The following is a 60,948-nucleotide window of genomic DNA, read 5'->3' as shown; positions in this document are numbered from 1 at the left end:
TGATATCTTTCTAATGAACAGCTGTTTTACCCTTCCATGGTTTGATTTTCTGTGCTGCTATTGAATAGTTTATTCAACATCATTCCATCACTTTGAGGTGTCCCTGAAAAGATGCAAATGCAGTCATTATATACAGCTTCCAGCCCCTGTATTTATTCATGGGCTTCTCTTTAAAGTTTGAACATCAAATTATACCAAACAGCATCTGTTGCACAGAACTAGCCAACTATTTGATCAATTTTATTTCGATTACATCTCTAACAAAAGAACCTGGAATAAACACATCTTTTTGGTAGCATGTATTCAGTTAGTTAGTGAGAGCCAATGGTTTCTACATTAAAGGGTTGTGAGAGAACAGTCAAGAAAGTTCACATTGGTGATAGAGTGCAAGGATAGTTAAGGAACACTGAACTTCAACACAATCTCTGAATTTAGAGGGCATAATTAATAAAAGAAAATACTCCATTCTACCACAAAGAGCACTGGAAAGCAAAGCTTATGCTGTGCAGAAAAAAGGGTCAAATTTGGAAAAAAACTTTGAGTTAAGATGGTGAAGTTGCCAAGATTATGAAGGGAATCAGTAATCAAAAATACAGGTTAATTTAACCCTGTGATGAAGGAATCAAATCCCCAGGGACAATACCTGCAAATAAGCAATGCCAGGATCGAGAAAGGGAAGTGAACTTGACCATCCAAATGCAATTAAACAACCAATTAAGTGTCAAAAATGTCCTTTGTTATATTGATGAAAGCTTCTCTTATTCAGGGAAATAGGTTGTTCAAACCTTCTGGCTTGCACCTGAAGCTCAACTCTACTTCCCTGCCATTGCTTCATATCTTTGATATCCTCACCTCACAAATCTAATTACCTCAATCTTGAAACGGTCCCAGAATCCACAATCTTTGGGGAAGAGAGACCTGGATTTCCACTATGTTTTGTGTTCATGTTTATTATATGTATTTCAGTCATAAATAACCAAACTATTAATATATTAAGGCCTTATATCAATCTGCACTTCAATTTCTTCCCCAAAATAAATATTCTTCTTCAGGCCCCATGTCCAAAACTGAACACAGTACTCCAACTATTGTCTGACCAAAATATTGTACAACTGAAAAATATCTTTGAATTCAGTGTCTTTGAGATAATGACGAATTGGTGCACTAGCCTTTTTGATAGCATTGTTGAAGTTGGTTGGCTCGCCGAGCTGGTTTGTTGTTCTGCAGACGTTTCATTACCAAGATTGGTAACATCTCTGTGCAGCCTCTGATGAAGGGTCGGTTTGTTTTCCCACCTGGTCTTTGAACTCTGGGGTTCATTGTGATGGATTGCGTCACTTCCAGGTTTCCTCTGTAGTGGAATGTGTATGGGGTCGAGTTCAATGTGTTTATTAATAGCATGCTTCGTGGAGTGCCATGCTTCCAGGAATTCTCGTGCCTGTCTCTGCCTAGCCTGTCCCAGGGTCTTGGTGTTGTTCCAGTTGAAGTCGTGGTTCTCCTTGTCCATGTGGATTAAGATGAGTGAGTATTTGATAGCATCTTATACATGTGCCTTAGCTTTTTTGTGATGTGTGAATATGGGCACTTAGATCTAAAATTTTAGAGTAGATTTGTAGCTCGGTTTCTGGGTGTTGTGGTTGGTTGGCTCACCAAGCTTTACTCTGCTGGGTAACATCATCAGTGCAGCCTCTGATGTAGCACTGTTGTGTTTTCTCACCTGTCATTTACATTCTGGTCTGTGCTGCTGCAGTGTGTTACTGCCCATTTAAATAATGTTCTCATGCAACTTCGTTTGTATGTGTCAGGGTGGTTGCAATTGACATTCAGCACTTGGTCAGTGTGTGTGGCTTTCCTATGTCCACTATGCCAAAAAGAAGAGAACCTCTTCGAAGTATTCAAAGACAACGGGTACCCGATAAACTGGGTCAGAAGATGCCTATTACACGAACGATACCAGGAAGATACTATATGGCCCGACACACTCATCACGCAATGTTACATCAAGAACGCATTTGAACTGACCACAAGACTCCTACAACCACAGGGCATCAGAATAGCACACAAACCAACATCAACCCTGTGCCAACTGCTCACCCGGACCAAAGACCCACTACCCCAATGGACAGGAACAATGTCATACACAAGATTCCCTGCAAAGACTGCGACAAACACTATATTGGCCAGACAGGAAGGAAATTAGCCACAAGAGCGCACAAACATCAATTGGCAACAAAAAGGCACGGCCAATACTCACTCAGCTCATTGCACACGGATAAGGAAAGCTACTAATTCGATAGGGACAACACCAGGATACTGGGACAGGAGAAGCAGTGACAAGCACGGGAATTCCCAGAGGCCTGGTACTCCGCTAAGAAAGCCATCAATAAACACGTAGGGCTAGACCCCATGTACACTCTACTGTGAACGAAAACCGCAAGTGATGTAATCCAGTTTAACAGACTCCAGAGTTTCAGTAACAGGAGGGGAAACACAACAATGCTTCATTGGAGACTGCACTGATGATGTTACCCAGCAGAGTAATGAAATGTCTGTGGAACAACGAACCAGCTCGGTGAGCCAACCAACAACAAAGGACACTTAGATCCACTAGTCCTCTGAAGCTCCTGATTACTCACCATTATGAAACTGACCATTCTTTACAAATACCTATGGCTTTATTTTAATGCGCATTTCCACAGACTGAGAGCAGGAGTTGCAGTTAGTGTTCCAGTAGGTGGAATCATCTTTGTTTGAATTGGCCTCTCAATACTGGAACTTTATCCTGCTCTGGCCAATTTTTGTGCATGACTTGGATGTACATATAGACAGTGCTCTGCCCCACTATCAAAAACGTAAAACCCTCATTGTAACAAACCTGGGAGTCTCTTCAAAGCTCAGGAACTAAAACAAATATAGTAAATTAATGATGCAAGTTTTTGCTGAATTTCCTACACACAAATAGCTGGATTCTATTAAGAGGCAACTGAGTTGCTGAAGGGAGACTCAGCACCTTCCTTGAGATCTTCTGTCACAGCCATAGGACCACCCCGATCAAAGTCTTCAAACTCAATGTCATCATGATCGATACTGAGAACAAAGAGGAGGAAATATCTGTCAAAAGCACACTCTCTTTAGGCCAGTACATGCAAAATCACTGACTGTCATCTAATAATTAGCTGGATAACTGGTTACTGGATGAGGTAATCCACAAAATAGTGTGTGATATACACATGGGAAGTATCTTCCCAAAGTAATAGTGGGACTAATGGGGCCCCGCATTAAATATGAATAAATGGCACAAGAACCATTGGGGAGGGCAGTTTCACAAATAAACGTGAATGTCTAAAAGTTAGCATTAAAGTTATACAATTCACTGTTAGTTTCATGAATACAGCAACTCACTGTCTGGTAGCTTATTGAAATTGATCAAATGGCACACATTCAATTGTCTGGGTAATAGATACAAACCATACACACCACAGAAAATTAAACTTTGCCATTCCAATCAAAGTATCCCTTTAACAATGCAATAAATGTCAATTGCTGCCAATCAATATTTCTGGCACTGAAAATGAACCATTATGGAAACTCATTCCTTCAGGTTTGGTGTTTAAAATTTCAAAGTTGTGAAATTTTTTTGCAGTTCCATTTCTGTTTGTTTTTCTTCCTTTCTTCCTTATCCAATCTTCATTTATTGCTTTTTCTGTGCCAGATTTGACTCCCAAGTCACTCAATCATGAATATTTACATCTCAGCCCTTTTACTGTTTAGTTCCAACCCTACAATCTGATTGATTAGGGAAATATGGTTGTAAGGTCTGATCATTCTTGATCCAGGCACTTTCCCTCACAACTAAGTCACTTTTCAGACAAGATGTTTAAAATCCTAAATGTGCAAAGGTCGGCCTAACAGATGACGAATGCATTCGATCTCCGGCTGATAAAAATGCTGGGCCAGTGAAAGTAGTGGGATTCTGGGACTTCTCCAATGCTGAATCATCAGGGAAGTGAGTTTGCGTATTGATCCAATACTGAAGGGACATTACTGTGTTGATCCAATTTACTCAGAGTAATAAGGGAATGGAACGCTTTGCCTGCAACGGTAGTAGATTCGCCAACTTTAGGTACATTTAAGTCGTCATTGGACAAGCATATGGACGTACATGGAGTAGTGTCGCTTAGATGGGCTTGAGATTGGTGTGACAGGTCGGCACAACATCGAGGGCCAAAGGGCCTGTACTGTGCTGTAATGTTCTATGTTCTATGTTAACAGCTACATAGGTTGTACATTTTCACTCACTGAACCCTGAAGTGTGTTAGGAATTGTGGTGCAATTAGTACTGCCTTCCGAGCTGGTAATTCCTGGTTCAAGTCCCATCCCAGAACTTGATGACCAAAGAGGGTTCAATCAAACCAGGGTCTAACAACCTGATGATCAACCTGGAAATCCTCCCAAGACACTTATGACAGGCAATAGACACGGGAGAGGCTTCTGGTCAGCCAAACTTGCTGTGGAGTGTCAACAGCCATGATGCAAACTCTGGGATCAGGATAGCATTTTGTCTCCCAGAGAAAAAGCTAGGGAAAATAGATGTAAGCACGTGTTTTGTCTGTCTCACTTGTCTCTAGACCCAGGAAATTTTTGAAGATTAAGCTTAAACTGTGGTGAGAATAAATTACTGGAATAAAATGATTGCTGGAAAACTCTGGATTTCATGAGCAGGCATCAGATGAATGTGCAAGAAATAAAGCAGGTACTTACAGGCTTTCTGTGAATTGTGGATTTGAGGGAAAAGAAACAGAGGAAAAATTGAAGGTGTATCTACTCAACATTGAAAGTTAATCATAGAACAGTAACATACATAGGCACATTTAGTTTCATTGATTATCAATCTCAAATCATATTTAACTGCACTCTTCTAATTCTGTCCTATTGATTTGAATGTTACTGCATCACGCTACCTCCTATTTAGTCCTATTATATGGGATTGCAATGGAGCAATGCATTTTGTTATTTACTCCCATCATGTCAAATTCTAATGAACAAGTTCCTTTCTATTCTTTCCATTACATAAAATTATACTGTGGTCCAGTCTCTTTCCAGTTTTCAGCTATTATGTAGGATCTAAATGAAGAACCCTTTCCCCACTTAATCCCATTTGCAGATGTTCTTCTGTTCAGTTTACATTTGGTACTCACCGGTTTGGGGCTTGGGGTGCATGAGCAAGAAGGGTAAATCCACAGCAATGTCACTGTAAAAGGAGGAAAAAAACAAGAAAATTATAAGTGCAATGCTCCAAAAGATGCAGCATAATACATGTCAGCTCAAAGCATGAATGGAGCTCTTATCATTTTCTTCACCTCACATTTCAATTCCCCCTTGCCTTTTCTTTTGTTGTGTGAGTTGCAATGGTTACATCAGTCCTTCAAAACACTGCCCAGCTTAATTTAAGTGGAATAGCAACACCATTGATCCGATACGAAAGGGATGTGCCCAAAATCGACCAACTGGTGTGAATGGTTAAAGAGAACCTCGAGAAAGGTGAGAATTTTTTTTGCCCCCTGAGGCGTGAGCTAGAACAGTTCGGTAATATTTAATGGAGCACGGGGTTTGGTGTGAGAACTTGTTGTGTTCCCAATTCCTTCAACTAAGTCAGAGGCTGTTGCTAGGAGAACAGTGTGAAGATGAGTTCACAGGCTGTAGTTAGAGGAGGAGAATGGGAAAGGGCACATAGGCTGTTGCTCAGGGAAACATATTGGGGATGGGTACACAGTCCATTGCTATAGGAACAGAATGGGAATGGGTTTACAATCCTTTGCCTGGGGAACAGGCTGGGGATGGGTTTACAGGCAGTTACTAGGGGAAGAGAGTAAAGAGGAGTTCACAGGCCATTGCTAGGGGAACAAAGTTTTCATGGGCTCACAGTGCACTTACATCTGCGGGAAGTGCACCCAACTCCAGCTCCTTGAAAACTGCTTTAGGGAACTGGAGCTGGAGCTGGATGAACTTCGGATTATTCGGGAGGCAGAGGGGGTTATTGAGAGGAGCTACAGGGAGGTAGTCACTCCTCAGGTACAAGAAAAAGGCAGATGGGTTACGGTCAGGGGACGGAAAGGGAAATGGCAGGCAGTGCAGGGATCCCCTGTGGCCATTCCTCTCAACAATAAGTATACCGTTTTGGATACTGTTGGGGGGGGGGACTTACCAGGGGAAAGCAGTGGGGCACAGGTCTCTGGCACAGAGTCTGTCCCTGCTACTCAGAAGGGAAGGGGGAAGAGGAGCAGAGCAGTAGTCATTGGGGACTCCATAGTTAGGGGGACAGATAGGAGGTTCTGTGGGGATGAGAGAGACTCACGGTTGGTGTGTTGCCTCCCAGGTGCCAGGGTGTGTGATGTCTCTGATCGTGTTTTTGGGATCCTTAAAGGGGAGGGGGAGCAGCCCCAAGCCGTGGTCCACATTGGCACCAACGACATAGGTAGGAAGAGAGATGGGGATTTAAGGCAGAAATTCAGGGAGCTAGGATGGAAGCTGAGAGCTAGGACGAACAGAGTTGTTGTCTCTGGTTTGTTGCCCATGCCACGTGCTAGTGAGGCGAGGAATAGGGAGAGAGAGGAGTTGAACACGTAGCTACAGGGATGGTGCAGGAGGGAGGGTTTTCGATTCTTGGATAATTGGGGCTCTTTCTGGGGTAAGTGGGACCTCTACAAGCAAGATGGTCTTCACCTGAACCAGAGGGGTACCGATATCCTGGGGGGGATACTTGCTAAGGCTATTCGGGTGGGTTTAAACTAATTCAGCAGGGGGATGGGAACCAAAATTGTAGTTCGTCTATAGAAAAGGTTGAGAGTAGGGTGGTCCGAAATAAAGTTTCAGGGACGCAAGATGGCACTGGCAAGTAAGAAGTTGGTTTGAAGTGTGTCTACTTCAATGCCAGGAACGTCCGGAATAAGGTGGGTGAACTTGCAGCATGGCTTAGTATCTGGGACTTCAATGTTGTGGCCATTTCTAAGACATGGATAGAGCAGGGACAGGAATGGTTGTTGCAGGTTCCGGGATTTCGATGTTTCAGGAAGAACAGAGAAGATGGTAAAAGGGGGGGAGGTGTGGCATTGTTGGTCAAGGACAGTATTGCAGTTGCAGAAAGGATGTTTGGGGACTCGTCAACTGAGGTAGTATGGGCTGAGGTTAGAAATAGGAAAGGAGAGGTGACCCTGTTGGGAGTTTTCTATAGGCCTCCGAATAGTTCCAGAGATGTAGAGGAAAGGATAGCAAAGATGATTCTCGATAGGAGTGAGAGAAACAGGGTAGTTGTCATGGGGGACTTCAACTTTCCAAATATTGACCTGGAACACTATAGTTCGACTACTATAGATGGGTCAGTTTTTGTCCAGTGTGCGCAGGAGGGCACATTAGATTTGGTACTGGGTAATGAGCCCGGCCAGGTGTCAGATTTGGAAGTAGGTGAGCACTTTGGTGATAGCGATCACAATTCTGTTATGTTTACTTTAGCGATGGGAAGGGATAGGTGTATACCACTGGGCAAGAGTTGTAGCTGGGGGAAGGGCAATTATGATGAGATTAGGCAAGATTTAGGGAGCATAGAATGGGGAAGGAAACTGCAGGGGATGGGCACATTAGAAATGTGGAGCTTATTCAAGGAAAATCTCCTGTGTGTCCTAGATAAGTATGTACCTGTCAGGCAGGGAGGAAGCTGTAGAGTGCGGGAGCCGTGATTTACGAAGGAGGTGGAATCTCTGGTCAAGAGGAAGAAGAAGGCTTATGTTAGGATGAGATGTGAAGGCTCAGTTAGGGCGCTTGAGGGCTACGAGGCAGCCAGGAAAGACCTAAAGAGAGAGCTCAGAAAAGCCAGGAGGAGACATGAGAAGTTGTTGGTGGATAGGATCAGGGTAAACCCTAAGGCTTTCTATAGGTACTTAAGGAATAAAAGAATGACGAAAGTAAGATTAGGGCCAATCAAGGATAGTAATGGTAAGTTGTGCGTGGAGTCAGATGAGATAGGGAAAGCACTAAATGAATATTTTTCAACAGTATTCACTCTAGAAAATGACAATGTTGTCGAGGAGAATACTGAGATACAGGTTACTAGACTAGGTGGGATTGAGGTTCACAAGGAAGAGGTATTAGAAATCCTACAGAGGGTGAAGATAGATAAGGCCCCTGGGCCGGATGGGATTTATCCTAGGATCCTCTGGGAAGCCAGGGAGGAGATTGCCGAGCCTTTGGCATTGATCTTTAACTCGCCATTGTCTACAGGAATAGTGCCAGATGACTGGAGGATAGCAAATGTGGTTCCCCTGCTCAAGAAGGGGAGTAGAGACAACCCGAGTAATTATAGACCAGTGAGCCTTACCTCAGTTGTTGGTAAAGTGTTGGTTAAGGTTATAAGGGATAGGATTTATAATCATCTAGAAAAGAATAAATTGATTAGGGATAGTCAGCACGGTTTTGTGAAGGGTAGGTCGTGCCTCACAAACCTTATTGAGCACTTTGAGAAGGTGACCAAACAGGTAGATGAGAGTAAACCGGTTGATGTGGTGTATATGGATTTCAGCAAGGCGTTCGATAAGGTTCCCCACAGTAGGCTATTGTACAAAATGCGGAGGAATGGAATTGTGGGAGATATAGCAGTTTGGATCGGAAATTGGCTTGCATTAAGAAGACAGAGGGTGGTAGTTGATGGGAAATGTTCATCCTGGAGACCAGTTACGAGTGGTGTACCGCAAGGGTCGGTGTTGGGTCCACTGCTGTTTGTCATTTTTATAAATGACCTGGATGAGGGCGTAGAAGGATGGGTTAGTAAATTTGCAGACAACAGTAAGGTCAGTGGAGTTGTGGATAGTGACGAAGGATGCTGTAGGTTGCAGAGAGACATAGATAAGCTGCAGAGCTGGGCTGAGAGGTGGCAAATGGAGTTTAATGCAGACAAGTGTGAGGTGATGCACTTTGGTAGGAGTAACCAGAAGGCAAAGTACTGGGCTAATGGGTAAGATTCTTAGTATTGTAGATGAGCAGAGAGATCTTGGTGTCCATGTACACAGATCATTGAAAGTTGCCACCCAGGTTGACAGTGCTGTTAAGAAGGCATACAGTGTTTTAGCTTTAATTAATAGAGGGATCGAGTTCCGGAACCAAGAGGTTATGGTGAAGCTGTACAAAACTCTGGTGCGGCCGCACTTGGAGTATTGCGTACAGTTCTGGTCACCGCATTATAAGAAGGATGTGGAAGCTTTGGAAAGGGTTCAGAGGAGATTTACTAGGATGTTGCCTGGTATGGAGGGAAGGTCTTATGAGGAAAGGCTGAGGGACTTGAGGCTGTTTTCATTAGAGAGAAGAAGGTTGAGAGGTGACTTAATTGAAACATAAAATAATCAGAGGGTTAGATAGGGTGGATAGGGAGAACCTTTTTCCTAGGATGGTGATGGCGAGCACAAGGGGGCATAGCTTTAAATTGAGGGGTGAAAGATATAGGACAGATGTCAGAGGTAGTTTTTTTACTCAGAGAGTAGTAAGGGAATGGAACGCTTTGCCTGCAACGGTCGTAGATTCGCTAACTTTCGGCACATTTAAGTCGTCATTGGATAAGCATATGGACGTATATGGAATAGTGTAGGTTAGATGGGCTTGAGATCGGTATGACAGGTTGGCACAACATCGAGGGCCGAAGGGCCTGTACTTTGCTGTAATGTTCTATGTTCTATGTTCACATTCCTGGGCTATTTGAAGCACTTACAAGGCTATTTATTTTATCAACAGCGGGTGTGGGTGCGATGAGCCAGTTGATACAGGAATAGCCCTTGTAGACAAGTAGCCAGCCTGCATTTATTGATCAGGACAGAACAGGGGTATACTGAGGACTGACACAGTTTGATAGGGCATTGACTAGTAATCATATACCAGGCACAGGCCTGCATGGCTTTTCCTGCCAACCCCGAGCAAATTGAAACTTGTCTTTCCTATTAAGATACAGTGATTGGTGGTAATGTCAAACAGTCCTTGCTGATGTTGCTCCTTAATGCTTTGCCAGCATGCTCAGTACGCACTCTGGCAGGGGATCTGTGCTGGTGCACAATGCCCCTGGCCACTGCAGGACACTGGTGCCGCTCTACAACACAGGGCCACTGTGGCTCAGAGTGGGCATGGCTGGAGGCTGGTGTTGCCATTGTTCATGGAACATCCAACAGTAAGCGATGATGGAGAAGGAAGACACTAGGCACTAGGATGGAGAGAAGGTTGATTTTGGGGAAAAGAGGCTTCAAAGGAAGAAGAATCAGACTGGCAAAGGATTTCCTCAGCCACATGTAAACCACATGTTTATTGCCATTTTTATAGTGGTCTCTCATGTTTAACCTTAAGTTCTCTTCAGGTTTGTAATGACTTGATGCAAGTGGAATAATGAATCCTTGCTTCAGGATCTTTGGGTTGTCTGCATGTACAAATCTCGGGTTGCACTTTGCAGTAGTACTGTGCCAGTGTGACTCAGTTTGGGCACTGGCAGGACACTAGTATTGCCCTGCAATGCAGTACTAATATAATGCATTCTGAGTAGAATTTTTCCTTTCCTTTCCTTTCTTTCCCTAAACTTGATCCTAAAAACCAAAGACTCTCCAGGATTCACATTCAGCTATTGTCCAAGATTCAGTGAAAACACCGCAGCAACATTTTACTAACAAACTTAGGCTGTAAATGCCAATAGGCTATTTAGTTGTGGATCAAGCGCATTGCAATATAGTTTGCCTTGATTTCCACACATGCTTTTATGCGCAGGAGTCACTTTGCACTGGTCATCAATGAGGGACTTGAGGGCGGTGTGAATTCAGCACCAATCACAAGTCATACTTAAAACCTTCCAGTCTGTATAATTTGGACTAGTTCCACTGGGATGTGCTTCTAGTTCTGCAGGATGGTCCTGATAATGAGCGGTGTTACACTCCAGTGGTCAGCTGTGAATCAAACTCCAATGAGTCTCATCTTCAGAAATCCTACGTTGATGGAATTGATCAATCTCATATTTGAATGAATCAACATATCAGCTTACCTGAACAAAACATCACCCAGCATCCTGAAAGGTAAATAAAGAAAGAGACAATTTAACAAAGAAAAAAAAAGGCAATCATGGCATTTCTAAATGTACAATTAAAAAAGTGTTTCTGAGTATGTCATCGATCAGGTGACACGTGGTTGTATTTCAGGGGACTGAATTCAAACCTGATGTAAACATTGTGATAAAACATCTCCTTAATAATGGGGGAGTCAGAGATGTACTAACCCAAAGGCCCAGGCAAACCCACAAGAGTCAAGTATTCAAATCCGTATCACAGCAGCTGGTGGAATTCCAGTTCAATTAATTTTTAAATAGGCAATGTAGTATTGAAAGCTGCCCTCAGTAATGATGGATAATTGTCATAAAAAGCTGTTTGGTTCACTTATGGGCTTGAGGAGATGAAATCATCCATCCATTTCCTAGTCTGATCTACATGAGACTTCAGAACCATAGAAATATGGTTGACTCTGAACTGCCCCCTGAAATGGCCAAGCAAACTATTCAGTTCAACGTTAATAAACATTGGGTAACAAATACTGGTCTTCCTAGTGACTCTGATGAGTCAAATCATTAGAAATTATGCTTGAGGTAAGTGACTAAAACTTCATATCAATCATATAAAAATAAAACAAAGTACTGAAATTGTTGGAAATCTGGAACAGACACAGAAAATATTGGAGAAACTCAGCAGGTGTGGCAGCATTGTGGGAAGAAAGCAGAGTTAACATTTTGAGTCTGGTGACTTCTTCAGAACATTCTGCATTTACCCAGAGGGCTCTGTGAGACAGCTCCTTCTTCATTAAAATACTTTAATGGTGCTCGTATGGCCATTCTGAGCCATCATTCAGTGCTCCATCCAACACAGCTCACCTAAGCTCAATCCCTTTCCACCACAACAAACTTTGGGTTTTAGTGCAATTGGTCAGTCACTGGAGAAGAAGAAAGTTCATCCTATGTGTGACACTTACCCAGATACAATCAATTTCACCCTTACTTTGTAGGAAACAAGAATTCCCCAAACTTCTCGATCGATTCCTTCTTTTAAGCTGAAAACACAGAGTAGCAATGTTAGTTGCATTGAGAAAGACAGACATTGGAGCAAATATTTCTAGAAACATGAAGCTAACTATTTTTACCATCTTTGAACGACAAAAATAATTAAGATGTGGACTTCCTGAAAACACAAGTTTTACGTGTAAGAGATTGATCTTCAAAAGAAAACGCTAAAAAATAATTACCCCATGAGTTACCTAACACGAAAAGAAACCTGCGCCAACTTACATAGTGGTAGAAGCTAAGTTGGTGTCCTCATGTCTGAGTTTTCCATCCAGTACCACACCGTGCTTCTCACGGTTATTAGCAATGATAGGATAGAGAGTGTAGGTTTTCTTTTGAGTGGAACCTGGAGTCACCTGTTCACTGAGCAAGAATACACTTATCACAAATGAGCATATACTTCAGAATAAATCCACAATCAAATCTTAGAGCTACCATCCACTGTGCACATGGCACCGACACACTTACACACTATAAACTCTCCCGTATATATGTGTGAACAGTCCAAATATACCCCATCATCACTACACACATGAACACTGCCTGTACTTGAGATGGACCTCAAGTACAGGTAGTACATTGGCAAAAACTCCTCACAAACAACAGTAAAACATTCAGCCTGGAGCTTCCGATCAAGATTAATTGAAATTTGTCCTTAAGTGTTTTAAAAGTATATCTACAGTGGTACAAAAGTCAATTCATTCGAAGTAATCACATAACTGGCCATGGCCCAGGTTGGCATGGTTTGTTTCTGCTGATAGTGTTCATTAAGCAGCTTTCCCAGATTGCAGACAGTATTTCAGAAGTGTGGGCACCAATGTTTGCTGACCTACAGTTGCAGTGACCAGCAGTTCATTCAAACGAAAACAGAACATGCAAGATAAACTCAGCAACCTCACCCAAAGAAGGAACACATCAGATTGGAAATGTTAACTCTCTGCATCTCTCCATAGATACTGATAGACCTAATGAGTTTCTCCAACACTTTCTACTTTTAGTTTAGATCTCAAACATCCACAGTGGTTTGGTTTTATTAAAGCAATTGACTGAAACCTCAATCAGGGAGACAAGGGAGGAGGCTTGCTGAGGCCCTAACAAAGCCATTTAACATTTACAGGCCACAGGTGAAGTGCCAGATGACAGGAGGCCTATGTCCCTCCCTTATTCGACTGCCCAAAATTAATATGGTTCCTTTGTTCAAGAAGGGCAGCAGGATAGGCCATGTAATGATAGACCAGTTAGTTTGATGTCAGTGATGGGGAAATTATAGGAAAAATTCTGAGGGACAGGATTAATCAGCACTTGGAAAGGCAGGGATTGAACAGGAATAGTCAGCACAGACTTGTCAGAAGGAGATCCTGTCTGACTAATTTAGTGGAGATTTTTGAACAGGTGACTAAATATATTGATGAGGGTTGTGCAGTTGATGTAGTTTACACGGCTCCGGTAAAGCCTTTGATAAGGTCCCAAATGGAAGGTCCGAAAGGTAATAGTCCATGGGATGCAAGGCAAATTGGTGAAATTGGCTTGGAAATAGGAGGCAAACAGTAATGGTGAAGGATTGTTTTTGTGATTGGAAGCCCATGACTAGTGGTGTAACTCAGGAATGAGCGCTGGAACCCTCTCTATTTGTTACGTACATCAACAAATTGGGCGTGAATGCAGCAGGTTCAAGTGATAAGTTTGCAGATTCCCACAAAAATTAGTGGTGCTGTTGGTAGTGAGGAGGGTGCTCTCTGGCTACAGTCTGATATCAGTCAGCTGGTAAATTAGGCAGCGCAAGGGATGACGGAATTTAAGCCTGGTCAATGTAAGGTGATGCATTTTGGGCAGTCTAATAAGGGAGGGCATACACAATGAGGGGTACTAGGGAGCATTGAGGAACCAAGGGACATTGACGTACGAGTTCATAGACTCCAGAAGGTGCCAGCACAGGTAGACGGGGGGTGAAGAAGGATGCTTGCCTCATTAACGAGGGCACTGAATACAGGAGCAAAGAAATGTTGTTACAACTTAATAAAATATTGGTTAGGCCACAGATGGAATGCTGTGTGTAGTTCTGGTAGGCACACTATCAGAAGGACATGATTGCACGGGAGAGGGTTGAGAGGAGATTCACCAGGATGTTGCCAGGGATGAAAAGTCTCAGTTAAATGAAAAGAGACTGGATAGGCTGGGTTTGTTTTTCCTGGAGCAGAGGAGGGTGATGGGGAATCTGATTGAGGTGCACAAAATTATTAGAGGAATAGACAGCGTGAGTTGTGAGAATCTCTTTCCCATGGCAGACATGTATAAAACCAGAGGGCATAAGTTTAAGGTGAGGAGTATGTGGTTTTTTTGTCACCCAGAGAGTGGTAGAAATATGGAATATGCCACCTGACAGAGTGGCTAAGGCAGATACTCTTATAATATTTAAGACACATCTGGATGAATACTTAAAATGCCAGGCTATTGTAGGTGTGGACCCAGAGCAGGTAAATGGGATAGATGTAGTTTGGTGTTTGTTGGTAAGTATAGACATGTTGGGCTGAAGGGCCTCTTTATATGCTGTATAACTCTATGACTAGTTCTGTTTTTTATACCAATGCTACATTTAATCTAGATTAATCTGTGACCAACTCTTAATTGAAACCATAAACAGGTCTGTGCAGCAATCACTAATTTCGTAACCTTCAAGCTTCAACTTCTGAACTACAATCAACCATGGCTGATAAGGCTGCCCAATTACACTGATTTGAAGAGATTTTAGCTTAGGGTTTATGAAAATAATTTGGAGTGAAAGTATGAGTATCGCTTCGCCTCTGCACTTTGGTATAAATGCCCAGAATATTCCAGATAGGTTTTCTAAATGCACCCGTAGTGGAAACTCCAGGTTTTTAATATCTGATCACAATGTCTCCAAAGGCATGAGGATGGGAAGAGTGACACTAAGACAAATGTTGCTTAGATGTCATAGGCAGAGGATTTTCATCAGAACACAGTTGTATGTCCAACAACAAGTCATAAAGCATCTGACAAAGCTTAACTCAACTACAGTCAAGAAGCAGCATGCATTCCACTCAGTATGTGATCTTTAAGATGAACTTTTGAAACATGAATAATTGAAGTTAATGGGCAGACATATTATTGCCTCTAGCTCTTCAAATCTGTAATTACTGAGGATAAGAATTATACCCACCACACCATTCACCATTTTATGGCCAGAAGCCTGCAGGTTACAACAAAATGTAACTCATCACTCTGCATCATGTGTACATTTATTTTTGTGTTTGGTCAGTTAAAATGCTGGGAACTGAACTGGGATCTTCACCAGTTATTTTTATCAAGGAAAGATTAAATCATATACAGAGCAATCGATGCTTATCTTGCTGGTGCTGGTTGCTAGGAAATTATAATGGCTAGGGTTCCAAAAGGAACAGGGTGTCTGACTTACTCCGTTTCCTCGGCAGCTACAGTCTGGCTGTATTTGTCATGCGAGTACAGCAACACGGATGCAATCTGCTCAGCTGAGGATAAAGACAGCACAGTTAGAAATCTCTGAATGATTCAAAGATACAGCACGGCGTTCAGGAACAAAATTTCACACAACAAAAAATGAACGTAATATTATGTGTGCCGACTAAAAGATGCCCTGCAACATCTTGCCAAAGTTTCTCCACAGCAGTTCCCAAACCCTCAACTTCTGCCTTCTACAAGTATAAAGGTAGCAGCACTTGGACGCTTCCATCCAAGTCAAATGCCATCCCAACTTTAATGATATCACCATTCTTTCATTGCCATTTGGTCAAAGCCCTAACAGCGTTTTGGGCGTAACTCCATAGCATGGACTACATTGGTTGAAAAAGTTGGCTAACCATCACCTTCTCTTAAACATACTAGCAATGTCTACATCCCACAAGTGAACTAAAAAAGAATCCCACTGGTTCTTTCTTTGTACCTGTTACTTTTATCTTCTTCACAGTCTTGGTGGAATGGTTGGTCACCTCAACACTGACTTCAACTGGCTCACCATGGTAATAAATCTGTAAAACAGTGCATTTCAAGGGAAGGCAATATTTTTCAAATACTGTATTTTGGATTGTTTAATTTATCCTCTATAACAATCTACAACCCTGCCTTCACCAATAGTGAATAATGCTAGAATTTTGACTCAATTATTTCAGCCAGCGTGCATTCCAGGCACTGATCACTTCCCCTTTGGTGAACTTGACATCCATCCCAAGTGTGCATAATACCAGCTTGCAGCTGCACGATTTCCTGCTACAGTCATGAGTTAACTTTCAGTAATAAACTCAGGATTAATTGCTCTGCTTCTTTAAATGGTGCATTGTCAATCTCTCATTTCCTCTGCTTCATTCTCACTTTCTTTCAATGATGCACTGAAAGTGACGGTGTTACTCAGTCCTTCAATTTAAGGTTTTGGGGCAGGGATTTGATTTTAATGAACAGTAATCATTGTGTGTTTGAATGTCAGAGAGCTGAGAGCATGGGGTTGCTTATGTTGGACAGAGGCCTGGCCATTTTTGTAACATTAGGACATTACTGACAGGCAGCTCCCAAGCAGGGTGACTGCTCCAGAGAGTTAAGCCAGGAATTTTAGATTTAGTCGGTATTGTCAGTGTTCTGTCCCCTTTCTTCATCAGGCTTAAAAATTGCTTCCAGATTTAAAGCAGAGGAACTAATTATACCTAAAACAAATAGCTGATCTTTTAAATAATTTATATGGGTCCTTGCTGACTTGACTATTTTGCAGAAGACACAAGTTTCATTCCATAAACAGATCATACCCTACAGGCTTAAAAAGTGAGCAAATACATTGCCAGGACTGGAGGGTTTAAGTTATATGGAGAAGCTGGATAGGCTAGGACTTTTTCCACTGGAGTGTAGGATGTTAAGGGGTGACCGTTTGGGTTTATAAAATCATGAGGGGTGTAAATAAGGTGAGTAGCAAAGATCTTTTCCCTTGAGTGGGGGCGTTCAAAACTAAAAGGTGTATTTATAAAGGTGAGAGGAGAAAGAGTTAAAGGGACTCGAGGAGAAACTTTCTCAAATTTGTATGTGGAATGAATTGCTGAAGGAAGCGGTAGATGCAGGTACAGTTACAATATTTAAAAGACATTTGGGCAGATACATGAATAGGAAAGGTTAGAGGGATATGGGCCAAATGCAGGCATGTGGGGCTAGGACAGTTTGGGAAACTTGGTCGGCATGGACGAGTTAGACTGAAGGGTCTGTTTCTGTGCTGTATGACTCTATGAACCCATGTCTCCATATAGAACATAGAACATAGAACAGTACAGCACAGAACAGGCCCTTCAGCCCACAATGTTGTGCCGACCATTGATCCTCATGTATGCACCCTCAAATTTCTGTGACCATATACATGTCCAGCAGTCTCTTAAATGACCCCAATGACCTTGCTTCCACAACTGCTGCTGGCAACGCATTCCATGCTCTCACAACTCTCTGCGTAAAGAACCTGCCTCTGACATCCCCTCTATACTTTCCACCAACCAGCTTAAAACTATGACCCCTCGTGCTAGCCATTTCTGCCCTGGGAAATAGTCTCTGGCTATCAACTCTATCTATGCCTCTCATTATCTTGTATACCTCAATTAGGTCCATTCTGTAAACTTATCATGTCTGTGGTTCATCTGAAAACAATTTGCAAGCTATTATTTTTCCATTGGTGTTATTTGCATTAATGTGGTAGCCAACCGACTCGCAGCAAACTTCCACAAACAGCAGACTCAGCTGAGGGTGAAATGGGGCTCAGAATACCAAAAGACACTCCTGCTGGTCTTGGAATATTATTGTGGGATCTTTTACATCTATGTGAACGGGAAGGTGGAGTCTATCTCCAAACTGCTGGCCATTTAGTCAAGCAGGTTCTGTCATTTATAGGCCTCCATTGGCTATCCCCATTTGTGAGGGTAGAACATGGTTTTCCAAACACTCACCTCTTTGTTAAGAGATGCTTCTAAATGGAGAGGTTTGTCTGACATGAGGAATTGTCTGGTGGTTTTAGCCACTGGCCGAAAAATTGGTTTATCAGGAGCATACTGTATCTTGCGGATAACCATGGACACGGAACTCCTGAGGGAAGAAAAGTTTTGGAAAGATGGATAATTACACTCAAATAGGTCGGGACTTTAGCAATGTAATCGTATTTGAACTGGACTGCATCGGTCTGTGTTCTTTTAAAGCAATATGTTATGCAGATATCAGCCAATGCAGCACCCCTATGAGTGGAGAGTTTGCATATATTTGCATTATAGATCTATTGTAGGAATTTATTGTGCCCACACATGTGCTTATCGATTACTTGTCTGTTCAAGTGGATGAACTGGTTGTACACATTAGCAGACTGACTTTGTGCACACTGTCGTTTTATAGAATAGATTCAAGAAAATCAGTCCACCTTCAAGCCAGCTAGTTGATATCACAGCATATGATGTTCCAGGATAAAAATTCTCATTTCACTTTCATTAATCATAGTGCAATAGTGTCAGCATGCAGTCAGTCTGTCAGCCGTGTTAGTGTTACTTTCATGTAATGTGTACTTACTGATGTTACTGTACAATCCTGACTATGCGTAAGTCTGAGACCTTCTGACAGTTTAAACAGTTCCTGTTGTTAATAAACTTCAAGACATCGATATCAACAGGAACTCAGTCTTTGTGGGGAATGTTACATCAGCTAACATGTTATGCAGCATATAGGCTACATCCTATTGACAGTGGTGTTTGACCTAAGAAGCCACATCACACACTGTTATTTTAATTGTCTCTGTGAGCCAATCCAAATCACTAAAGGGACCCTGAGAACAGTTACTTTCCAACAGATTATGTAACGGTTTACCATTCTCAAGAAGCAATGTCAATTTCTTTCCCAGTTCAGACAAATGTGCACTTACCTTTTAGAGATTTTCTCATCAATGCTGACAGTCTTTGCACAGAATGCCAATATTTGAAAGTCCACCCCACAACACTGCAGACAAAGTAGAGAAACTTGCATAAGTCATACACATAATAGGATTGAAAAGTTGTCATTCTACTGTTGCAACTTCCAATGGACAAAACTTACTCATTCTGAAGCTAAGCAATTGTACTGAATTTAACCAGTGAGTGTAAGCAGGACCTGTTTGCTTCCCCAACATGTCTCCAATAACAAGGCAAAAGATGGTGGTTGGAGGACAGTCAAGGGCAGGATAGCTGAAATTTCCAGTTACTTGAGGCTAGATGATAAGGTAGAGCAAATTCAGGCAATTGGCAGTAATGTTCTGATCTTTAAACATGTACTGCACACACAATATTTGACCAATGTTGGCTACACTCTCATTCCTCTGAACAAAGTCTGAGAGTGGAGCATAATGGCCTAATGCTCCAACCCACTTCTCCTGGAGATCAAGCCAAATGAAATTGTCCTTCACTGAAAGAAGGAAGTAATGTGAGGTTAGTTTGCTCAGTGCATCTTTTTGAAACTTAACAAGTCTAACTACCTTCCTTCAACTTCTCCATCTGTGTATGTAAATTCATTGACTGTCTGGCAAAGTCCTTTATGGCTCATGGAATGTTGCACTTGTAAAACGTAGAGAATTTTTATACAGGGGGAGGCTTATAAAGGATAGATAACAAGAGGGCTGACTACTCTCACTTTCAGCTGAAAGCCACATCTTTACCTTCCCAGAATATACAAAAAAAAGTTAAAAGTTCTCTGAAAGACTGGCCTGAGTATGTGTGCTTTGGCTGCACATTCCATTCATGGACTGGAGTGTTGTTAGGGTCACAGCTTTGAAAGCAGCCATTTTAAACACCCCTGCATTGCAGGTGAAAGAAAGAACATTCTGAGTGCTGGAAATCTGTCACTCATACCTTTACCATCTCAGATTCACCTTTCATTTCTCCTCTAGGTGTGCCATTACAATCTAATACGGCCTGAAGGAATTCCCGAGACCAAATAGAATCAGGAAACGGGATATATTAATTTGTGTTTTATTGGATGTGAATCAGTTGGATAAATATGGGGAGTTAGTAGTCAGTGGTGTACAAGCTTTATGGAGTATAGTTAACTTGAGTAAAGGTCTCACAAAAAGTGTGGACTTTGTTTATGCATAGCATCTTGTAATATACAACATGATACTATGTTATGCTACTCTGTCTGCTTGTATCTCAATACCACTGACACTCAGTAGCAGCAAGATGTACCATCTACAAGATGCACTGCAGAAATTCACCAAAACGCCTTAGACATCAACTTGCTAATCCCCAGCCACGTCCATCAAGAAAGACAAAAGCAGCAGATATGAAATTATACTGTAACCTTTAACTTCTTTTTCCAAGTCCCTGTCCTTCCTGACTTGGAAATATTTCAGCATTCCTTCACAGTGAATGGCTCAAAATCCTGGAATTTCCACCCTAAATTGCATTGTGGGTCTAGCTACGGCACATGAACTGCAGCAGTTCAAGATGCCAGCTTACCACCACCTTCCCAAGGGCAATGAGGAACAGGAAATAAATGCTAGCCAGATTGTAATGCCCGTGCCCCCGATGAAATAAAAGAAATTAGTAACTAATGAATTGTCCTTTTGTTAATTCAAGAAAAAATGGTTAAACTGGCTCTTTTTGAAACCTACTTTCACTTGGGTCTGGGAGAAAGTGATCCTGCAGGGTAAGGATTCTTTTTAAATGAACATTGTTGTGACGAGCTAAGGGAGTGGGCGAATAACCAAGGAAAGCCAATTCTCATCATCCTCATGCAGGAATTTAATGGTTTGGGGTATCCCATGTGATACTGTAACAAATTAGATCCCCAGTAGGCAGAGATGCCTGCTGACAAATGTTGTTAATAAATACTGTTTAAGTAAACACAGAGGTTTGGCATGAGCTTAACTGAGGAGCAGAAGAACCGAAATTAAAACAAGTGCTGCCCTGGCACCAGCCCATAACACGCACTGGTAACCAACTTAAGGTGACTCCTGATCTGCCCTTATGCTTTTATGGCTGTTCTTAAGGGAGATCTTACAATTTCACTTATAGTCTTATCAAACTTGTGTCACTGAGTTTGATTTTTCTTTATTTGTTAACGGAATTAGGGCGTCGCTGAATTGGCAGCATTTATTGCCCATCCCTAATTGCCCAGAGGGCAGTTAAGAATCAAGCACATTGCTCTGGGTCTGGAGTTACATGTAGGCCAGACCGGGTAAAGATGGCAGGTTCCTTCCTTGAAGGACATTCGTGAACCAGATGAGTTTTTCCCGACAATTGATAATGGATTCATGGTCATCATTAGACTCTTAATTCCAAAATTTATTGAATTCGAATTCCCCATTCACTGTGGCAGGATTTGAACCTGGGTCCCCAGAACATTATCTGGGTCTCTGAATCAACAGTCCAGTGAATAATACCACTCGGCCATCACCTCCCCTGTAAACATGTGTTCAGGTCCTACCAATCTGATCATTTGTCACTGCCTCAAAACCTCAAACTCTTTCAACATTTCATAGGTTAGTGTTATGGACAGAGGGTAGCAATATTTAGACTTGGTTTTTATACACTATCCATGGTTTCTGTACTGAGCCAGTGTTCAGGCTCCTTAAGATATCCATTCTTATTTGACACCCCCTTACCACATGCATCACCTTAATGCTCTTACCTTGTCAATTTCATTGGGACCCAGCTGCAAGGTTACAGAACAAGGTAGATAGTCTGGGAACTGTCAGACGAAAAAGAGAAATCATTAACACTTTGAGTTGGGACCTCCTTTTGTTGCAACACAACCAAAAGCTGCAATACACCAAATTCTCATTAGTGGGTAGGGAAATAGTCTTGCTGTGGGATAATAAAAACTAAAGGGGATACCTGTGCAATGTAACTCTCCTATGGATTCCAAATGATCACACGATCAGACTGGAGAAGCCTGGTGCCCACTGTACATTTTGAGGTATCTTACAATGCCAAAGGTAGCGCCATAATCAATCCCATACCTCCTGACGATTGTAATTGATAATCTCTGTAAAGAAACGTTTCTACTACTACTGTCTTACTCATGCGTACTTGCCGTCAATACCATCCTGTTTCAATTGAGTGGCATGCTTTAATCAGCCAATCCTGCAATGATTAATTTTACTTCAGTGCATAGCTACAATTCTTTAAATATGGAAAAATTATATAAGAAAATTTATACATGACATTAAAGAAGCCATCCAGCACACTGTACCCATGCCATCGCGGAGTAGAGTTAACCGTCAACCACAGATTTGGGATTGGGAGTCACACATAGCACAAACTTTGTAAAGATAATGAATTTTATTTCTTGAAGGAATTACTGAATCAAATGGGTTTGCATCACATTTTGGTAGTTTCATAGTTGCAAAGCAAAACTAACATTTTAGTCCAGAGACTGTTTACTTGATTATAAATTCCCCAGTTGTCATGATGGGGCTTCAACTCATAGAATCATAGGTTACCCACAGGTGGAAGCAGGCCATCAAGCCCACACTGACCCTATGAAGAGCATCCCACTGTTACCGAGACCCCAACCCAATCCCAGTAATCCTGCATTTTTCCATGGCTTAATCCATCCAGCCTGCACATCCCTGAACACATGGACGATTTAGCATAGCCAATCCATCTAACCTATATACCTTTGGACTGGATCATGTCTGACTGCATGTCATGTCTCTGGATTATCAGTCTCTAATTTTTAACTAGCCCAGTCCCTAACAATTCTGCCAACGTGCCCCCAGTTTATTGGCAGGCAGAAGCTGCATTTGTCTCTGGCCACAGCTCAATTCATTTTAACAAAATTTCAATTTTGAACCATTGTGGAAGACGTTGAAGAACATATAATTGACAAGTAGCAATGTCAGGTTATTACAAGTTTCACAAATAGTCAGATAACTTGTTCGCTCTTCCCTAGTCACAAAGACAGCAGTGGCTCAATGATGCAGAACTGTAAATACCCGAAAGTAGAATGGATAAGCTTTATCTCCAAACTTCCTTGCCAAACGCTCCTGCAACTTGGTTTGGGGTTTAGGCTTTTCTCCTGACGGAGGTGGATAGACCTGCACAGTGGCCTCATGTAGGTCTCTTCTGAACTTCAACCCACAAACATCTATATCCTCACGCCCATAGCGGAATGCACAGAGCAATCTGCAAAACACTGAAAACAGTCCAGAAATGACACAGAGACAGCAAAATTACTAACAGGCCATGGGGGCTACAAGGTCACATATATAGGTCAAAGGAGTGGGAAAATAGAGCATGGTGCTGGAAAATGTGAAATGGTTCATTTTGACTGGAACAAAAATGAAGCATATTATCTAAAGGGTGAGAGATTGCAGAGCCTTGAGATGTCGAAGAATCTGAGTATCCAAGTGCATGAATCAGAAAAGATTAATATGCAGGAACAGCAAGTAAGTCAGAAATTTAATCCGCTTTTTTTTATTGTAGGGACAATGAAATATACAGGGAATGGTGAGATTGCATCTGGAGTACTGTGTAATGTATCAGTCTCATACTGAAGGAAGAATATAAATAAATTGGAAACAGTTCAGAGAAGGCTTTATAGATTAATGGAATGGGTAGGTTGTCTTATAGGACAGATACAGGTGAGGCATGCATTTGCTGAGATTTAGAAGAGTAGGAGAGACTTGATTGAGAAACATATACACAGGCATATTGACAAGGTGAGTATAGAAAGGATATTTCTTCTACTGGGAAAATTTGGAACTATGAACCACTGTTTCAAAATAAGGGGTTACCCATTTAACACAGAGATGAGGAGAAATCTTTTCACACAAAGGGTTGAAAGTCTTTTGCAGCCTCTTCCTCAAAAGCCTGCAGAAGCAGAATCTAAGTATTTTAAGTCAGAAATTTTTTTTTATAAGCAAAGAAACCAAAGGTTATTGGGAGTAGACAGGAATGAGGAATAATCAGATCAGCCACGATCTTATAGAGTAGCAGAACATCAGAGGGCAGAATGGACAATGCCGCTTCCACTTCATATGTTTGAATGAAATAATAGTGGCTAAAGGTCAGCTGTGAATAACGCTCCATAGGGCTCTGCAACTTGTTTTACACCATATTTTATTAAACCTCCTGTACTGAAAGATTTCTCAGAGGAGCCATGTATTCAGTTCAATTAGTTATTACTTATTCCTTGGCTCATGGCAGATACATCAAGAGTTCAGACCAATGCTTCCACTTCTTCATTTCAGCAATCCCATCAATTCTTTCCACTTGAGGGTCAACATCCCATTCATTTTTCAATTATTCCTGGCACAGATGTAGCACTTTAAACCTGGACATTTGTGAGGCATAGTGGGCCATCAGCAGCAGTATTGTAGTTGGCCACTACTGTGGTGTCATGGCATTGCATCTCCCTCAATTTATCATTACCATCATGTTGGAGTGTGGAGGAGGGCATGCCATCTCGCATACCTACAAATGAAGTGCCAACCTAGTGAAGCTCCAACACAAGACTACTTGTGTGCAGAACACCACAACAGCATACAGTCGACAGAGAGGGCCAAGTGAATGCATGGCCACTGAAGCTCATCAGTCATGCCACATCCAGTCATGAACAGTGGTTGACAATTGAAAGCTCACTGGAGAATGAGACTCCAAAAATACCCCTATTTTCAATGATGGGGGCGCACAAAAGATAACACTGAAGTATTTTCACTCATCTCCAGCCAGAAGTGCTGAGTGGGTTATCCATCTGGGCCTCCTTTAAAGATGCCCAGCATCATAGTTGCCATAGTATCAGAATTGTTATAGTTTAGCTAATTCAATTCACCATGTGTGATATCAAGAAATAGTTGGAGGCTCTTAATACTGCAAAGACTATGGGCCCTGAAAACTTTCCAGCAATAGTACTGAAGACTTGTGATCCTGTTACAACTACATCACTGGCATATACCCAACAATGTAGTAAACTGCCCAAACCAACTTGGATTACAGCTCCATCAGTTTAATCTTGATCATCAGTAAAGTGATGGAAAGAGTCATTAACAGTGCTATCAAGCAGAACTTACTCAGCAATAATTTGATTAGTGATGCTCAGTTTGCGTTTTGCCAGGACTATTGAGCTCCTGATCTCATTACAGCCTGAGCCTACATTTAACAGAGTTTGGCTTTAAGAAGTCCCAGCAAAAAGAGTCAATGGGAATCAACAGGAAATGTCTTCACTGGTTGGTGTTACACCGAGCACAAAGGAAGATGGTTGTGGCTGTTGAAGGTCAATTTCTCAGTCCCAGGACATCATTAAAGACAGTCCTCATAGGAGTGCCCTCGGCTCAACCGTTTTCACTTTCCCTCCACCATAAGATCAGAAGTGGGCAAGTTCACTATGTTGCACAATTCAGCACCATTCATGACTGCTCAAATACTGGAGCAGTCCTTATCATACACAGAAACCTGGACAATATCCAGCTTTGGGCAGTTAAGTAGCAAGTAACATTCTTTCTCAGAGATGCCAGGCAATGGCCATCTCCAACAAGAAAGAAGTTAACCATTGCCTTTGATAATCATTGGTATTACTAGCACTGAATCCTCACTATCTACATCCTGGGACCACTATTGGACAGAAATTGAACTGGACTGACCACTTAAATACAATGGTTACAAGGGCAGGTTAAAGCTTAGAAATTCTGCAGTGACCAACTCACCTCTCGTCTCCATAATGTCCGTTCATCATCCACAAGGCACAATTCAGGAGTGTGATTGAGCACTCTCTTCTTGCCTGGATGAGTGCAGCTCTTGTAACACCGGAGAACTCGCCATCATTAGAATATTGCAGCCTTCTTGATTGGTACCCTTAGTCAAAAGCTTAAATATTCACTGTCCTCACCACTGATGCTCAAAGCTGCACTGTGTACCATCTATAAGATACATTGCAGAGATTCACCAATGCTCTTTGGACAGCACCTTTAATCTCATGACCATTTTCAACTAGACGGACGAGGGCAGCAAATACTTGAGGTTGTCACCATGTGTAAGTTCCCCTCCAAGCTAAACACTATCCTGATTTGGAATGATATCAATATTCCTTAGTTATCATTGGGTCAAAATCATCTCTTCTTAGTAGTTAACTCTACACCCCAAGATCTGCAGTTGTTGGAGAAGGCAGCTCATGACCATCTTCTCTGGAGCAGTTGGAGATAGGCAGTAAATTGCAGGCCCTGCCAGTGACACCCACATCCTGTGAATCAGTAATAAATAAAGAATAATGATTGCATGGTTATTTCATCATCCACTGTCATTGGAAACGTGCCTTATGGAAGCTTTGACGGATGTGGCTTTAATGTGCAGCTTTTGGTCCTACTATGGAGCAATTTTTAAGAAAACTTTTGGTACATGCTGTGATAGGTCTGGGGCAGATATGACTTGGGCCGAGACCTTCTGGCTCAGAGGTAAGGAGCTACCACTACACCACAATACCCTGGGACAAGCCTCAATCCAGTGCTGTCTCAGGGAGACCAAGAGAAACTATCACCTAGCCAAGTAGCCTGTGAGAAGAAGAAGCAAAATGGAAAACAATGAGATAGCAAGGTAATTTATTTGAAATAAAACGGGAAATGCTGGAAATGATCAATAGATCTGGCTGCAACCGTGGATGGAAAAGGATTTCCCTCAGGTAACATCTTCAAAAATCACTTATACTTTGACTGGCAGTCAGCTGAATAATTGACTGCTCAAATGATCGGGCTGGTGGATTGGAATGCAAGACACTGACCTTCGGTCTTGCAGAATTAGGCTGGCCCAAGCCTGAAGATTCTCAAGAGATATAAACTCAGCTGGATCTGAGATTGAGCCCAGCCACTATACATCTAAATGAAGAGAGCCAAAGGATTGGCACAACTTGGCCAAGCCCTCATGTGTACTCCCAGGTTGGGCTGGTCATTCACTATGACAGACAGATCATCTGGTGAGAAATGGGGATTTGGAGACAATTACCACACAGACAGTGGTCCCCAGTGAAAACACAGGAGCGGCTTGGAATCAACCATATAGACCAGAGTGTGATTGCAAATATGATCGGGAATTCTCTTCCTGATTCCACTGAATGACTTTTTAAAAATATCAACGAATTACAAGTTGCTGAAATATCCGTCCATTCTGCTGTCTCTTCTACGGATCAAGAACTAATTACAGCTATGGTTTCTTCAACAGTTCACATTTTCCAGGAGCCTTAAATTTGCTTTGCAACATCCATCTTGGATCATAAAAAATGGGCTTTGGGAATATAACAGTGTTGAAAAATAATTGTGGAAGTTGGGTGCAGAATGTCCCATTAAACAATTGGCATGGTTGGCACCTGTTTTGCAACCTTGACATGTGAGCACCACATAGCAACTAGTGTCTGTCCCAACACTTTGATAGTGTTAGACAAAAAGAGAAACTCAGCAGGTCTGGCAACATCTTGGGGGGAGCAAACAGTGTTAACATTTCAGGCCTATTGAACCTTCAGAGTTTCTCCAGTAATTTCTGTTTTTCTTTCAGATTTTCAACATCCACTGTTCTTTGTCTTATTCAATTCACTTACATATGTGAAGATATACGTGCTGCATGTGTAGGGGACATGGTCTTTTCAAACATGTGTATGGGGCAATATGTGTACATTTGAGCAGGTTACACAAGGCTATCAATTTGTTATTCGAAGCCAAATGAAATGGGTGAGAGTGAATCAGCGAATTTTTATTTTACACAACCTGATCACATATTTAATTGACCAATAAAGCTTCATCATTTGAAGACACAGTGAATGCCAGGGTACAGTGTGAGTGAAGTTCAGGGTCAGTGTGTGTGAGGGTCAATGCACGTGTGAGGACTCTGCACATATGAAGGTCAGTTTGAGATAATGAAATGTGAGGCTGGATGAACACAGCAGGAACAGTAGCATCTCAGGAGCACAAAAGCTGACGTTTCGGGCCTAGACCCTTCATCAGAGAGGGGGATGGGGTGAGGGCTCTGGAATAAATAGGGAGAGAGAGGGAGGCGGACCGAATATGGAGAGAAAAGAAGATAGGTGGAGAGGAGAGTATAGGTGGGGAGGTAGGGAGGGGGTAGGTCAGTCCAGGGAAAACGGACAGGTCAAGGAGGTGGGATGAGGTTAGTAGGTAGGAGATGGAGGTGCGACTTGGGGTGGGAGGAAGGAATGGGTGAGAGGAAGAACAGGTTAGGGAGGCAGAGACAGGTTGGACTGGTTTTGGGATGCAGTGGGTGGAGGTGAAGAGCTGGGCTGGTTGTGTGGTGCAGTGGGGGGAGGGGACGAACTGGGCTGGTTTTGGGATGCGATGGGGGAAGGGGAGATTTTGAAGCTGGTGAACTCCACATTGATACCATTGGGCTGCAGGGTTCCCAAGCGGAATATGAGTTGCTGATCCTGCAACCTTCGGGTGGCATCATTGTGGCACTGCAGGAGGCCCATGATGTACATTTCATCTAAAGAATGGGAGGGGGAGTGGAAATGGTTTGCGACTGGGAGGTGCAGTTGTTTATTGCGAACCGAGCGGAGGTGTTCTGCAAAGTGGTCCCCAAGCCTCCACTTGGTTTCCCCAATGTAGAGGAAGCCACACCGGGTACAGTGGATGCAGTGTACCACATTGGCAGATGTACAGGTGAACCTCTGCTTAATGTGGAAAGTCATCTTGGGGCCTGGGATAGGGGTGAGGGAGGAGGTGTGGGGGCAAGTGTAGCATTTCCTGCGGTTGCAGGGGAAGGTGCCGGGTGTGGTGGGGTTGGAGGGCAGTGTGGAGCGAACAAGGGAGTCACGGAGAGAGTGGTCTCTCCGGAAAGCAGACAGGGGTGGGGATGGAAAAATGTCTTGGGTGGTGGGGTCGGATTGTAGATGGTGCAAGTGTCGGAGGATGATGCGTTGTATCCGGAGGTTGGTGGGGTGGTGTGTGAGAACGAGGGGGATCCTCTTTGGGCGGTTGTGGCGGGGGCAGGGTGTGAGGGATGTGTTGCGAGAAATGAGAGAGACGCAGTCAAGGGCGTTCTCGATCACTGTGGGGGGAAAGTTGTAGACCTTGAAGAACTTGGACATCTCGGATGTGCGGGAGTGGAATGCCTCATCGTGGGAGCAGGTGCGGCGGATGCGGAGGAATTGGGAATAGGGGATGGAATTTTTGCAGGAGCGTGGGTGGGAGGAGGTGTATTCTAGGTAGCTGTGGGAGTCGGTGGACTCGAAATGGACATCAGTTACAAGCTGGTTGCCTGAGATGGAGACTGAGAGATCCAGGAAGGTGAGGGATGTGCTGGAGATGGCCCAGGTGAACTGAAGGTTGGGGTGGAAGGTGTTGGTGAAGTGGATGAACTGTTCGAGCTCCTCTGGGGAGCAAGAGGCGGCGCCGATACAGTCATCAATGTACCGGAGGAAGAGGTGGGGTTTGGGGCCTGTGTAGGTGCGGAAGAGGGACTGTTCCACGTAACCTACAAAGAGGCAGGCATAGCTGGGCCCCACCCCTGTCTGCTTTCCGGAGAGACCACTCTCTCCGTGACTCCCTTGTTCGCTGCACACTGCCCTCCAACCCCACCACACCCGTAACCTTCCCCTGCAACCGCAGGAAATGCTACACTTGTCCCCACACCTCCTCCCTCACCCCTATCCCAGGCCCCAAGATGACTTTCCACATTAAGCAGAGGTTCACCTGTACATCTGCCAATGTGGTACACTGCATCCACTGTACCCGGTGTGGCTTCCTCTACATTGGGGAAACCAAGTGGAGGCTTGGGGACCGCTTTGCAGAACACCTCCGCTCAGTTCGCAACAAACAACTGCACCTCCCAGTCGCAAACCATTTCCAATCCCCCTCCCATTCTTTAGATGACATGTCCATCATGGGCCTCCTGCAGTGCCACAATGATGCCACCCGAAGGTTGCAGGATCAGCAACTCATATTCCGCTTGGGAACCCTGCAGCCCAATGGTATCAATGTGGAGTTCACCAGCTTCAAAATCTCCCCTTCCCCCATCGCATCCCAAAACCAGCCTAGTTCGTCCCCTCCCCCCACCGCACCACACAACCAGCCCAGCTCTTCCCCTCCCCCCACTGCATCCCAAAACCAGTCCAGCCTGTCTCTGCCTCCCTAACCTGTTCTTCCTCTCACCCATCTCTTCCTCCCACCCCAAGCCGCACCTCCATCTCCTACCTACTAACCTCATCCCACCTCCTTGACCTGTCCGTCTTCCCTGGACTGACCTATCCCCTCCCTACCTCCCACCTATACTCTCTCCACCTATCTTCTTTACTCTCCATCTTCGGTTCGCCTCCCCCTCTCTCCCTATTTATTCCAGAACCCTCACCCCATCCCCCTCTCTGATGAAGGTTCTAGGCCCGAAACGTCAGCTTTTGTGCTCCTGAGATGCTGCTGGGCCTGCTGTGTAAATCCAGCCTCACATTTTATTATCTTGGATTCTCCAGCATCTGCAGTTCCCATTATCTCTGAAGGCCAGTTTGCACAGGTTTCAGTGAATGTATGAGTCAGTGGTGTAGGTGTGAGTGTTCCGAGTGTTTGTGAAGTTTTGTGTCTCAGAGATTCAGTGTTTATGAAGCATCACCTGTACTGAAAGTGCAAACATTTTATTTTTGATCAAAAATATTATTTTAACCCTCACGTAATTAATACCAGTTGATCTCATTTCTCTGGTCATACGGCCTACAGAAAGGTATGAATCTGAGCAGATAGTTGAGACAATCATTTTGTTCAATATTACAGAGGGATTTCTCACCTTTTTTATCCTTAATGTAGCCAGTGTCCAATACAAGCACACCATCTGCAGATAAATCGGATTAGATCAGTTATTGTAACCAGATTGGAACATAAGGTTTGGTTTTTCCAACAACAGTTTTCCCATTAACCAGCTCAGGTTTCTGTGGTTCATCCAGTTCAGTCCCAGATCCCCTATCAAACAGCCCATAGAAACTCTGTAAATTATTCTGCACCAGCCCTTGGGCTTCTCCTTCACACTACAATTCTGGGTGGAATCAGTACCAACCCTCCCATTCACCAGTTTGGAGTGTTCTGTGTTATGACATGAACTGCCAATACTGCCAACAATCTGTGCTGGACGTGGTGTGGTATCAGAGATACACTGCTATTGGAGTTGGGCTACATTGGCTGGATTTTACTGGGGGTGGATTAAACTGGAGAAGTTTTGTATTTTGGGGAGAATGTTGATCATAACAGGGTTACTTCCGGCACAACGTACAAACATCTCCAAGGGACAGGCAGATACCTCTTGCAGGTTTCCTTGATCAAATCAATGAATAACCCAGTGTGGGTGGCAGACGTCTCATGTGGTGGCATGTATCCCTCAGGAATTGACATTAAGTCCACGGTGCATTGGTAAAAGAAGAGGTAAATAAACACATTTCTGAAGAAGGGTCTGGGCCCAAAACATCAGCCTTCCTGCACTCTGATGCGGCTTGGCCTGCTGTGTTCATCCAGCTCTAAACTTTGCTATCGCAGATTCTCTAGCATCTGCAGTTCCTACTGTCTCTGAAACATTTCTCTCCCAGATCTATTTGACAGATGCCTTAATTGAGAGATGTATTAGTGAGGAAACATGGAAATCAAGATCTGTAATGTTGTGGATGAATTACATTGGGGATAAGTTTCTTTGGAGATAAGATTAAATTGGGAATGAATTCTAGAGGAACCATATTATATTGGGTGTGTTATATAGATCTATTTTCTTAGAGTTATTGTATTACCATATTTTCAAGTTGGATTCTATTGGAGACGGAAGTCTTGTCGCACAGTGGGCAGCATCACAACATCACAGCTAGGAGCTCCAGGTATGAGTACCTCTCCGGTACCTGATTGCCATGGAAGGTACATTCATAACATGACCAAAATCCTTCTGATGCCCCTAAGGCACATACAAAGAGTGGAGGAGTATTCAGGTCAGGCATGTTTGATGAGGACTGGTTGCTTCAAGCTGTCGCCTCTGGCAATAGGCTCGCAATCTAACCCAGGAAAATCTATCTGTGGAAAAAGATGCTGGGGATGTGATTTGCGTATGACTAGGCGTGGGAGGCTCTCAGGGTATGTTGTAGATTCGGCAAAGGGGTAATAGTGGAAATGTATTGTATTGTAGGTGGATTGTGTTGAGGATTGTTAATAATTGCAAATATGTTAAATTATATTGTACTGGAAATTTACGGTTGCTGTGCGTTATTTTGTTATTATAAAGTTACACTTCTGAACTGCCAACGGCAGCAGTCATTTCCTAATCTTTGTTCAGAAAGTGTATTTCACAACAATTCTTTTCCTTGGGTATCCATTTCTGAACATCCATTATTTTTGGAATAAATAAGGGATGGGTGAGTGGAAAAAGCAGGTTGATTTTTTGAGAAGATATAAATGCTGATAGCTCTGTTTGTAATTCTCACCTTCACGGTGTAAATCTCATGCCTGAACAGAACTTCGTGGCTCTGCTTCCTATCTATTGTACCACTGTAGTATCTCCATAATAAAACTGATGAGTTTGACAGCAATGTTGATTTGACTGATGCTCCAAAAGCCCTCTTTGTAACATGAAAACAGTCCATGGCTATCTGCACCTTGCTGTCCACTCTATGCTGATCCTATCTGCTTTTTGTCTCATGGCTACAATGACATGTCTAAATATCATTACATACAGTCTTTTTTTTAATGATCAAAAATGAAGATGTTGCTCTAAGCTCTTTCTAATGACAGTTTACAAACACTTAACTGAAAAACTATTATGTATGCCTAGCAATTTTATGTGAAGTAAGTATTTGTTAACATGAAGAAACATTGTCAATACAGGGTAGTGAAAACTTACTAACTAAAAACACCCAGACAATTTCCCTACAGTGGAAAAAGGAATTAAGATTTTAATAGCGACAAAGTGAACAATCTCTCAGTGTTGAGAAACAGGCCTTCTTTCAGAACATGTACTTACCAACAGGATCAGTGTGGGTGACATGATCCACAAAGTCTCTCTTGCCCAAGTAGACAGCAATCTGTGAAAGTGGTGATAAAACAGTATTTGGGCAATTTGAGACTGAGACAGTCATTACATATTAGATTCTCTGTCTGTCACAACAGTAACCTGTGCTTCCATGTAATGCAATTTTGCTCTGGTAGAGTTATTCATGACCTAAAGTCAAGATGCGCTTAGTTCTAAAATAAAGTCCTTGCAATTTATAAAAAACAGAAATAAAGAAAGAAAGAAAGAGGTAAAAAAAAGCAAGAAAGGAAGAAGTGTTTTATAGTGCTTACACAATCTCAAGATATCAAGATATCAAGCATTTTGCAGCCAATAAAGTTATTTTTTAAAGTGGTTTTAATGTAGAGACTCATGACAACCAATTTTCACCAACATAAAGTTCCATAAAAGCAAAATGATTAACTTCTTGGGATGATGTTGTTTACAGGAAAAATGTTGACCAGGAGAATTCACCTTCCTGTTCCTTCAATGGTGTCATGAAGCAGTTTACATCTATCAGAAAAGTTGAAAAGGTTCATTTTTAAATATTTAATCTGAAAATTTGCACCTCCAACATTGTATAACTCCCTCAAGGCTGTGGTGCTTCGTATTCAGGACTCCGTTTGGGTTAAGAGCTTAAGCCCTTTTTAGTGAGACTTATAGAACATAGAACATAGAACCTAGAACATTACAGCACAGTACAGGCCCTTCGGCCTTCAATGTTGTGCCGACCTGTCATACCAATCTGAAGCCCATCTAACCTACACTATACCATGTACGTCCATATGCTTGTCCAATGACGACTTAAATGTACTTAAAGTTGGCGAATCTACTACCGTTGCAGGCAAAGCCTTCCATTCCCTTACTACTCTCTGAGTAAAGAAACTACCTCTGACATCTGTCCTATATCTTTCACCCCTCAATTTAAAGCTATGCCCCCTCGTGCTCGCCATCACCATCCTAGGAAAAAGGCTCTCCCCATCCACCTTATCTAACCCTCTGATTATTTTATATGTCTCAATTAAGTTACCTCTCAACCTTCTTCTAACAAAAACAGCCTCAAGTCCCTCAGCCTTTCCTCGTAAGACCTTCCCTCCATCCTAGTAAATCTCTTCTGCACCCTTTCCAAAGCTTCCACATCCTTCTTGTAACACGGTGACCAGAACTGTACGAGAAGATAATGATACTGAAAGCGTTAACACTAAAGTTGTTTCAGCTCCATGTCATGTGACCCACAGTCTTTGTGAGGAGACAAGAGCCCATATTCTGCATAGCTCCCAAAAGTCTTTAGTAATTACGGCTGACTCTTAATTGCCATCATACAAATAAACCATCCTGTTCTCTGAGAAAAGTGGCTCCTTTGTAACGATTTTATATTGGTGTATTCTCTACCGCTGATCATTAGATAAACCCAAGACAAAGAAGAATCGGAAGCAGTGAATAACCTCAAATAACTCAGCTGCAGAGATGACATTTACCATGCCAGTGGTGGCAATCAGAGCAAATTGTACAAATTGAACTCAAAATCCTCTGAATGCTGCTGTAGGCCTGAATCAAGTTGGTAGCAGTCAAGAAATGCAAAGCTGGTTATATGATGTGGTTTGTATTACTCAAGACTGCTAAATAACAGGTTACAATTCTGTTTCCTCTGTTGGCCTGAAGACTGTGAATGAAGAAGGACGCCAAATGTATTCCTCTTAAGCAGCAGTTCGAGTAAACTGCAACATTTTTTCAAGTTTGAATCAGATCCTCATTTTCGAACCCATCTGATTCAGAAATGTGTGAAATCAGAATGAGCACATTCCCCAATTTCTTTCTCCAGGGATCGCGCTAATTCATGCATTTTGCTTGGATCTTAACTTGCAGCTGTTGTAAGGAATGAGGAATTAGAACATGCAGTTATCGTCATTGCATTTGGACTAATTTCAAGGAAGTGCCGTGATAACTTGCCCTGTCTGGATAAAAATTTTTAGAATGCATCCTTGTTTCTAGATGAAAGTGAGTGTGTTGTGAATGGCCCCTCTTCATATCCCAATTTGCCTGGTGTTTAATGCACCTTAATGTGATATAATGATACAGGATTGATTTCTATCCCTCTTTTAGTTTACAAACCACCACTTGAGAGATTGCTCTTTGAATGTAAAGATATGTCCATTTTCATACAAATCACACGTTGGCTTGTAAAGGGGCAGATCAATGCATCATCACTGACTAAAAGTGCCAAGTAAAGGAAGAAAGCTTTTTTTATTGGCACTTTTCATGACCAGAGAATGTCCCACAATGCTGCTTATCGAGTACTTTTTTGAGGTGTTGCAATTTTTGAAAAGTGCAATGCCTATTTGTGCATAGTAAGATCCCACACGTAGCATTGTGTCGATGATCAGATAGCCTCTCATTTGTTTGAGAAATTGGGGGATATATTTTGCCAGAAATCTGTGGATGACTCTAATGCTCTTCTTCAAATAGGGGATCTTTAATACCTAAATTGGGTTCTATATCTATAAATATCTAAATTAGGCCTGGGTTAATGCCTCATCTGAAAGCCTGCATTGTTGGCAGTACGGCATCTCTTAGGGCTGTATCATATGTTGGTACAGACCCGGTATAGGAGCAACGAGTCATGTTTATCCAGAATGCTTATGGCTTTATCATTTGTTTTAATCACACATAGCTACCTGCAGACTGAGACACGGGTCTGGAGTATGTCAGGCTTTGGATGTTTACACATATGCTCTCCTTGAAGTTGTTTGCTCCTTAAAATCCTTTCAATTCCTTACATACTGTAGCACTCTTATTTGCATTTTTACATCGATTATCAAATGCAGAATTCTAGCATCTAAGGCCCTCACTTGCTCAGTCTAGACTGGTATCTTCTCTGTTACTGATGTTAGAGACACAATCAATTAAAACATCATAATTTACATGCATATCATTATACCAGACTTCGGCAATGATTTATTATTAGCATCTTTTCCAGCGATTTCTATTTTTGAATCAATTAGTGAGCATCAATACCAGTACATTACACTGGAATGATATTTTGTCTATGCTGCTAGCCTGGGATCTGTGCAGTTTGCACATTGCAAAGCAACAAAAGGAATGCAACCTCATCTGCACAGCTGGCATAGCACATCAAACTGCTCACACAGCCTGACTTGACAACACATCTAGAAGGCGTTACTGTGACATTGGAGTCTTCAATGAAATATAGAGGCAAGAAATCAAGTCTGAGAGGAGGGAAATAGAAAGTAAGAGAGGAAATGTGAAAGCTGAACGCTGAGAAGGTGTACACGTACCGATCTATCAGATGTTGTCTTTTTGAAAACAATGTTTTTGGGACCTGGAGGTGGTGGGTTCATCTTGACAACAACAATGCTGGGAGCAGGGGTCTTCTGGACCTGGGGCACACTCATCTTTTCAGGTATGTGATAATGCAATGAGGCTGAGAAACAAGCAAGTAAAAAAATCACAATTAAATAGCAACATCTTCTCAACATAACATAATCCTGTTAACAGAAACTCCCTTTTAAACAAATTAAAGCCAAGCTAGTGGCAATGCTAATGAGCAAGTATTTAACTTATTCCCACATCAAAATATTACTGTTGCTGAAATGATGGAGAAGGAATTTGGGAAATGGCTGAAGCTGTTGGGTGGTTGGAGGTCTTCATGTGGCCAGTTAATGATCACTTAAGGCCTCCTCTTGCCACCACATGTACTTTACTAATGGCAAATCCTAGCAGCCAGACAGCAGTCTTACAAGGATATGTCTTTTTTGCTCAAGCACTTTGTATCCCATTGGAGGGACCCTTTCCCCCATTGGAAAGGACTTGCCTGGTTTAGTTGGCGTGACAATCTGCTGATTGCTGTACATGCTGACTGATTCCAAAATATGCAGATCTCACCTACCTACTTCCCTGCCCTCCTTCGCTGCCCTGGTTGAAGTTTGGCTTCAGTCACAGCAGTCCACTGTGCTTGTTAGTGGAAAAATTCTGTCCGATTCTATTCCTCTACCTCTTAAATATTTCAAAAGATCTCCAGTAGGTGATTTATCAGCCTTCTCTTTGGAAGAAAGAGGCGATGCAGTCTGCTCATTGCCTCTTGCTTATGAATCTTTTTTACATTCACTCCAGTACAACTGTCTTTCTGATGTTGTGACTAGAACTGAACATGATACAAAAAGCATTGTGCATTCAATAAAAGTTTAGAACAACTTTTCTGTTTTCCAATTCAGTCTCTTTGGAAATAGATCCTATTTTCCCTGATTTGCTTTTTTTAATAACCCAACCAATGCCATTATTTTGAAAGAGTTGTGCCTTTATATTCCCAGATCCCTGTGCTACCCTATCCCATGAGATATTATTTTCTAAATTCTGTGTGACTCTTTTTTGCTAAAATGTAATGCCTTACAGTTATTTGAATTGAAATTCATCTGCCAACTACATGCCCATTATGTGAGTTTATTCATATTTTCTTGCAATTTGTTGCAGTCCTCTCTCGTACTGACTGCCCACTCGCTAATTTGGTATCATTTACAAATTGAGAAATTATGTTTTGATTCCAGAGTATGATTCAATACTATAAACTGTGAACAAGGGTGGTCCCAGCACTGATTCTTCTAGGACCCAATTCCCATCTACTGTCACTCTACCATCTGGTTTCTGTTATTCCAGGCAGCTGGCTATTCTGTATAGCACTGCAGGATTCACCAGTCAGACTGACAAAGCACTGGGAATGAATGCCCCTCTCTTTCTTTAAGGTATTCCTTAAAACCTAGCTTTTTGAACAAGATTTTGGTCCCCCAACCTAATAGTGTCTTTTGTAATTTGGTGTCAAATTTTGTTTGATAATGATCCTGTGAAGCGCCTAGGGTTGTTGTACTAAAGGTGCGAGACAATAAAAGTTGTTATCATAGTCAGTGATTGTCTCCAGGAATTTTAACCCTTGGGGGTCTTCATAATGAACTGAGTTCCTCCTATAAAAGTTTTGCCCTGCCTCGAGTTGGACTCTACATTTTTCAGAACTGCTTGGTGATAACTCAGAATAAAATTATCTGTTTCTGCTCACAGACTCAAAGAATTTTTCAATGATTTCTTCACTCTTTAAAGACCTGGCAGGAACAAAGAAAGTCCTGAAGAGATTTGACAAGATGGAAGCTAAAAGGACTTTTCTCTTGTGGGGAGAATAGAACTAGAGGACATGGTTTTAAAAAAAGGGGCCTTCATTTAAGATAGAGATGCAGAGAGATCTTTTCACTCAGAGGTTCGTGATTCTGAAGAATATTTTTAAGGCGCGGGTGAATAAATTCTTGACCAAAGAAGGAGTTGCAGGATTTCAGGAGTAGACAGGAAAATAGAGTGAGGCTGCAATCAGATCAGCCATGATCCTATTGAAGGGCAGATCAGGTGTGGGAGGCCTGCTACTAAAATCTATGTTCATATGTTTATATAGCTGTTGCCATTTGAAAGCAGAATGAAACATTGAAGACATTTGCAAGTAAACTTTATTTATAAAACTGGAGTTCTTTAGGAATGTTGGAGCTTTGTGAAAGTACTCAACTGAAGTTGTGCTTGGAGAGATGCGTATGGGAGTTAAGATCCTGAAACTGGTAGTGCCACATTAAATCGATAGTAACTTGCTTTAACTTGTTGAATTTGATTTTGTATTCTCTCGTCGGATGTTGGTGACACTGGCTGGGTCAGTATTTTTTGCCTGACCCTAGTTGCCCTTGAGAAGTTGGTGGTGAGCGGTTTTTGTGAACAGCTGAACTCTATGTGCTATAGGTAGACCCACAATTCCCTGAAGTAGGGAATTTGAGGAGTTTTGACACACCTACCATGAAAGAACAGCAATATATTTCTGAGTCAGGATGGTGAGTGATTTGGATGGGAACTTGTCACATGTTTCAGCTGCCTTTGTCCTTCTAGATGGAAGTGGTCATGGGTTTGGAAGATTCTGCCTAAGGATCTTTGGTGAATTTTTGCAATGCATCAAGTAGATAGTACACGCTCCTGGTATTGAATGTCAGTAGTGAATGGACTGGATGTTTTTGAGTGTGGCATCAAATAAGAGGGCTGGATGGTGCCAAGTTTCTTGAGTGTTGTTGGAGCTGCACCCATCCAGGCAAGTGGGGAGTGTTCCACCCATTTCCAGACTTGTGCCTCTTAGGTAGAGGACAGGCTTTGGGGAGTCAAGAGGTGATTTAGCTGCTGCAACATTCCTAGCCTCTGATTTATGTTGTAACTATTGCATTTATATGGCAAGTCTAGTTGAGTGTCTGGTCGAATGGTAACCCCCAGAATATTAATGGGATGGTGTTGGATTTAAGTGATGTTACTGCCAGTGAAGGTCATGGGGCAGTTGTTAGCTTGTCTGTTATTGGAGATGCCCATTGCCTGGCATTTCTGTGGCGTGGATATTATTTGCCGTTTGTCAGCCCAAGCCTGCATATTGTCCAGGTCCTGATATGCTTGAACATGGACTGCTACAGTATCTGAGGAGTTGTAGTGGTGCTGAACATTGTGTAATCATTGACGAGCATCCCCACTTTTGACCTTATGATGGGAGAAAAATCATTGACTAAGCAGCTAAAGATAGTTGGACCTAGGACACTACCCCGAGGAACTCATGTAAAGATGCCCTGAAGCTGAGATGACTAACCTCCAACAACCACAACCACATAAGTCATTCAACTACATAAGATAGTTTCTGATTCCTTTATCACGCTTTTGAACCTCAAAGGGTATGGGATAATTTTCAATAAAGTGTGTTACATCCACAGTGGTGTAATATTGTGTTGTTGTAGCGAAGTTATCGTGTGGTGCTGCACATACACAGGGATATCATTGTAATATTATCGTTGAACAGTATTTTTTTTCGATATTGATATAATAGCTGAGGTTACACCAACCACTTTCTCAGACCGACTGCCAAATCCTGTGATGTTCATAACTCTCTAAAGCTTCTGCAGCTTCAGAAACACAACATTCTAGAACATGGCACAAAATTCTAGAAGGTAGCACAACATTCAACGTTAGAAATCAAAGCATTCTAAAAATGGTACAGCATTGTATAGCACAGGAAATTTTAAGAGTAAGCTCATTGCATCTAGCAAACCTTTTTACAAAGTAAGTCAACCAACCAGCCAATTTTATTGTTGTAACCTTCAGCCTCATTTATCTACTACTGCATCAGGTTCATCAACGTTACATTCTCAGCAGATTCAGTAGCCTTTACAGTTCACCCTCTTACCGAACTGTACAGTCTTCTCTCTCTAAAGGGATGCAAATGTATCTCTTCTGATCCAACTTAAATGTTTTGATATTCTTCCCTGGGGATTTATTTCATAATTCAGTGATTTTTTTGGGTGATGACGTTTCCCCAATTCTTCTTTGAGATCGAAGCTTCACTTTCCCTAGAATCTCAAGCCCTTGATCCAGGGAGCAGTTTTCCACAATCAAGTCAGCTAATTCCTGTAATATTGCTGAGAAGTTGGCTGGATTTCTTTTCTGATTTGATGAACCTTGGAATATAAATTATGGTAAAAATTGCTTTCCCTGCACTTATCACACAAGAATTGCTGGAATTGGCTAGTACAGGCACTATTTTTGATAAACATTCAAATTTAAAAGATTAAACCTCATTTCATTATTATAAAAAATAATTTTTCTGCTTTCTTGCTATGAGATAAGCAGTTTGCACAGACAGAGAAAGATCATTTAATCCTGTGTACTATAACAATACTCATATTCCAGTTTACCCATCAGTCTGACTTAACACAGAACAGATAACTAGTAGAGTACTTTAAACAGCCAACCTCTGCCAGAAACTGAAAGAAGAACAAATGCTTCGACAGAAGAATCTCTTGATAATTCCTTTCTTTCTTCAGGTGTATTAGTCAGTGAGATAGTGAGCCTTTATCTTAGAATGGGACAACTGAAATGCTGAATAGTGCAGGTCAGCAATTGTACAAATTAGTAGTCATCACATGTGTCCCTATCTCAGCGGATTAGTGGGTGTGATAAGGAGGCAACATAAGAACAGCAAATCCTGCCCAAGGTTATACAACACCACACTATAAATCTTCTTTCAATAATCTTTTAATTGTCTTACTATACGAAAAGGGGGATTGACTGTCGTCCCTCCACTAATTTCTGCGCAGAATGTGGTGGGGAGGAAGGACCCATTTTCGGAACTACTAGTGACCTTCATCATTGCCTTGTAATAATGTGCAGGTCATGAATATATGTCACCAACAGGTTTCCTAATCCATCTAGTCTGTTAGTCCTTCATCTCTCCCTCCTAGTTTAGTCTGACTGACCATTAGCGATTGCTCAGAAGAATGGTCTTCGTCACTATCCATTCAGCTTCTTAGACTTTTAAGTAGATGTTTCAGAATAGTAAGCAACAACATTCATGATATTCCTTCTGTGATCGCAGCCTGGTTACATGTTGATAGAATGCAAGCTTTTCTTTTTAAAGTGAACATTATCAGATTAGAACACATCATGCTCCGAGTTCTATCAATGTTGCTCTGGGAAATCCAGCCAGGAATAGAATGTGGGGCAGTAGTCCTCTAGTGCAGCCAAAGCGTCTGTACCTCTAAGCCAGAAACTCTGTTTGAGTCCCACTCCAGGACTTGAAGATAGCTTGTAAAATGGTCAGACAGGTTAATGCATCAATCTGTAAATTCTTTTAAAACACTATTGCAGGGTCAAAGAGTGTACGTGTCTCTTGGTCATCCACACTTGATGCAGAGTGACATCCTTCAAGTTATTGCCTCTGCAGATAGGCTCGTGACCAACACCAGGATAGGCTACTTATGGAAACAGACTTATATCTACATTGTGTCCGCCTTGTGCATCGTCAGGTGTGGGAATCAAAAGAAAGTAGGCAGAACATATGCTCATTTTGAGCTGCTAACTGTTTTCAACATGGAAGTGAATAAAGTGTAGCATGATTAAATAAGGCAGGTTACTTTCATAGTATTTCAGTAAATTGACAGGACGGGACATTTGACAGCTATCTATTACTGTTCCTGTGTTTTTCTGGCTCAGTTGTAAGGGAGAGTCATCATTGTGAATCTTGGTGGAAGATTTTGTACTTGCCACCATGACTGTAAAACACGTCATGCGGAATTGTGACAAAAACTGCCTGATTTTGTTGAGATTAAAATCAATGAAAAATTAAGATTGGGCAGTTCCCATTACAGGTGGCCAAAGTCACCAGTTTTGCATCTAGGCCACAAGTGGAAAGCCTACGAATATTCTCTTTAAAGATAATCTCTTCTGACAATAAAATTTCATTCATTTACACTTAATGCATTAACTTGCTCGCATTCAAGGCTTAAAGTTCCAGAATTCTATGTCGGGGCAGGAAAACTAAACAGATGGGTAACAGGAGTTTAAAGATAACCTTCACTAATTAAGGCCACATCCCTTACAAATCATCATAAATTGAAAATGGAATAAAAAGGCTCAAATCACCATAAGGATTATTTACAGTGAGTGGTCAGTGATTCTCCTAGCGATGCTCAGACTGTTATGGTAGGAATCTGAGGGCAGGGAGGCAGAGTCTGATTTTTGATAATGTGTTATATAGCCAATTTTTATTTTAGATTAGATTCCCTACAGTGTGGAAATAGGCTCTTCGGTCCAACAAGTCCACACTGCCCCTTGGAGCATCCCACCCAGACCCATCCCCCTATAACCCACACACCCCTGAACACTATGGGCAATTTAGCATGTCCAAACTACCTAGCCTGCACATCTTCCGACTGTGGGAGGAAACCGGAGTAGCCGGAGGAAACCCATGCTGACACGGGGAGAATGTGCAAACTCCACACAGACAGTTACCCCACACTGGAATTGAACCTGGGTCCCTGGTGCTCTGAGGCTGCAGTGCTAACCACTGAGCCACCGTGCTGCCAATAATGGATCACAATGCAAAGGGAAATTTGACAAGATGTTCAATTGGCAGCTAATCTGTTATCCACCTATCTCAGACTGTCCCAAGAAGTTACAATGGTTCCCTGGAGTTCTAGGGTTGGAAGGTGTTGTCTTTTCTGACTTCACCAGCTTGGGAATCAGGAAGAGAGAACTTTTCAGTATTTCTGGTGTTACAATTAAACTATCACTGATTATATCAGTTCTTGTTAATATGATCAATAATTTGAGACACTGTCACAAGCAGTTTAATTCAACAGAATTTATTATCACTACTCTACAGGTCAAAACAGATTACCTCACCTGGAAAGCAAGTTTGCTGTATTGGAGCTTAGCCTATTCCTTTTTTAAAAGACAATGGCTGTATCAGCTATTTTGTATATGCCAGTTTCATTAATGGTTAGCTCTTCCAATTCCATTTCTTCTTGCATCTATTTCCTTCACCAACAATTTAACTGCTAATTTTCTCAACAGAAAATAACTACATACATTCCTTTAATACAAAGAAATACATCTATTTGCATATATCACTTTTCATGACCGCAGGATACATCGAAGCAAGTTCCAGACAATGAAGTACTTTAGAAATGCAGCTGCTGTTGTAATGTAAAAACGCAGAAAGGGCACAGCAAGGTCCCAGAAATAGCAACAAGATATTATTGGTTGAGGGATATGTATTGATCATGATACTGTGGAAACTTCACTATTTGTTTTCAAGTACATTCCTGTGTAATTCTAAAGCATGGGTGGTATTGTATACGGGTTTGACAAGTCTTAATATTGAAGAATGTCATAAGCAATAACCACTATGTTGAGTTGTTAAGACTGAGCCTGGAGGAGTGCACTCCCATTCTAGTCCCACTACACTGTGAGGCCCAACATAAAATAAAAATACTTTTTTCCAGTTGCCTGGATGGCCAATTAAATACTGAAAACAAAAATTACTGGAGATCACAGCGGGTCAGGTTGTATCCATGGAGAGAGAGCAAGCTGACATTTCAAATCTAGATGACTCTTCATCAGAAATGATATGAGGTATGGATAGGGCCGCATTTATGCAATAGTTGGGGGTGTATAGGGGTGTGGTGGTTGGGGTGCTGGGGGAGAAAGGATGTTGATAGTTCAGATTAAGTGATCAGAGTGTGAGAATGGCAGAAAAGTGGTGTGTCTAATTGCCGAGATAACAAAGTGTGAAGCTGGATGAACACGGCAGGCCAAGCAGCATCTCAGGAGCACAAAAGCTGACGTTTCGGGCCTAGACCCTCCCTCTGATGAAGAGTCTAGGCCCGAAACATCAGCATTTGTGCTCTTGAGATGCTGCTTGGCCTGCTGTGTTCATCCAGCTTCACACTTTGTTATCTTGGATTCTCCAGCATCTGCAGTCCCCATTATCTCTGTGTCTAATTGCCAGACTGGAAAGAACAGGCAGTCTGGCTTGAGTGTGGTGTGTGTGTGTATGTGTGTGTGTGAGAGAGAGAGGCTGGAGGCCACAGTAACAGAGAACGTAACAAGCAAAGCTAAAAGAAAACGAAAGAATGTCTTCACAATTCGAAGGTGTTGAACCCAATATTGAGCCCAGAAGATTGTGAAATGCCTACTTTGAAGATGAGATGTTGCTCCTCCAGTTTTTGCTGTGATTTGCTGGAGCATTGCAGCAAGCTGAGGGCAGACAAGTGGGCTTGTGAGCAGGAAGCTGTGTTAGAATGACTGGCTATGCGGATATCAGGGTCCTGTTTGTATTCTACAAAGCGGTCACCCAGTCTGCCTTTGGTTTCTCTAGCGTTCAGTAGGTTACATTGGGTGCAGTGAATACAATACACAAGAGTGGAGAAGGTACAGGTGAAATGCTGCTCCACCTGGAAAGACTGCTTAGGCCCTCGGATGGTGTGCAGGGAAGAGGTGGAGGGGCAGGTGTCGCACTTTATGTGGTTATATGAGAAGGTGCTATGGGAAGGGGGATTGGTAGTGGTGGTTGAGGAATAGAAACATAGAAATGTAGAAAATAGGAGCAGGAGGAAGCCATTCAGCCCTTCAAGCTAATAGTCCAAATCAATAGCCTAATCCTGCTTTATCCTCATAACCTTTAATTCCCATTTATCACATGTGCCAAATCTAGCCATCTCTTGAACGCGTTCAATATTTTGGCATCAATTACTTCCTGTGAATTTAATAGGCTCACCACTCTCTGGGTGAAGAAGTGTCTCCTTATCTCTGTTTTAAATGGCCTGTTGTGAATCCTCATACTGTGACCCCTGGTTCTGGACACACCCACCGTCAGGAACATCTTCCCTTCATCTACCCTGTACTGTTCTGTTAGATTTTTATAAGTCTCTATAAGATCCCTCTGATTTGGCTGAATTCCAGTGAAAACAATCCTACCCTAGTGAATTGCTCCTTGTACATCAATCCCGCCATCCCCCCTATCAGCCTGGTAAACCTTCGCTGCGCTGCCTCAAGAGCAAAAGCATCCTTCCTCAGAAGAAGGAGATCAAAACTGCACACAGTATTCTAGGTATGGCCCCGTACAACTGCAACACCACACCTCTGCTCCTGTACTTAAGCCTCTTGCATGAAGGCCAACATACCATTTGCCTTCTTTACTGCTGTTGCACCTGCATGCTTACCTTCAGCACATGGTGTTGCACAAGGACACCCAGGTCCCTTCTCCCAATTTACAGCAATTCAAGTAATAATCTGCCTTCTTGTTTTTGCTTCCAAAGTGAATACCCTCACATTTATCCAAATTATACTGCTTCTGCCATTGATTTGCCCATTTACCCAACCTGTCCAGATCATGCTGAAGGATCTCTGCATTCTTGTCACAGTTCACCCTCCCACTCAATGTGGTATCATCTGCAAACTTTGAGATGTTACATTTTATTCGCTCATCCAAATCATTAATATATATTGTGAATAGCTACGGTCCCAGCACCAATTCCTGTGGCAACCCACTAGTTACGATCTGCTAATTTGAAATGGAGCTATTAATTCCTACTCTGTTTCCAATCTGCCAACCAGTTTTGTATCCATCTCAATACACTTCCTCCAATCTCATGTGCTTTAATATTGCACATCAATCTCTCATGTGGCACTTTATCAAACGCTTTCTCACAGTCCAAATATATCACATTGACTGGCTCCCGCTTGTCAACTCTACTAGTAACATCTTCATAGTATTATAACACATTTGTCAAGCATGATTTCCCCTTCATAAATCCATGCTATCTCTGCCTGATCCTGCCACTGCTTTTTAAATGTGTTGCTGTAAAGTCCTTGATAATGGATTTGAGAATTTTCCCCACCACTGATATTAGGATCACTGCTCTATAATTCCCTGATTTCGCTCTACCTCCCTTTTTGAAATTCGAGTGACATTAGCCACCCTCCAATCTGCAGGGACTGTTCCAGATCCTATAGAATCCTGGAAGATGACCATCTATCATTTGAGGTTGTAGACTTGCTCACTGAACCCACAACCAACAAAATAATGAAATATACAAAATACCAAGCAAGGACTGTGAAAAACATTACACTGGCCAAACTGGAAGAAAACTTACAATAAGGATACAAGAACACCAACTAGCTACTAAGAGACACGGCCAATTCTCACTGGTCTCAATACACATGGAAAAGAAGGACACAAATTCAACTGGGACAACAATCCATAACAGCATGAGCCAAACAGATACATGCCAGGGAATTCCTGAAGGCCTGGAATTCCAACGGGAACTCCATCAACAAACACAGTGAACTGGACCTGATATACCACCACTGAAAAGTGGAATGGGAAGCAATACCAACCACCCCAGCAAATGGAAGCATGTACATACCAACCTGGACAGAACAACAATGCTTCACCGGAGGCACACTAACGATGCCACCTCACAGGGTGACGAAACATCTGAAACCAAACACACCAGCTCGGCGAGCAAGTCCACAACCTCATCCACAACCGAGCTACAACTCTTCTCAAAAACTTTAAGCATCCACTATTTCTAGACCCACTTCTGAGATTGTATTCTGAGATGTAGATTATCAGGGCCTGGGGATTTATCTGCCTTCAATCCCATCAATGTTCCCTGCACCATTTCTCAACAAGTATTGATCTCCCCCAGTTCTTCCCTCGCACTAACTCTTGCATTCTCTAACATTTCTGGTATCTGATTTGTGTCCTCTTTTGTGAAGGCAGCACCAAAGTATGCATTCAGTTGCTGAGCCATTTCTTTGTTCCCCTATTATACATTCCCCTGTTTCTGTATGTAGGGGACCTACATTTGTCTTCATCAATCTCTTTCTCTTCATGTACCTAGAGAAACTCTTAGAGTCAGTTTCATGTTCCCTAAAAGCTTACTTTTGTGCATATTTTCCCCTTCTTAATCAATCCCTTCACCCTTCTTTGCTGAACTCTAAACTGCTCCCAATCCTCAGACAGATTATTTTTCATGGCCAATCTGTATATCTCTAATTTCTTTGTTAGCCATGGATTGGCCATTTTACCAATTTTGCATTTGTGCCATACAGGAACAAACAGTTATTGCAGTTCCCCCATGCGTTCCTGGAATGTTTGCCATTGCTTACCCACTGTCATCTCTTTAAGTAACACTCCCCGATCTATCAAGGCCAACTCACACCTCATATCTTCAGTTTCCTTTATTGAGATTCAGCACCTTAGTCGCTGAATCAATGGCCTCTCTCTCCATTGTGATAAAAAAATTCTATTTTCTTATGGTTGCTTATCTCCAAGGGGTCTCACACAACTAGATTGGCAATGATTCCTTTGCCATTATGCAGTACCCAGTCTAAGATGACATGCTCTCTAGTTGGCTTCTCCATGTATTGGTGAAGAAAACCAACCCATATACACTTCAGGAATTCCTCTTTTATGGTATTGCATCTAATTTGATTTGCTCAATCTATGTCGATTAAAATCACCCATGATCACTGATATTCCCTTAACACATGCATCTCTAATTTCCCGTATAATGTCATCTCCATCTTCACCAGTGGAGTTTCAGTGTCTATTTAGGACATCTACAAATGTTTTTTTCCCTCTTGGTATTCCTCAACTCTACCCACACAGACTCCTCTTTGTCAGAGCTAATATTCTTTCTCACTATTGTGTTAATTTCCTCTTTAACCAGCAATGCTGCTCTGCCTTTTCCTTTCTGCCTGTCCTTCCTAAATACTGAATATCCTGGGACACTCAGCTCCCATCACTGGTCAGCCTGCAGCCATGTCTCTGTAATCCTAATTATATCATACCCTTTAAATCTATTAGTTCATTCACTTTATTGCAAATTCTCTGCACTTTTAAGCTTGTCTTTTTAACATTGTTTGCCTCGCTCTTGTTCTTCTCAATAGTTCTATTTGAATTTTGTTTTTGGTTTCTCTGCCTATTACTTTTCTTATTCCCTTTTCCACCTTTTGTTTTTGTCCCTGCTCCTTCCTTCTCTGACTCCTTATATAGGTTCCCATTCCCCTAGCATATTAGTTTAAATCTTCCCCAGCCGCTCTAGCAAGCACTCCTCCTAGGACATCAGTCCCAGTCCTGCCCAGGTATAATCCGTCCAATTTTTACAGGTCCCACCTCCCCCAGAAGCGGTCCCAATGCCCCAGGAATCTGAAACCCTCCCCTGACACCATCTTTTCAGCCATGTATTTATCTGATATACAATGCCATTTCTACTCTGACTAGCATGTGGCACCGGTAGTTATCGGGAGATCACTGCCTTAGACGTCTAATTTCTTAACTTTCTTCCTAACTACCTGTATTCGGCTTTGAGGACCTCATCCCATTTTTCATCTGTGTAGTTTGTACCAATGTGTACCATGACCACTGGCTGTTCACTCTCCACCTCCAAAGTATAATGTACCTGCTCCCAGACATCATTGACCCGAGCACCAGCAAGGCAACATACCATGCTAGAGTCTCATTTGCGGCCACAGAAATGCATGCGTATTCCCTTACAGTTGAGTTCCCTTTAACTATTGCCCTGGCACACTTTTTACCTCTCCCCTCTGCAGCAGAACCAACCGTGCTGTAACGGGTTTGGCTGCTGCTGCTTTCCCCTGAGAGGTCATTTCGCTCAACAATATCCAAAATGATACATCTGTTTTGCAGGGGAATGGCCACAGGAACCTGCCTATCACTTTTGCTCTGTCTGGTGGTCACCCATTCCCTTCCTGCCTGTGAAGTCGTAACCTGCAAAGTGACCACCTCTCTATATGTGCTATCCACGCAACACTCCGCCTTGCAGATGCTTCACAGTGTTCCCAGCTGCCGCTCCAGCTCTGAAGCTCGAGCTTCCAGGAGCTTTAGCTAGAACACTTCCTGCATGCATGCAGACCCAAGGGGTGGGAGGGCTGGAACTGTCCCCAGCTTGCCACATGGAGCAGGAGGTGCACACCAAGACTTTCAAGCTCTCCTGCCATGGTTTACACCTTTAAATTAAATGTTCGATGGGACTGTACATTAGATTAAATCAAATCCAGTTATCTGTGCCCCTTCTTTCCTGGTTCGTGTACTACTCTTTACAGGTTAGAAGCTGAAAAAAAGTACCATAAGATTTGAAGCTGTAAGGAGTTACCCGCCTTCCCCAATACTCACCAATCAGCTCTCTCCCTTGTAAGTCACCTACAATAGGACAAGCCCACTTACTCACCCTTACCTGCGGTCCTCACAGTGACTTTTATTTTTGTTGGAGAAGGAGGGAAACACTGAAGCAGCGTTTAGCTTTTAATTGTGCCTTGACAACATTCCCTTCCCAAACCACTGTTTAGTGGTGGTGAATGTGCTGATCCAAATCTTCACTCCGAACGGCCAATCAGCGTCCGCACAGCCCTCTGCTGGATGACGCTGAACCTGCTCTGAATGGACGAGGGTGTCCTGGACGGAATGATCTACGTGAAATGCAAACTGGGGGAGTAAGGGGAAAATGTGTTTGTGGTGGTGGTATTTTGCTGGAGTTGATCTTTGATTATGGAGGCTGATGGGACGAAACTTGAGAACAAGGGGGGGCCCGATCACATTGTTATCAGTGATGGGAAGGGGCACGGGCAGAAGCATGGGTGATAGGTTGGATGCAGTTGAGGGCCCTGTCAATCACAGTGGGCGGGAAGCCATGGTTATGGAAGAAGGAAGCCATGTTAGCAGCACTGTTTTGGAAGGTGGCATCACCCAAACAGATATGACCAATTAAACAGGCTGTCTATGTCAGGTTTTAAACAACAAGATCTATCAACCAGTTCTCTAACATCTTGCAGACATAACTTGTTCAGGAAATACAGTCCTGAAATGCTCTTTCAATTACTCACTCAAAAGAATAAATAGGTATGCCCCTGAACTTACCCAGAGGGTTCACTTTTAAGAAATAGAAGAAATCAGTTGGGCAAAGCTATGTCGACTTGTAGGCAGAGCCACTACAGTTCTTGAAGAAATAACATTTTGACATCTTCAATGTCTCTGCTACGTTTATCACACCAACTAGTAACTAGCTGTTAATATGCAATTAGCTATATCTTGTGGACTACAAAAGAATCTTCCAGTTAGGCTGAGAATTGGTTTACCCCTATTAAAGTAAAGTACAGTAGAAACAGGAAATCTGAAAGGAAAATAGAAAATCCTGGAGAAATTGAGCAGGTCTGGCAGCATCTTGGACAGAGGTATGTTAAGTCCAAAAATGTTTCTTTGCAATGCAGGAAAAGAATTCTCTGCTTTTATTTGAGCGTTTCATTCATTGCCACTCCTCATCCAACTATGTTCCCTTTGAAGGAATTCTGCTCTTCTCCCCAAAAGGATTTCTGTTTAAAGCTTCCAGGGAAGACTTTTTAGACTCTGTGTCTGTCTCTACCAATGCTGCCAGGCCTGGTGAGTTTCTCCAGCACTTTCTGCTTTTATTGTAGTGGTTTTCCTCAACCACATGAGACCAAACAGACCCTGTAGTTGACAGCAGTCTTTATCATGAGCAGGAGCTCATTTCATGCAGTCGGCTGGCATACCCATGGAAAATAGTAGTCAGGGGTGTGGATTTGATTTGTCTGCTCATACAACGCATTGTGAACAGCGGTCTGAGATATTCAGATTCAGCTCTAGGTTGACTGCTCATACAACACATTCAGCTGCAGTGAAGAGCTGAAGATTTAAGAAGCCGACAGAATAAACTTCTGTGACAATCCTCATTAAGGAAGAATACTCCAGTGAATGGTAAAATTGAATTCAGACTTGGTGAGAGATGCATTGCAACTGGAGAGATAACAAAACACTGGACAGTTATTATCCTATCCAAGGCACATACAGGTAGCATTGGAGGCAGTGTTCTGTGGGAGCTGTCAAGATGGAATTCAGAGCTCTATGAACAGACATTGGAATCTGTGCAAGTAGAGCATAAAAGGCAGAATATACGAGTTTGGAAAAGCAATAAGTTAAAAAATTTAAGAGATAGCAAGAGCTGCAGATGCTGGAAATCAGAATTGATACAGTATGGAGCTGGAGGAACACAGCAGGCGAGACGGCATCAGAAGAGCAAGAACATTGGTGTTTCAGGTCAGGACCCTTCTTCAGGACTGGGGTCTTCGGTGGGATGAGGACAACTTCTTCAAAGTGGGCATCCTTGGAAGAGGCTTTGGAGTATGGTTTTCAGTGAATAAGAGACAGCAAGAACTGCAGAGGCTGGAGGTCAGAGTGGATACAGTATGGAGCTGGAGGAACACAGCAGGTCAGGCAACATCAGAGGAACAGGAGCGTCAACATTTCGGGTCTGGACTGTTAATCAGGACTGGGTGTTTGATAAAGGGTCCCAACCTGAAACATCAATTTTTCTGCTCCTCTGATGCTGCTGTGTTCCTCCAGCTCCACACTGTATTGTAATTTTAAAAAACTGCATGCGTTTGAGATTAAGATTCACTGCCATGTAAAGAGGACATCATGAAACATGGCTAGAGAGACATAAGTAAAAGTCCACAAAATAAATATTAATCCAAGGTCATGGATCTGAAGATATCACAAAGCCACTAATTAATGTGATAACATTGGGCAGAAAAACTCCCTCAGCAGACCTGGTCTAACAGAGGGAGAGTTTGGGAGATTTAATTCAAGCTACAAAAAAGGTTGGAGACACTTCGTAAAAGCCATGTGAAGGTATGAATAATCCATTTTAACTACAAGGCTGCAAAGGGGCTGAACAAGTAAGTACATTTCTATGCACAGTTGGATGTAGTGCTGACGTTTTTACTTACCAAGGAGTAAAATAAACAACAGAAGCTTTTGAAGAGGCATCAGCAGGCTTAACAGTTATTTCAACCTTAAAACAAATACAATTCTTGAAAGAGCAATATTTATTAGAAGGGTTCAGTATCCAGGGAAATCCACAGATGATTTTATTAATGATCTGTAAAGATTAGTGAAGAAATGCAACGTGGTAATTTCAACTCAGTATTCATAAGTGACAAGATTGTTGTATGAATTGATGAGTCATCATTATTTTTATTACGCCTCAAAGAAGACGCAGTTCTCGAGGAAGCCACTTAGATGGTGAGTGAAGAACTAGTCTGGAAGCAATACAGATCAATCCTAAAAGGAGAGGATCAACTTTGGTACAGGAGAATAGCAGACTTCATTCCATTCTGAACATACAAAACAACAAAGTTAGTATGTGAAAAACCTGTGCAGTGAGGGGAGGCACCAGACAATATGAGTCCATGTCAGTGCTGTGAAGCAAAGAAACCTCACAGGCATAGACAGTGTATAGTTGGGATAAGTGCACGCTTTGTACATTACTCAATTAGTCACTTCCAGAAAATGTGCAGAAAGTGGATACAGTTTCAGAAAAGCAAGAAATCAAATGGCTGCCCAGACTGAGTTATGAGAAAGGTAGAACAATCTACAACAGAAGAAAAACCTAATGTGTGTCAAAGGGAATTAGGTGATTTAAACCGTAGATTTTGGCAAGCTGATATGTATGACAATTGTCATCTCACAAATTCCAAGTTTGACACTGGTGCAAGCATCACTATATTAGCAACTGGTGAGCCATGGTTAGAAAAACACTGTCTATAGCTAGCAACAGTGTAACTACATGATCCAGAAGGCATAGCACTTAAGGTTAGAGATCTGCTGCAAGAAAGTCTCTAATATTAGTGATGTCAAATCACAGATAATCTCGACATACTTCACAATCAATTATTCTTAGTCTTTAATTTCTTGATATCGGTTTGCTTCAAAAATTGGAAGAAGTAAATGATATAAAGATAAAGATCAACCAGTCAAGGAACAATCAGTAAAAGGTCGGCTGATTTATGAGGCCTACCTGGAGTTGTGATGGAGTCTAACAAAAAAAACAGAATCTATTAGGATTTGTTATGTTTTCATGAGAAATGTGTTTTGCACTGTGAATGAGATGCAAACTAATGGCTATACTCTCCTGGACTGGCATATTTTCTACTGCTTTCAACACTGAGGAACACTGAAGCTGCAAGAATCAACTAGGCTGATGAAGAAAAACAAGCAGTAAGATAACGAATGAACACTGACCTCACTTGAACTCATTTACACATTGATATCTAATGTAACCCACAGCGTAACACAGCTTGGTGAACAAATAACTATGACACATTCAAGTCTCATGGGTGATGCTGTGGTCACTCAGAACAGGCAAGTCTTAGCAGTATATTTGACTTAATTATCTTCCCTGGAAGAATCCTCAGTAGCTCTGACAGAGAGCAGGACTGTGGAAGCAGACATGACGGCATCACCAAGAATGCAAGCATGGAGAGTGAATCAATTTTCAACAATTTTCAGTAAACCATTTATATGCTTCAGCTCAACTCTACTTGCAGATTGAGAATAAAAATCTCAAGAAATCGATTGAAGATGTGGTCTGCACAGCTCTACAGAAATCATCACTGAAAAGAGTTCACTACTGTCCAATGTTTCAAGATAATGCAAGATAGAAACTGCTTGTTTCAGCTGGAAAGATGCCCTCCAAGAAGAATGTTCAAGAGATTAAAGGTCTTCCAACATAAAGGAATCTGCACACCTCAGACTGTCAGAAAGATCTTCAAACTCATTGGTCTTCCACCCTGCAAATTACTAGTCTTCCATAATGAAAAGAAAGCAATTTAGTGAGATTAGTGAAACATCTAGACCTCTTATAAAGCCAGAGACAAAAACAGAAACAGAAATTGCTGGAAAAACTCACAGGTCTGGCAGCATCTATGGACAGAAATCAGAGATAATGTTTCAGGTCCAGTGATCCTTCATCAGAACCTTCTGAAATGAAGTTCAGAACTGCCAGATGTGTTGAGTTTTTCCAGTAATTGCTGTTTTTGTTTCTGATTTCCACTACTCACAGATCTTTTGGGTTTTTTTTTGCAAAGCCAAGAGACTGGGAGAAATAGGGAAGTGGTAATTATAATTATACACACAAGTGTATAATATTAACAATAACAATGTTTGGGGGTAAATGTTGTATGTGGTTCTGAAATGGTTGATACTGAACAGTGCCACAAGCATTATTCACTCTGATGATGCTATGTAGACATTAAACAGAAAACTGCTTAGGATCTTGAAAGGCATGAGAAATAATGTCCGGTTTCCTCAATGTATCTGTAACAGTATCTATCATATCAATGTAATCTGTAGCTAGTTGCCGTCATGCGATGAATGATATCTGGTTAACTACAGGAGAGTTTTCTAATTAGAACAGGAATTGATTTTCCACAACCACATCAGACTATACCGATCCAGTGCAACCCTACACTTACAGAGGATGATGGCAGTGACCTTCATCGTGAGCAGCACTTCTTTCAGTATGTTGAGTTGGCATATCCATATAACAGACAGATTTTATCTACCATAATCTAGAATTTGGGGAATCTTGCAAGGTCTGATGTATTGGGAAGACAGAACAAGGATAAACACATTAGACAGAGAGTTAAAGTATCTTGTCTCCCTGCTAAAGATATTGTTAAAATTGAAAAGATGCTGAAAAGATTTACAAAGGTGTTGCTGGAATGAGAGGCCTTGAGCTGTAGGCCATGGCTGAATAGGCTGGTGCTATTTTCCCTGGAGCATCAGAGGCTGAGACGTGGCCTTATATGGGTTTAAAAAATCATGAGGGGTACAGATCAGATGAATAACCGAGGTCTTTCTCCTTGGATAGGGGAGTCTAAAGCTAGACGGCATAGGCTTAAAATTAGAGGGAAAAGACTTTAAAGGGACCTAGGGGCAACCTTTACCTGCAGAGGATGGTGCTTGTATGGAATGAGTTGGAAGTGGTGGAGGCTGGTACAATTACAACATTTATAAAGCATATGGATAGGTACATGAATAGGAAGGGTTTAAGAGGGATATGGGTCAAATGCTGACAAGTGGGATTAGATTTATTTAGGATATCTGGTTGGCATGGATAAGTTGGACTGAAGGGTCTGTTTCTGAACTGTACAACTCTATGACTCTATATATTAAACATAATGCCTTTAACGTAGCAAGTTATTTCAAAAGAACATTTTCAAGCCAAATTTGACACTGAGCAAAAATGATGACACATTAGACTGCTTTGTCAAAGAGATAGTTTTGGCAATTTACAAGATGAAAAATGGGTAGAGAGGATGGAAAGGTAACTGAAGGCATGACATGTGAAAGCATAGGTCAGCATCAGCAATGGAAGACAGCAGTTATTTGTATTTTGCTGAAGAGGTGAGCTTCTTCTCACCACTGACAGCTTTGCATACAAAAACTTGCCTCAGTATTTCAGATTTTAGAGCCATGGTGGAAGCTTATAGGGATTTTTTTTATCTAAGGCACATAAATATATCTGATTAAAGTGTACTATCAATGACAGTATGATGGATGGATTTGCAGGAAATCCCTTTGTACATTATCATGTTCCCAGACTGTGATTTTATTCTGTCTGCAAGGAAACGTCAGTAGTCCAGTGAGATATTTTGTTGTATAACAATCTTCAGTATATCCACTGTAATAATTCAGTTTTACCAGAGAAAAATAGATCTGAAATAGTGCAAAGTCATTAGTGCACAGAAAACATACTGCATCTAGATTTAACGACTATCTTTGCAGTTCACTGCGTCATTCAATTTGATAGGTACAGTTACAAATCTTCAGGGATTTAGCGCCACTGGTGAGTTGAGTTTATGTGATCAAATTGTAATCCTTGTGTAATCTGCACCTTCCTCGGTCATCACTGTCTGCATTAGCATGGACCATGAGATACAATAGGCGTGTTAAAAGCACTTCTATTGCATCACACTAGATTGGCCACAGAATTTTTTAAAAAATTATTAATGCTTCTTGACATGGAAATAAGAGTGAAATGATATTTAAACAATGCCTTTTATGTCCTCAGAATCTGTGAGAGCACTTTACAGCCAAATAAGTACCTCTGAAATGTGGTCACTGTAGGGAACAACAGCATCCAATATGTGCAGAGAAATTTTACACCATCAATAATAAGATGAAAATAATGGCCTTAAAATTGGACTTGATAACTTTGAGTTTGACACTTTCGATGATGGTTTATAATTGAAATGGCATTTATGCCATGGTTCATGCTTCCATTGCAGCTCATGTTGAATGCCATCAATACAGTGGAAAAGATGTTGGCTCACATTTAAAGAGAATGGGCTTGGAAGTATAGTGTCAGCAGTTCATAACTAAAACTAATACCGATTTGATGCCATACTTTGGCTTCTCACCTTGCTACTCCAATTACCATTCCCACTTAACCTTACACATCGAGCATGCTTTCAGTAGCAAGGATGATCCCAAATTGTGTTATTTAAAGGTGTCATCAAATACTTGATTAGTTAGTTGCTAAGTACTTTCCATAGGCACTGATTCAATGTGGAAATGTTTGATGCTTTAAGTAATTGATTACAATTGCCAAAGTCTGCATGGGCTGATCCTTTGTGTATTGAAAGCATGATTGTAACCACAAGGGCTCTGGCCACAACAGTGCCTAGCCATTGGTGCCATGGTTCCAATGCGAGAACATCAAATTGAGGCAGCAAATAAGAGAGGAAGGAAATTTTGTTTTCATAAAAGGAGGAGAAAGGGGAGGGAGAAAAAGTTTCTTAAAAGTGTTTACCTCCACCGAAACTAAGAGGAGTATATGGATTATCTGTGCTTTACAAGTGACATGCTCACATATCTTTACCATCCTTTGGAAACAGACCTGCAGTGTCAGAATTGAGGCTTGGACAAGTTTCAAGTGTCTGTGAAGGCGACTGTGGTTGTAAATTTCTTCACATTGGTCACCTGCCAGGTTGAAGCAGACAACTTGTTTAACATCTCCCAATTCTCTGCAGCAAAAGAGAGTTGAGAAAAGCTCTTCATATTAGGACAGTAAGTTCATTGCATTCTCTGTGATTGCTGTGAAGCAGATTATACATGTGGTTTATCCGGGATAGTAAGCTTCCCATGATATATGCTAATGATTTTGCAGGTGGCATATCAAATGCTGAGCTATATGCAAACTGCAATGATTTTCATTCACATTGCGCTGGTGAATACCTACTGTGCTGGCAGCAGTCATGATGCTTTCATTCCATGTCAGTCTGCAACTTCCCCAATATTTCAGACCACTTATCAAAATAGCAGGAGTATCCTGGCCAAAATGTGCGATCTACGCTACATAAGTTTGATGACTCCATTCCGCAACCAAACACAGCAATTGCTCCACTTGGGCTGTGAACTAAAAATTGGGAAACAGTACACTTTGAACTAAAAAAAACTATGTTACGAAGATTTTGCAATTTTAAGAATGAGACAGTGGAACTCACTGTGAGTTCTATCAACACTGTTGCCTTATTCAAGTGGCAGGGAAGAATGCTATTGATGCGTCAACTCCATATGTGTGTGAGTGTATTCAGGGCACTTCTATTCAGAGACGATCCCTTGATTGGTATTTGAATTCATCGTTTGTTGTGGGCTTGGGAAAACTCAGCAAGGTAACAAGCACATGAATGGTTCCTAGGCAAGTGGTTACAGCCCTGTATGTTGACAATCGGGGCAGAAACACTGAGACTGCAAGGAGACAACACCTCAAACCTTTCCTCTCCCTCCTGTGTGATGAAGTAAGGGAAAATATTCCAGTAGCCATTCTCGCTCACCATTTTCCTGTAAACTGCTCTCTTTCATTGTCGAAGGGCAAAGGAAAATATCATCTACACTGTAAGGGTGAATGCTTAACCAGTGAATTAACGATTGAGAATTGGTTTACTCACAATTATGTGTCCTCATCAGAGAGAGAGGGGTTTAGAAGAAATCCAAAGGATAACTACAAGTCAACATTTGTGATTTGGTCAGGTGCCAGATCTGTGCTCCTTTAACCTTTATTCCCTTCCCTACTCCTAATATTTGTGTCCTGTCTGTCTTTTTGAGTGTCTGTTTGTTTGTGTGGGACATTTTTAAAAGAGTAGCGTTACCGAGTTAAGAGTTACAAGTTAACTTTTCATATTTCCTTCTCAGCATTGGTTAAAAACAATTTAATTGCATTAAGGTTAATTTACTATTAATGAAAACCTGGTGTGCATAGTATTTTAACCTGACTTTAACCTGACAGTTTGGTAGAATCGGGCAATTTACCCGTTTAATCGGGTTTTCGTATCATTGGCAACTCGGGGAACAGTTGGGTTTAATTTCCAGCACACCACCCCAATGAGCTGTGGCACTAAATTCTGGAGATGAAAGCTAGCCGCTAGCAGTAAAGCTAGCAGTAATGATGACTATAAAACTATTATTGATTGCCCTAAAAAAAATCTGGTTCAGTTACATCCTTCCGGATTGGACATTTGCTATCCTTACCTGGTCTACAAGTGACTCCCAACCCATAGCAATGTGACAGACTCTTCAATATTCCATGAAATCGTCTAGAAAGCTGTTTTAAACTGCTACAAAAGTTAGAAAATAAAACAAAATGAACAGACCATATGCTATCAACATATACACTATAAACAACGACACACCCTGGTGACACTGCAAATCCCTTTATTCCAATATTTGGGGACTTATGCCAAAAACGGAAAACTATTCCACAGACTAGTTAAGCAATAGGCTAATGTATTTATGTTCACTAAGTCATGCCTTACGGCTAACGTCTCAAACCCCACCATCATCATTCTGTAGTAATGTCCCTCTGCAACAGCAGGATCAATTCACAGAGGTGATGGCATTGTAGTAGAAAGTCAAGAGGGAGATGCCTTGAGAATGCCCAGCATTAGCTCCAGACACCATCAGGTCTCATGGCATCAGAGCAAAAATGGGTAAGAAAAGCTCCTGCTGATAACCAGTAATGTCATCTCCCAGCTGATGAATCAGTATTATCCCATGTTGAACATCACTTGGAACTAATTCTGAGAACAACAAAGGCACAGAACATACTCTGGGTAGGAGACATGGATGTCTATCACCCGACCAGGCTCGCTAACACCTACTGACCAAAGTACCTGAGTCCAAGACAGACTGAGCCCAGTGTAGGTGGTGAGGAAATTAATAAGTGGACTTTGTCTTCACTAATTTATCTGTCACAGATGCATCTGTTCATGACAGTATTTGTGGAAATTGGCTGCACACAGCCCTTGTGAAGATAAAGTCCTGCATTCATACTCAAAATCGGGTCCATTGCATTTGGGATCCCACCACCAAGCTAACTGGAATAGATTCAGGATAGATGTAGCAATGGAAAACCATGCTTTCAAGAGACTTTGTGTACCACTAACAGCAGCAGAATTGTAATTAACCACAATCTGCAACCTCACAGGTTGCCATATCCCCTACTCTACCATCAACATCAACCCAAGTGGTCTAACCTTGTTCAATAAAAAGTACAGGAGAGTCTGCCAGGAGTAGCACCAGACATACCTAACAATGAAGTGTTGACAAGATGAAACTACACTTTTGCACCAAAAAGTGGAAGCTGTATATGACAGAAGTGGCCAAGCAATCTCACAACAAATGGATCAAATCAAAGCTGTGAGGTTCTAGTGCATTCAGTAATGAATGGTGGTGCACAGCTGAAAATAAAACAGGATGAAGGAGCTCTACAAGTATAGCAAATTTTGTTTTAACAGCACCTTATGAATTGGCACACGCGGTAAAGTGGCAAAAACTATATATTGGAAGTTTACTGTGTTATCATGAACTCCAACAATGTCCAAGAAGACAGTTGAGGGTGTGATTGAGAAGGCTTTCTGCTGGTAAGTTTTATTTAAAGCAAAGTTCCATTACTATTTAAGTGAGTTATGCTGTACATAAGGTATAACAGTGATATGTCTATCCTCTGCATTATGTTTCTGTTACTTAGTGCGCATTTTCATGCTGGTTATGCACACTTCTTGATTAACTGGAATATTTGATCAGCCAATGCACTTCTGGTCCCATAGGTGCCAGTTAATAAAAAGCTGGCAGTTTTGTAGTCCTAGCAGTGCAAGAATCAAACAGGGGCCACTGATTACAGCCAGTAACAAGAAGAACTCCAACAGCAGCTTGCACATTGAAAACTGTCGTTGAAAAAGATACAAAAGAGTCATAAGGGCCCTTTGCACTAGCCAGAGAGTAGCACTTCACAAGAAGGCACTTGGTGAAGGGAGCTCATGTCAAGAGAGAAGATTAGATTAATAGTAGCCAGGAACATGACCAATTGATGTGTTTTTGGCAAAAGCTAAAGAAGTTATGGACCGTGTGGTGACACAGACGTTAGCACTGCTGCCTCACAGCACCAGGGAGCTGGGTTTGATTCTAGCCTTTGGCGACTCTCTGTGTGGAGTTTGCACATTCTCCCTGTGTCTGTGTGGGTTTTGTCTGGGTGCCCCGGTTTCCTCCCACAGATGTGCAGGTTAGGTAGGTTGGCCATGCTAATTGGTCCATGGTATCCAGGGATGTACAGTTTAGGTGGAATAGCCATGGTA

General features: G+C 41.9%; 1 protein-coding gene across 1 annotated transcript; it reads right to left on the bottom strand.

Moving 5' to 3' along the window:
• Window positions 1–2,972: 2,972 nt before the first annotated feature.
• On the bottom strand, window positions 2,973–41,040 carry LOC125457559 (S-arrestin-like). The gene is made up of 15 exons (XM_059650814.1): window positions 40,899–41,040; window positions 36,381–36,526; window positions 33,058–33,118; window positions 30,856–30,900; window positions 23,082–23,281; window positions 21,773–21,832; window positions 19,035–19,108; window positions 18,079–18,214; window positions 16,056–16,140; window positions 15,552–15,624; window positions 12,344–12,481; window positions 12,031–12,108; window positions 11,057–11,080; window positions 5,186–5,251; window positions 2,973–3,087 (listed from the first exon to the last, which is right to left on the bottom strand). The coding sequence occupies exons 2-15, from the start codon at window positions 36,495–36,497 to the stop codon at window positions 2,973–2,975; spliced, it is 1,272 nt and encodes a 423-aa protein (XP_059506797.1). The 5' UTR covers window positions 36,498–36,526; window positions 40,899–41,040.
• Window positions 41,041–60,948: the final 19,908 nt, after the last annotated feature.

Source organism: Stegostoma tigrinum, chromosome 14 (assembly GCF_030684315.1).
Source record: "Stegostoma tigrinum isolate sSteTig4 chromosome 14, sSteTig4.hap1, whole genome shotgun sequence".
NCBI classification, from domain to species: domain Eukaryota; kingdom Metazoa; phylum Chordata; class Chondrichthyes; order Orectolobiformes; family Stegostomatidae; genus Stegostoma; species Stegostoma tigrinum.
This window is presented reverse-complemented; position numbering and strand designations above follow the sequence as displayed.

What these genes read in the sequence shown, in the direction of transcription:
- LOC125457559 (XM_059650814.1), bottom strand. Translation starts at nt 36,497, where the DNA reads ATGAGTGTGCCCCAGGTCCAGAAGACCCCTGCTCCCAGCATTGTTGTT. An exon ending in CACCCACACTGATCCTGTTG is followed by an intron (nt 30,901 to 33,057) that starts GTAAGTACATGT and finishes ATTTATCTGCAG; the next exon opens with ATGGTGTGCTTGTATTGGAC. An exon ending in CTTATCCATTCTACTTTCGG is followed by an intron (nt 21,833 to 23,081) that starts GTATTTACAGTT and finishes TTCGTCTGACAG; the next exon opens with TTCCCAGACTATCTACCTTG.